Source organism: Orbicella franksi, chromosome 3 (assembly GCF_964199315.1).
Source record: "Orbicella franksi chromosome 3, jaOrbFran1.1, whole genome shotgun sequence".
Classification (NCBI taxonomy): Eukaryota; Metazoa; Cnidaria; class Anthozoa; order Scleractinia; family Merulinidae; genus Orbicella; species Orbicella franksi.
Window position 1 is genome coordinate 13882820 of NC_138147.1, and position 72089 is coordinate 13954908.

A 72089-nucleotide genomic window follows, 5' to 3' on the forward strand; every position below is an offset into this window, starting at 1 on the left:
CAAATTTAAAGCAAACTCTTTGCCCATCATTCGATGCAGGAACTGTATTGTTTCGTGACCTGCTGTGAACTTTTCCATTGTGTAGATCTACACAGTAGCTGCGTGCAGACGCCAACTTTTGCCTTTGATTCACGCGGCAGAGTCACTTTGCCGCATGAAACAAAGGCAGCGGTAGACGCCTGCTCGAAGGCTATTGTGTAAAGCGCCTCTGCAGAATTAACACATTGAATCTTCTAGTCTTAACTTCTTAATTTTTCCCTCTAAATAGGGGTGCTTTTTAAACTCTCTTGTGTTTCTTTTCGTTTGCTTCAAAAAGACTTCGTAGTCATATATCTGCGGCCTCCACTTTTATTTCATTCAATTTTGAATTTTAATGGGCTGAGAATATTACTGCAACAAAGGAAAAGATGTTGTAAAACAATATGTCAAATTGCCCTCTGATGACCATCTTCCGTGATGCCTTTGCCTGCACAGTTTTGTCTTTACTGTGTGAAAAAATAAAACATCCCAGTTTCATCAACTTCATAAACATCTGTTGCAGGTTGGAAAATTAAAATGGAAGACAGGAGACTCGTAAATCCTGCGTAGAATGAATATTTTCCCGTTAACTTTTAGGGCGTCTGTGTTTTAAGAGTCTGTTGCATTATATATAACTGCACGATTTAAGAAATGGTGGATGCAGTTCAAGACACATCGCTTTACTTTCAAACATTGTTGGGTTGTAAGAGACGTTTCCTGTTTTAAATATGACATTCTCTGCAGGGAAAGGCTGTCTTATTTCTGGGGGGCGTATTATCGGCATCAACACATCACTTTAGTTTCAAATATAGTCAGGTTGTGGTAGGCGTTTCTTATATTGTAGTATTGATTTTCGGCAGAAGATGGTGGTCCTATTTCCGGGGAGCATATTGTCGGCATTGTACGGATACTGGGAATAGCGGTGAAAAAAATCCTTGCTGCAATTTACTTGTGTTTGTAAACTTTAATGATGTATTCTGATAATCATTCCAGGAATTTTAATATTACAAATAAGGTATTTAAGGAGTTTTACACTTTTTTTTCGTTCAGTTTGTCTGTTTATCTTCAATTCCAGCCCTTGTGTCGAATTCTTCTTTTACTCTTTTGCAAGCGCTATCCATGGCGTCACACATGTCCCGCATGATGCTTGCTCGTTTTGACATCTGAAAAATTGAACAATAAGGGTGATAGGTTTTTCGCTGAGGTAGCCGATCGGTTAGCTTGATAGAGGACTCCAGGGGCTTCCCTTCTTGTGTAAAAGAAAATTAAATCAAAGATATCATTACAATAATTTGATATGTTGAAAACCGAAAACAAGTTATTTGTAAGCTCACAGGGAATGACAATAAAAATTGAAAAAAAACCCTCGACATTAACATGAAATTATTCTGTATTGGGAAGTTATAAAACGTTCGTTACCAAGGTAGCTGATCGCTTTTTACAGGGCCTGCAATTATACTGTGGGCCGAAAACTGCGTCTGTTGTAGGCATTATGCAACAGGCAACGAACAGAAGAGAAAGAAGCAATATACTCGTCTTGTTGTCCATAACTGATAGCAAACTGTGTATCTAGCTCTACTAGTGTCAGTTAATCAGTTGTCCAAAGAGGAGGTCCAAATATAAATGATGATTCTTGCCCAGACTGCGACGTGGGAGTTGACAATATGTCGCGACTCGAAGCTTTGTAGAAGAGGTGACGGCCTCAAGAAGCCCTTGTAACAGCGGCCTTAAATGTATGGTTGAGTGGTGATTGTGGTGAAATAATTGAAATAATGCAGAAGCCAAAGCCGAATCGACTTTCAAGTGAATACTACATGTAAGTGTGTGACGCTTTTGGAAAAAGAGCAGAACAAACTTCTATTTCTTTTTGGCATATGGTGCTCATCTGCTTACACTGTCCTTTCATAGTTGTTTTTTTTTCATAGATTTTTTTTTCCAGTTTCTGTGAAGGAACTGATATCTTGTTTCTGGATTCTTAAAAGATAAATTTGTTTATTTTAAAATCGAGATAAAACGGCGCAACACATTTTTTGCTTAAAGATTTTGACTGTGCTGAATTCATCCTACGATCACAAACACATGCAGGTTCGTCTCCTGACGGTAAACTCGCAATTCTTTTTTCGAGAATGCTGTGTCACTGACATAATTCATCTTCTCAAAACATCTGTTCATCTGAAAAACAGTGACAAAGAAAAAAGATTTAAAGCAAATGTTTGAGAATTTACGCGTAGCATAACGGCAGCCTGGAATTTAACGTTACGAAAAATATATAAAGACAAAAATTATAAATGAGGAGCACAATTACTCGTGAAGTGCGTTAGATATCTTGGAACATTTTGCAAGTTCTCGAAAAGGAAAAAACAACAAGAAAATGATGTGATATGACAAGACTCAGTGTTTCGTTAAGAGATCGAAGGACGACGTTCAATAATTTCCATCAATAGATCACGAAACTTTTAAACGCCAAACAAGTGGAAAAGAAATTCACTTTCCATCGTGGTACATGTACCGTTTAAGAGGCAGATTATCATTTTCCGGGGAAGACGCTTGGAGGACTGCTCAACAACTAGAAGAAGCAATTTTCTTTGTCAAGATGTAAGAATGCCAAGTAAAAGTATTCGAACCTAAGCGTCTCTGTATTTCAGTTTGCCTATCACGTACTCTGATAATAACATTATTTTTGAACCCATTGGGTTTTATGTCAATCAATGGTGGCTTCTAATCTCTTTGCTTTTACTGTTTACAGAACAAAGCTACAAAATTTTACAAACATTGTACAATCTGTATAAACGAAACCTCATCGGAAAAAAAACCCGTGGGTTACCCACAGTGACTTAAGCTTTAATAGGTCCGTAAGCAGCCCATGACACCCCGCAGCCTTTTTATAGCGCCGTCAGAATAATAATTATCGACTACTTCGTTGTCAGTTAACCGTCAGATCGAGTCGGAATATGTAATTTCTGACGATTGAGGGACAAATTAGTCCGAAATTGTTATTCGATGTAGAGGCTCGCGGGCTGTCATGGGACATTTAGGGACTATTTAGGCATTTGGCGGGAGATTAGGTTAGTCAGTCATCGTGTTCGTCCTCATTTTTCGTTTCCACATATTATTTGAACACATGTAAACGGTGGTTTTTTAAGTGGTTTTTCGTATCCGGCTTGGTACAGGTTCTAACTGTTACAACAAACAGCTGTTATTTGCAGGGATACAGGTTATGTTGTAGGATGGAATACATCTATCATCGCAGATGACTGAGTGACGCATCCTCAATAAACTATTCACATTGAATGTCTAGTGTTAGGGTAGTCAAAATTGACATTTTCAACCATCAAATAGGCAAAATTCTTTCACCGTAAAAAGAGACTTCTCCATGTCTCAGTGGTTTCTGTGGCTCTGTGGCTCTTACACGAAGGTTTTTACTGTATGCCGTTGTGACTCATTATTTTTCGAAAGCTTGGAAGGGATATTTCCTGGTGATCCGACAAACAGTCTAAATTTAACTATTTGTCGCAATGAATATGTTTATAATTTTGTCTGATTTTGATTTTTGTCGTGATATATCCAGTAATTCTATCAAAGTACTTGTTATCTAAACTGGTTTTTAATCTGGATCCTAGAGACTATGGTGGCTTATGTGAACACAGAAGTAAACGAAATGGCTCTTAGAATATTGGCTTATTGGAGGAGGTTCTGTAGATATTTTTAAAGTATGTAAAGAGACTGTTGGTAAGTTTGGGTTTATATCAAAAAAACCACAGAGTACTTTGTGGCCTATTGAAAACACCACAGAGCGCTTTGTGGCCTGTTCAAAACACCACAGAGCGCTATGTGGTGTTTTTTTTTTGGGATTTAACATTGAAAACTGGATGGCTCGTTGACTCGCAAATATCGCACAGCTATTTTCTGAAATAATTTGGTTTTTCCAATTTTTCGCACCACAAAGCGCTTTGTGGCCTATTCAAAACACCACAAAGCGCTTTGTGGTCGTCATCGTTATCATAGCGAATCTGTCAGTGGAAGTTATACTATGCGGACAAAACTGGCAGAGGGGCTCTCTTATTTTGACAGGGAGGTTGGCAGGAGTTTCGCACCAACCCTTACATTAATTGTGCATTCAAGTTTTTGACTGACTCGTTCTTTTCACGATTGCTGTTTGAGTATAATGTGATAGTTTGAGATAGTTGCATACATAATTAATGCATGGCGCTGTACGGAAATCGTACCTGGAGGTTAGCCGAGTGCTCTTAAAGAAACCTCTGAAAGGGACCAATAGCTTTTCGCAAACGTGCTGAGGCAGGTTATGTTGAACACTTGATACCCTTAAAAGTACTCGTTATGTTTATCAGACAGAGCACTGACTGCTAATGAGATTTGCATTTCTGGAATCGGCTGGAACTAGCTACAACGGGTGCCTGTTGTTAACTGGGAGAAACGATGAAATAAAAGCAGGTTGAAAATTAGGAATTCAGTGATACCTCAACAACCTATCACTTGTTTCGGTTGGAGAATCTTTGAGGGATTTATTATGTTCATTGATTTATAGCTCTATTGTCAGTCCTCGTTTGTAGGTACACCCTTCAGGAATTTAGCATTGAACATGGAATGAAACTTACGTCGGATACTGATATGGGTATTTCTTTTTTTTCACAAGTCTATGGATCTCGCCATAACATTGCCAGGTGAAGAACTCGACCAATGTTTTACCAACACGGACCTCATACTAGTTCAATAACATAATTCAGTCAAGACAAAGAAGATTACAAATCTTTTTTTTTTACTTATGGCTAGACTGGAATTTATACAACTGGTGTTTTCATGAGCAAGTATAATTACCATTATCACTATTAACTGGAATCTTATAGATCTTTCTACACACGGGAGAACCAAAACAGTCTGACTTGTGACCTTGAATTAATTGGCTTGAATTATCTGCAATGCTCACGGATGATACAAACCGTTGCTTTATCCAAACATTTTCGAAAATTATATTTTAGGGCCTGTGTTTAGCCTGTGTTGTAAAACCACTATAACCTTGAGATTTGTGTTGTTACAAAGGCAAAATAACCAAAGTCAGAATTAGTTTGAGAAATTCTATTTTTGACAGGTAAATGCCTTTTGGACATACTAATATATTACTTATCATTGCATTTACAGTGGTACACCTCTAATACAGGCCACCAAACTAATTTTTTTCATCGTTTTTTTGACATGTTTCAACAACTTTCTTATGGTTTCCATTCAAACCTGGCAAATCCAAAATTATGAAAAGAAATGTGAGAGGTGGAGTTGTCGACTGACCAACAGGTTACATGATGCTTGATATTTTCACCATACCAAGTTCACGCATTTTGATTAGCTTATTTAAACCGAGGAAGGTGGCCACAGTTAGTCATGAACGACTGCGACCGGGTTCTTATTGCAAAGATGAAAAGTTCTGTCACTCTTTTGTCCCTTTAATCTAGATCCAACAAACTATTCACAGACAACACGGTGATTTGTGGTTCATTTAGTAAAAAAAAGTAGACATATTTCCTTCAGCCTTTGAGCTTGGGCTAATTTAAATAAGCTGTTGTAAATGTAGGACAATCAAAACAATTTCAGACTCATCCTCTATTTACTTAATTATTACTTATCAATACATCTGTGAAAGAAATACTGATAAAAATTGTAAAAAATCTACAAAATAAATACTGATTATTCTACATCACTGTCACTAAACTCATCCTCTATTAACTTTCTGTAGAGGTGTTCATCATCATTGTATTGTTCTTCTTGCCCTTCCTCTTGATCTTCTTGATCCTCTTGTCCTTCTTCTTCTTCTTCTTCTTCTTCTTCTTCTTCTTCTTCATCTTCTTCTAACTCCTCCTCCTCATCGATCATATCATCTAATGCCTCCAGGTATGGTTTGGCCACGCTATTAAAAATATGGAGAGGGATTTACTTCATTAATAGACACAACAATATTGTCGAAAACCGACACTTCCTGTGAAGGGTTCTGTTGCGGCTATTTCGTGTTTTCTTTGTGTCCTTTTCTGTTCCGTATGTTAATGTATTTTTTCCCATTCTGCATGCTTTTTTCCTCGCGTCGTATGTAAATTTCGTTGCGTATAATTATATTTGTGTTATCCTTTCGTGTTCATTTAGTGCTAGTTTATCGTCCGGTACACTTCTTCTTGGTTCCCTGAACCCCGTTGCCGCCATTTTGGTAAGCCGTTTAGTTTATCGTCTGTTTGTATTTTCCTCTTAGTTTTCTGCCGTCTTCGGTTAGTTGTTTGTAGTAATTCGTTTCATGTTTATCTTTAGGAATTTCTCTTCCTACTACGGAAAGTCAAATAAATTTGCTGGACTAATTGAAAGTGGCTTTAAGTTGTGTCTGAAGTCGGCCCTTTGCCTCTTCAGGGCCCATTTCTTGAAACTTCCTGGCTGCTCAAGGGTTGGTCAACTTACCAGGACCGTTTTCAGGCTGCTGTTTTGGGCCCAAAGCACCAAACTACATAATGAAACTGAAATCAGTTTTTAAAAGGAGCTCTGGAATTATAATCTAAAGTACAACAGTAATATTATTATAATTCAAATTATAAATATGTATACTGTATTTTGAAAGTGGAAGTTTTTTCACGAGGAATGTGAACGCCTTCAAAAGATCTTCTCCCGACTGCGCTATCCTGACGACCTTGTGCAGTCAACCATTCGCAGATTTATTGAATCAAAAGTATCCGAGGATTCACATACCCGAGTGGCTGGTAAAAGAGAAGCCCCAGTCAGAATTGTGTTGCCCTACAGGGACCAGAAATCTGCAAACGTAGTACGTAAACAGCTGGCTGACCTGAGTCGGAAGATCAACGCAGATATTAATATTAGCGGAGCTCCGGCGGCCCGAAGGGCCGCCAAGCGGAGCCCCATACTCATATGGAAAAGAAAGGGAAACCCATGAATGGATTTTCTTTTGTCATGGTTTTCATGGCTAGCGGTATTGCTCGTGGGCGCGTACGCACGACGACGACGACGACGGAGTTACCCAACATGGCGACCATACTCCAGCTAATAGGTTGACAGAGAAATGCACCCTCGGTTTGTAGCGGAAAAATGCCATTTTTCTTGGCGGGATTTTTAAAGAAAAGAAAACTCATTTCTATTTGTTATGTCGACAAACGATAGCGGATACGGTTGCACTGAAGCAAAAAAACAGAAAGCAAGAATTAACCGGCAAAGAGGTAGCGAAGAAGACCTCGACAAAGAGCGGGCCAGCGCTGGAGAAGGAGGCGAAACAGTACTGAACAATGCCGTGAATTATAGCGAGTCAAGGGCTAGAGAAAGGAGATGAAATAATACCGAACAATGCCGTGAACGAAAGCTAACGAGGGCTATAGAAAGGAGGCGAAAGTACCCGACAAATTGACTCAGAAGACTGCAGAACTTTCCAAGCATGTTCAAAAATTCGCGCCCGACGTGATGCTGTGCAGCCGTGCAAGAAAAGTCATGCACATGATTTGGTCAGGTGATGAGCAAGAGAAATCAAACGTTCCTGAGTGTTTAGAGAAATTACAGAACAGTAAACACAACGGAAGAAGGTGGTTAATTCGTTGATCTATCGAAAAGATTAGTTCAGTTCAGACTCCACAAGTTTTGCTACAAGTTTCTGCCTGCCAGGAAGATTTACACTGGCCGAACTGAATTGCCGACTTGCGGTGAGTGACTTTTGTCGTGGCGTTTGCTATGAAAATTAACAAGTTGCCTCGGCGATGTAAGCTTATTTTCAATTGGAATCCTCTTTAAAGTCTTCCTTATTTGAAGCCATGCTGTGAGACATTTTATAAATTACATCGTTTTAATTTCGCTCATCTCTAAACAATAACACGTGAGTCGCTTTGTGGAGGTTGTTGTAAGTTGTAAACAAATTAAGTTTTCTGTCAATTTTCGTGGTCAACTTAAGCTTATAACCTCACGTCTAAAAACAAACTTAACCAAAACCGTATTTGTAAACACGGCCGGGCGAGTTTTGAAGTTTTCTCTGTGTTAGTTGGAGCAGCCGCTTCGTAGAAGGCTAAAATTTCTTCTTCTGTTGTTGAAAACCAAGAAAGGTAAACCATTTTAAGCGGGTTTCGACAAAACACTGACCCCCGGTCAATTGACCCCCTACTGACCCCCCCTACTGACCCCCTCATTGACCCCCTATAAAATCAATGAGAAAATGAAAATTAAAAAAGCCCAGAACTATCAATGAGACCGATTCAAGTTCATCAATAAATTTAGCTTACCTAAAACTTCCAAGATGGCGGACGCGTTGCAGATTTCCGACTCTCTTGTTCTCCTTTGACTGTTTAGTGGAGGTTTTGTTGACGGAAAATCGAACACAGAATAAGCTTGAATATCATCAAATATTGTTTTTGTCCGCATTCGAAAATGAAGCAAAGAGAAACGCTGACAAATGAGCAGGCTTGCGAAAGGCTCGCGACGGACTGCTCGTGCGGGCGGCACGAACACGCGCGTAAACCTCAACCGGAAGCCGAATTTCATAAGGTAGTTCCAGGCCTCTCGCCTTGTTTTTGCATTTCAAGAACTGTAGTAACTGTAGTATAAACCATTTGGACAAGCCCGGTAGATTACTTTCTCCTTTGTGCATGAAGTCGTCAAAAAGACCACGGATTCTCAAGGTAAAATTCTTGGGTAATCTTATCAAAAACCAACATACCTTTCTACAAGCTCTACCACATCCAGATCGTCGGCAAGGAAAAGTAAGAAAAAGAAATTTCATCATGTATTCATGGCATAAATCGGATAATACAAAGTGTAAAATAAGAGGCAAATTGATGAAAAACAGTAATGCCACTTACCGTCCATGACTAAAGCCATGTGCAACGTCGCTTGTGCATGCGGAAGGCGAGGGGCCTGGGGCTACAAGGTTGCCAAAATAAACTTGGGGTTGATGTAATCGTGTGCGTGTCGCTCACGGTTAGTCGCGTGCGTGTTAATTTGCCAGAATTTCCTCGCTATTTTCATTGCTTAATTTTATAATGGGTACAAATACCATACTTGATGATATTCCAACTTATTCTGTGCTCGATTTTCCGTGACAAATCCTTCAGTCAAATGAGAAGGGTGTCGGAAATCTGCAATGCGTCCGCCATCTTGGAAGTTTTAGGTAAGCTAAATTTATTGACGAACTTGAATCGGTCCCACTGATAGTTCTGGGCTTTTTTCAATTTTCATTTTCCCCTTGATTTTATAGGGGGTCAGTAGGGGGGTCAGTAGGGGGTCAGTAGCGGGTCAGCAGACCGGGGGTCAGTGTTTTGTCGAAACCCATTTTAAGCCGAAGCGAACAGGATTTGCTAAATTTACTTTCAACGTTCCTGTGTGAATATCTGCATATTGTGATTACAGATTATGTTGATTTCCTCGTTTGTTAGTTCAATTTATTTGGTTTTGCGAAATGCTTGGGTGAATTCCCAGGTTAATTTGGTTGAAGACTAATAAAGCTACCGCCGATAAAATGACTGCAAAGCTAAATAAAGCCGTCGGCAAAAATACACACTGTAATCTTCAAATTTAAGGGCGAATAATTATTAAACTTTAACACTGGAAACTTAAACGAATTTTCTTTTTCCTTTCTTTTTCTCGGTCACCTTTCAGTGAGAAGGGATTTGCTGTTGATACTCAGATGTAGTGATATGCTTGTTGTGTTTAGAAGGTAGATTTCCTCGTTTTATTTTGTTGTCTGTCCAATTAGTTCGGTTTGGTGAAATGCTTATATAGTCCAAATGTCGGGTAGATGATTATGCATGTAAATCCTGTCTGCAAATAAGGCTCTACTTGGATTTTGATTTGCTCTTTCATTTTATTAGTGCCACTGCTTTTGGTTGGGGGTACATGGGCCCTATTTTCTTAATGAGAGGTTATTCCCCAATGCAGTATTTACATTTAATATGGAAATGTTCCTCAAAAGTGAGATAGCACTAATGAAAAAAATGCGAAGAGCTTTACTCGGTAAATTGAACAGTGTAAATGACATTTACATACTTAGAAAAAATTTACGGCGTAGAAGTTCTTGCCCTGACCATTTCTCGGGAGAAAAAATAACTTCTACATACATAAATACACAATTTAGTCGGTGAGAGCGCTCTGCTCTCTGCACTCTCTCTCTCTCTCTGCTCTCTTCTTCACACTAATTTTTTTCAGTTAACTAACTCATTGACCGAATGTCACTGACTGTTTTCTTTGTTGTGCACGCATATCTTTTTGCTCGTTGAAGAAAGTTTCAGTTTCTTCCTGGCTGTTTCCTTTGTCTTGTCCGGTACCAATTCGTTTGTGATATAACTTTGTGAATTCCCTATTCTCCTTAAATTTTATCTCGTCAGGGTGACAGAATGCACTCTCAGAGTGTTCAATCATTGTTTTCAGTCGCTACAATTTTCAGGAAAAAAGCAATAGTTTTCTTAATTTCCTTTTTTCACTTTTCGTTAGGACCTTTTAGCATGCCCGTAATTGGCCCATGGGCATTACCAGAGAACAATTTTCAAGTAAAGAATTAGATTCGTTTTAGTGTTAAGTATTTTAAAATTATTATGAATTAGGCATTTTCTTTTTATTTCTTATTTTTTTGTTTTAGTCGCACGTGATGTTTTATGATTTTACCGACGTATACCATGTAAATGTGGGAGGCGCGGTGGCCTCAAGGTTAGTGCGCTCCTCTACAGATCGAGCTGTCTGGGTTCGAGCCCTGGCAGGGGACATTGTGTTGAGTTCTTGGGCAAGACACTTTACCCTCACAGCGCCTCTCTCCACGCAGGTGAAAAAATGGGTACCGGCGAACTTAATGCTGGGGGTAGCCCTGCGATGGACTAGCATCCCATCCAGGGGGGAGTAGAAATACTCCTAGTCGCTTCATGCTACAGAAACAGGGATAAGCTCCGGCCTGATGGGCCACTTCGCTCGTATGCAGACTTTACCTTTATCTTACCATGTAAATGTAAATAATTCACTTGAATTAGCCAATCAGAGTGTGCATGATATCGGCTTTAAACACCAACCATATGTAATAAATGTATGTAAATAATATTTTTATGACAGAGAACTAGACAGGGCAAGAACTTCTCCTTCTTTTGTAAATTTATATATTAATTCCTCTCAGCGCTGTCAAAATGTCTCAGGAACCTTCATTTTTGATAGTCCATTATTTTTCACCATACCTGGCACAGAAGCTCACCGAATCCTAACTAATAACCAACACGTGTGTATCTCTGACCTTTGCTGTGTACTACGTGTATATTCTGTTATCCTGCCTTACCTGCTAGAAACAATTTTGACAGAGCTGTTTCAACAGTTTCACTTAAATTAATTTCCAGTAAGAGTGCTACATGTAGCAGTGTTATTGAGTATGAGCTTTATGGAAGGTTTTAAATTTTTATGTTTTTATGATTACAGAAGACAAGAAAATATTGATGTGTATACATAACCTAAAGTTGGTGTTGGATGCGAATTGTAGTTCATAATAGTCATCCTATTGCAGGTAAGGGAGAAAAGTTTAGAAAGTTTGGAACATCACTTCCCCCAGCACACCCTCCGTCTACAGGTGCAATAATTGAGGTTATATATATACGAGGAGTTATGTAAAGGTTATAGACTTAACATTAAAATCTGACATTTGAACGCCTCCTTTGCTAAAATTAGTCACGATTTAATTTTTATCACTCCCTGTGAATTCATAGAGATTCCAGAGGCAAATTATCACCAAATGTGGAAGTCCTGTCTTCAAGTTAGGGAAAATGACACAAAAAAGTTACAGTGAAAGTGAAAAGAATTGTGAATGTTGATATGGTGTACATTGTACATCATGTAAAGGTATTTGGTGAAAGCCATTTCATGTATTGCATTTTCAGGACAAATTATATAACAGTGACGTTTTAAAAGGTGTGATCAGAAAAATAATGAGTACATTGTCCAGGCAGTACCAGTTTATGGACGGCATAAGCAGACAGTAAGAGGAACTGTAAGCATTACCGGGTAAGTTTGGTTTATGCTTTTGACCCTTGTACTTGGATTTTGTGTCATTTCATGACAAGAATAGGTAATGAAAAATGCAATAGTTGCTGCAATATATTTTTGAAGGCAAACTTATAAGTCTGCCTATGCTGGATAACAGCCATGTCTAAACTGAATGTAAAGCAAACACACTGTTAAAGATGGAGCAACCCTAAAACCAGGAAACCGGAATTCGGAATCCGGAACCAAAAACGGGAATCCAGAAACTGGAAACCGGAATCCATAAATCAAAGAAAGCAAGTTCCTCAAATACTCGAAAATTGTTTTGCTTAGGTTTTTGCCTGTAAAAAAGAAGCGGCCAAGCAAAAAGGACCACAAACTTACCTTTTTTTGAAAGAAAAATTCCCCATCTGTTGAAATTCGTGCAACCGTTATTTCTAGTGAGGGTTATGATTATGAGAATCTTAGTAAAGTGCGTCGTAATTTTATTCCAAGCACCCTGAGAGCGTCTAAAATAAGCTTGCTGGTAATTAACCGCGCGGCCATGGGCCGAGCGTGGTTCATGTTCTACCCGTGGTTTATTATTTTTAACCGCGCGGCCATGGGCCGAGCGCGGTTCATGGTTTACCCGTGGTTTTTTTTTTTTCGCAGATTTGTCTGCGACCAGACCCAAGCTTCCGCTCGGCCAAATTTTGAGTCACGCAACCTGTGATGTTTACTCGCCAAAAGCTATTGAAACATTAATAAATCTCATCTCCGATACTGACTTTCGCGGGAAAAAATTAAAAACCCAGCGTTCGTCAAAAATCATATTTTTTTCAGCAGAAATTTAGCTCGGAACATATACATATTTATATTCCTTTGAATCGTCGATGAAATGACCTTTTCCGGATATTTTTTCCTTCGGGGTCAACAAAAACCTCCGATTACAAAATCACGCCGAACCCACACGTTGCAAAAAAATCTCTTCAAAACCCTGATTTCGAAGCGATATATAATGGTAATTGAACTGAGTGGAGTGCAATTTGGTCTGAAATCATACGCGTGATTTCAAAATCGAACGAGCGCGCAGCGCTCGTTCGATTTGAAATCACAGGTATGACTTCAGACCAAATTGTACGACCCGAAGTTCAATTGCCACTTTATTAAATCCATTTTGAAATCGCTCAATTTTATCGCCTTAAATTTAGATTTTTGGTGTATTGTTCCAGTAGCCGGTTTGTTAAAAAAAAAAGCGGAACCGGAAACGCCTTTACCTCTCATTTAGAATGCAAAACGATGTCATGTGACGAAAACTCATTCGAGCATGACAAAGAAACAAGAAGTTCTGAAGTCAGAACGAAAATAGTGTACTTCAGGGATAAAGTTCAATTCTCGTCGTCTGAATCAATTATGGAAGGCCTTCCTTTCTTCTGTGGTTGAGGCTGAGACTTTTCATTGTCTTTGGAGAAGGAATTTAAAGGTGCATATCCTGTGTAATTCTGCGATCGATTTCTTTTGGATTGTGAAACTCCCGCGAGTGCACGATGCCCAGTGGATAGTACGTTTTATTTCCTTTCAAATACCGGTCAATGGCATGATTTTAAGGGAGTCCAGCTCGTTATCATCTCCGTTTCTTTTTGTGACCTCGGCGTAGGACTCAATACTCAGGACCTTGTCAAGTTCTTGCGGCGCCATTTGTTTCGAGATATTTCCAAGATGGCGGGACTGGCACGGGCTTCGTAAGACGTTCGTTCATTCACTGTTTTGTGCAGTGTGGTGTATTTTGTCTATGTTTATTCACAGCGACAGAGTTGAGCTCTTTTGTTGCTTCGTTTGAAACTACCGGAAACCTGGAAACATCTACCTTCTTGAGATGGCTCTGAATTTGTTGTCGTTTGTTTATGTTTTACTGGACTCGGTATCATACGGATCTTGAGCAGATGTTGAAGAAAATCGCCAAAATATTCGTCAAAATGGACACTGAAAGTTGGAAACTTCCATTAAAGTAGGTCTTCATCCTGAAGGAGCTCATAATCGTCATTTAGAAACTGTAATTAATTAAATTCGTTAATTTTTTTGGGAAAAAAACTACAATAACAACAAAGTTTTGGCAATAGACTAGTAGTTGCTAAATTCTCCACACGATGGCCTTTTGTCTTTCATTTTCCTGAAATTTTATTGATTACTTTAAATTAATCTTGAAATCTGATTGGTTGTTTTGTTTTACTGTCCCATTCTCATTGGCTGAGAAAAAGATGCGATTTAGAACAAAAAATAGTGCGATTCGTTAATAAATCGCACCACTGAAAGCCAATCAGATTGCAAGGATAACCAGTGATTTCAAAATGGATTTAATAAATCACTTATGCGTTAATAGCTACCACACATAGGCAGGCGGTAAATCTATTCCTTAACAATCCAGCTTTATCGTGTTAAAATTTCAGCGAAATCGAACAAAACCAGAATAATTAGAAGTTTTTGTGACCTCGCTCCCCAGACTTGACCTAACAAAGGAAGCCACGGTCGCCCATAGCAACCGAAAAACACGAACATAACAAAGCCAAAAAACTCCAGAATTATCGCCTGAGAGCTTAAACTTGAATGGGAACGTCCTTTTCGAACTTTTTTCAACAGATTTAGACGAAAGACTGGCCTCGGCGGGCTACAAAAAAGACCAAGAGAAAAAACAGAACAAGACAGCCGGCAGAACAAACCGATAATATTTCATCGCGTGGCTTTCGGCACGAAAACGAAAATACAGCTTACTTCTGGATAAATTCAGCTTTAGAAGCCAGCAACTGGTCCCAAATTACTTTCTGTATCCTCACAAATGTCCTGATTTCCATCTCCGAAAGATTTTGCCCTAATTTTGAGCAAAGAAACATTTCGCCGACGGCGACCGCCATTACGGTGGCTTGCATACTAAATTAGCTAACTTAACAAAATTCTCACGAGGGGGGGATATGACAAATTTGGTGAGAATCAAAAGTAACGATACATCGGTCGGGATAGGGTTTTTTTATATGACTTGTGTGATTACTTTGCTAGCCCTTTACTCGTGGAAAACACCAATTAAATTTAATCATGACTTTTAAGAAAGAAAGCTGTTGTTAATAGTGTTATTATTGTGTTGTTCATATCGTTCATGCCCATACATATCCCGAAGAAAGTTCTAGATTAAGACCATTACGTCATCGGAGATTTGTCAACGGCTACCACTGGTGGTGCAATAATACAGTTTGTGTTGATCAAGTGATGTGATGTCTACAGTAAGAAAAGAATCATCAATGACTGCTTTGGAATGTGCACTGCGTTCCGACGGTAGTGCTAAGCGAACCGTTAAATTTTTAAAGCGCGGTTATAAGATCTAACAGATCTTCTTGTTTTTTGTCAGTGACCAGACCCAAACTTCCTCTCGGCCAAATTTTGAATCATGCAACCTGTGATGTTTATTCACCGAAAGCTGTTGAAACATTAATACACGGACAATGTTACGGATATTGTTTTCTTTATTTGTGTGTAAAATATATCTTCTTTTGGTTTTATCAAAGCGTTGGATTCGAAGGGAAATGATAAATACGCAAAGAACACTAAAAAAGGGACGTTGCAGCTTTCATTTTCGCTACGTGACAAATGAGATCGTGTTCATTTTGCAAGTTTATTTCGCCAGAAGTGATTGTCATTAATTTATTTGCAATTTTGCGAGTATTCTTGTGGGTTTCGGCAAATGAAGCAAATTCTTTGGCTGTTTCATTGCGGCGAGTTAAGAGATTTGAAGAAAAATTAAATATTTGCTGAGGTAAACAAGAGCTTGCCAGAACTTGCAACGTTTAAGTTAGTGCTAAGAGAAAAAACACAACTGTTCTAAAATTAGCCGTGGATAGCGTAAACCCTCTGATTGTGTGACTTGCGTGACTACTTCAAAGCACAAACAAATTAAATTTTGACTTTTCAGGAAGAAAGCTGTTTATTAATAGCGTGACACTCCTTTCCTTTTGTATCATTCATGGGCATATCCCAAGCGAACTTCTAGATTAAGACCATTGCATCGTCATAGATTTCACAAAGGCTAAGAGTGATGGTGTAATAAGTTATAACACAGTTTGTGTTGATCAAGTGATGTGTTCAATGAATCATCAAGGACTGCTTTGGAATGTGCATTGCGTTGTGGCTGTAGTATTAACAAAACAGTTAAACTTTAAAAAAACCGTTATAAGATCTAATAGATCTTCTTGTTGCCATTTTGTCTAATAAGTGATCTGCAATTTAAATGTACCGGAGGTATAAATTTACCCGTTATGTCTAGTAGATACTGAACAAGGTAGAAAATGTCATAGAGAACAGGATGTCTGTCAGTGGCAGCCCCCTGTACATTGACGGTCACGCCCCCACTTTCGAAGTCCAAAGGCTAACCTGGCTCATCTAAATATAAAATTTGATTTTTTCAACAGATACGAGACTAATTCCAGATCAACACTATTTCCACACTGATACTGTGACAAGTCAGCATTTCATATTCTTGGCGGCCATCATATTAAAACAATTTATAGAAATGTTGCACACTTACTTCCGTCTGCTTCTCGCTTGCTAACACATTGGACCACATGTTGTTAAAAGATGCTGAAAGACTGCCAAAAACTCACCGCAATAGCTTGTTGTTATTGTGCTATCCACCAGTCTTCTCAGAGCAATTTGATCTAGACAAGAAGCATGCTCTCACCAGGGCCAGGTTGAACGAAAGATAGGTAACTTAGCCTATGAGCAGGCTCTTGTGTTTGGGCTGGGGGCATGACGGGCAAAGCCGTATGAAGGCACTCGCTCACATGCCAATGCAGAAAAACACTAAACTCTTATTTAGCCTGCTCAGATACTTGAGACACATACCAGAGCCTGCTCGCAGACTATGAGTAACTCTATCCACCCGAAAAATCACTAACCCTGACTGGATAGTGATTTACCCAATGGATAGCTTTATCCAGCTTTTGAACAATCGGGCCAGATGTATAGCTTAGGGTTGTTCAGAACTAGTCAATAATTTTTTAGCAATTACAGTTTGTGGCTGAAGTAAAGCCAAGAAAATAAATAACAGCAAAATTACTTTTCCCCATATTTATTTATTAGACATTGCTGAAGTGAATTACTTCTATCATCATTCATAATATCTGGATTCCGGATTCTGGTTTCCGGTTCCGGTTTCCGGTTTCCGGTTTCAGTGTTTTAGGGTTGCCCCAGATGATGTACGTGCATGTTAATCTTGAATAATCTGAAATTTCAGAGAGTTTAAAAATATCATATCATATCTGTGATGGTTCTGAGGTGGAGGGCTGTTACATGTACATGTAAATGTCTCGTGCACGGTTTTTCACTTGTTATGATTCAGCTGCTAATAGTTTCTGTATCTGTTGGTGTGCAACGATCTACACCAATATTTCAACCTAATAATGTACAGGGTATATTAATTAACCAAATTATGCTGTTTTTAGTTGACCAATGCAACTACATAGTAATGTGATGTTGAAGCACACAAATTTACAAACATGCCCAGTGCCAACTTGTAAAATATATGAACTGGCCAGACAGTCTAGATTACAAAATCTTCTGGAAGTTGGAATTATCAGGTAAGATATTTCTTAAACATTGTTTTGTAATTAATGATTTCTCAGACATTGTTTTCTTCAAGAAAAGATTCATACCCCACAGATAGAGGTTTTTTTTCTTTAAGGGCCCCCTCCTCCTGTTACTTTGGAATTTCTAATGACTGGCCATGGATGGGTGTTGGGTGTGAATATCTTCTGGAACTGCACATTCAGATTAAGTCAACAAGAACATCAGTATTTATCCTGACAAAGTCTGATTTTCAGCCTGGATGGCCCTTTGATTGGGACTGTGCACATTGTTGTACTGCAATATTCCAGTTTCTTGTTTAAAGCAAATTGCATGTGCTCTCGAAAGCAAGTCGCCAAGTTCATAACAGCTATATATGTTTGCTTTACATCTCAGGGTAGAGCCTGCCACTGTGAAAGTTTTGGTACCATTCCCCTAGCATTTGATTCACTACTGTAGACACTCAGTAAACAAATAACAATGAAGTACACTGTATATCAATGAAAGGAATGTCATCTGTTGGTTATAAATTATAATTGATATGTCTTTGTATGTTCAGTGGTGTTCATGTAGCAGCTATATACAGTATGATTACTATGATTACATCCCTGTTCCTGTTAGTCAACACACGAACAGTGTACACATAGGCAGCCTGGATTAAAATATCAAAGATTTTCAAAGCAAGCATGGCCATTTGAGATATTTCTAAAGAAATATGAATTCAAGGTCCTTGTGATTGCATATAGGGATTGATTTTTGTTGTAAAAATATCTTACTGAGTGTATTTTTCTTGTGTGTTAATTGTTGTAGAACACAGAAGCCACTATTATGACAGAGATATTAATGTGTGAACAGTTCCATAAAAAGTGCACTGGGAGCAAATTAAATCATCATAGATGCAGCTTCTGAGAGATCCCCTATATTAATGGAACATGCATTGTACATACATGTAAAAGAGTTCGATAATTTATTACTTAAGATTGTAATGCTTGTTTGGTTTCTCTATATTTACAGACAACTTGATGCCATAATAATTTCTGCACTAAGTTCATTGAACAAACTGACTTGGAAGTTGAGTTCTGCAACCCATACTGTGTGTAGTAATATCATAGCTGCAACATTGTGACAGATACATTGTATTACATTATTAAGAAACACTATGATACATGTATTGACTAATTATTTAAAGTGTCTGTTAAATTAATCATTTTTTCTTAGAGATAATTTACTCATCATGTCATGGTTTAGTTAAATAATTGTTTTTTTGGCTTAAAAATGATATTTATTGTGCTTGGTTTATGTTGCTCTTAAATCAATTTTGTGATAACCTGCATTGGGCATGGCATAGATTAATATTTTGCCAACACGAAATGGAGAACTGGGTCTTAAGCAAAGTTGGAGGATTAGTATTTTTGTTGTTGTGGACGTCAAAGACACAATATTCAGAGATAAGTTTGTAGTTTCAGAAGTTGAGATGGGAAATTTGATCAAGATCCAAAGCAGCTATTCGGTGGGATTTGATCTCAGACTAGACAACGTAACATTTTGAAACAACCTTGTTTCTCGGATGGGTCTGGTTTACGTAAATGTGATGAATGGCAATCTGAACATATTTCTCAAGGATGTTTTTGTCACTGGAAAAAACCATTTGTGCTCTTTTGGAAATGTCACTGAGCTTATCACAGAAAGCAACAATGTGAGCGCAATTATCAATAGAGCTTTTTTCTTGGGGCTTAGTGGAAGGGCCCTCAGTATCACTGCAACAAACCTGTTAGCACAGGTTTATAACTCGTCACTTTTAGGGTATGGCTTGAATGGAGATGGTGGTGCATTGTTGGTGTCAGCAACTATCCTTGCAAATGTTTCAGCCATCAATTCATCGTTTGTAACAACGGCAGCGTTTGGGGCGTCAAAAGGTGGTGCAGTTTATATAGTGTCCTAACTTGACAGTCACATTTTACAGGTGCGGTTTCGAGGAGAACAAGGCTGGAGGTGGAGGTGCTGTTTCAATAAGTGCGTTTAGACACTTACCAATGGATATGGAGAACCTCTCTCTGAAAGAGGATCGTTATTTTTCTACTTGGAATGCAGAATCACTCTTGATGATAGATATATCAGACTGCTTGTTCAAATCCGTTAGTTCATATAGTGCTGGAGAAGGCGAGGTGTCAATTGTTGGTCCGAGGATGCTAGTGCGCCTGCGTAATTCAAGGTTTCTTGACTGCGGCTCGTTTGGTGACGGTGGAGCATTATTCGCGGGGTCTTTATTTCAACTAACAGAAAGTGTTGTTTTTTACATAGAGCAATCGCACTTTGTTGAATGTAAGAGTGATCGCGGACAAGGTGGGGCCGTATCTGTTAAATCTCCGAGACTGGCCAACGTAACCATTAAAAACAGCGACTTTGTGTTAACCTCGGCATCTGGCTATGGCGGAGCTCTAACTTTCGTCATTCCAAAGGCAGCCATGAATTTAGCGAACAAAGATTTTCAAAGTGGCGCTGAAAATTTCATTACAATTGAAAGCTCACGTTTTGTCAACAGTACTACATTTGCACCTGGAGGAGCAATTTTTATCGATTTCGTGACAGAAGAAACTAAAATAACCTTAAAAAACGCAACGTTTGCGAATAACAATGCTGGAGGTCCAGGCGGAGGACTTGCATCCATGAGGCTAGGGAGTGGAGATTCTCGAGTTGGTTCTGAAAATTCCATAACTATTGAGAGCTCGCGATTTTTTGACAATACTGCACTGTATCCACCCGGAGGTTCTACAGCAGAACTTAACTTGACAATAAAACACACCCTCTTTAAGAACAATAGCGCTGGTGGACCAGGGGGTGCCATTTCTGCCGTGAAAGCATCGGATAAAAATGTGCAAGTTCATTCTGCAAATTTCGTAAAGATTGAGGACTCGTGTTTTGTCCGCAATACGGCATCTGCACCTGGAGGTGCTATCGATTTTGGTAGTGGTCATTCAAGTCAAAATATTACAATTAAGGGCACATTGTTCACCAAAAATAATTCAACTGACCGGGGTGGCGCGATTTCCTTGGGTAATGAAACACCAGGAAATTATGTAACGATCAATGATACAACTTTCACTGGGAATATTGCAGTGGAACCTGGTGGTGGAGCTTGCTTTTCGATCAAATTTCACAGGGTAATAATGTCAAATGTAACGTATAGGAATTGCAAAAGTTCCATTACCAGGGAAGCTTTCTATCTCAGCGCGGCTAACAATAAGATAGAGATCCTGGTTGAAAGTGCTCTGTTTCTAAACAACTCATCCCCTGCAGCTCCTGGAGGCGTTGGACACATTGTGATGTCTTGGGATACACTTGAAGATCCAGGCTGCATGGGCAAAGACCATCCTACCGCCATTGGAGAAGAGGATAACAACTTTCCTAAGTGGGATTATAACAGTAAGCTCTTCTTTAAGGACGCAAGATTCAAGTACAATACTGCATTGATCGGCGGTGCACTCTACTTGAACCAAGGAAAGACAACATTTCTCAATTGTTCCTTGCAAGGCAATTTTGCATCAGCTGTTGGCGGAACTATTTATGCTGAAGCGAGGTCGACAATTGTTTCTATACAGGATTGTTATTTTCTGCAATCCAAAAGTGAGTTGATTCGCGACTTAAAGACCTCCTCAAAGTCCTCGTTTATTCATACAGAAAGTGAAGGACCGTTAGACATCAAAAACTCCACCCTAAACGGTAAGCGCAACGCTGTTGGAAATTCCTTAGTGAAAATTGCGAAAGGAGGCCCTGTTGACTTCGGAGATGACAACTCCACCCAACTTTACTGCCCGAAAAAGAGGCAAACGCAGCTTGTAAGCTTTTCCAATACAATAACTACTGGAACGAAGGATGCTTCGTGCACGATTATGGTTACTGGGCTGGAGTATAGTTGCTTGCCTTGAGCAGGAGGTCTCTACAGTCTACAGGGTGGGTAAGTACATGGGACGCATTTAATGCCGGGCTTTGACTGTCTTATCTGTCCGTTTGGAGCAAACTGCAGTCAGAATATCGTCGCAAAACAGAATTTCTGGGGCTTCGAAGAGTGACATCTCCCGCCAGTACTGAAGTTTACAATCTGCCCTCCTGGATGCTGTGGTCGAAATGAACAGGCAAATTCATTGGAATACAATAGTTGTCAAGGAAACCGTTCAGGCGTACTGTGTGGTCATTGTAAATCGGGCTACACCGAGACACTTTACTCCACACTCTGTCGGCCAATTCCTAAGTGCTCAGACTATTGGTTTTGGCCTGTTGCAGCACTGTACGTTTTAATAGTGGCACTGTACTTGACATGTAAGCCTCCTTTTCTATCTTGGATAAAGTGCCAAATACTTTGGTTCAAGGAGCCTGCACCCGCAACTCAAGAGCTAGACTTTAACAGAGGATACTTGAAGATTATTTTCTACTTCTATCAGGCGGGAAACCTGCTCCTTGTTTCCAGCTCTTCAAAATCGCTTTTAAAAACCTATTTTGTCAAGCCTTTTGTGGGATTGTTTAATTTTCAGCAAAAACTGACCTCCTCGTCAGGGTTTATATGCCCTTTTCCTGGTTTTACGGTCGTAACAAAAAGAGTGTTTTCCACTCTCCACGTTTTCGGCACGTTGGTTACGATTTGTCGGCTTTTTTGTTTACATTTTGGATTCCAAATGATAGGTGGTCGGGATGCGCCCTTCCCAGGGCCTTATCTTGGTGGTATACTGGAAGTCCTGCTACTGGGTTACGCCACACTAGGATCTGCTAGTTTTTTCAGCGATGCGTTCCCATTGATTCTCAGTGGCGACTGTTTCACGATGATAATGTGGTTCGCTACGTGTGGTGGCGGTACGTTTTGATTGCATTTGTTGTAACCTTCATTATCCCTTTCGGGTTTGTGTTGTTTTGGGGTGCACTGAAGTTGTACAGGGAAGCGCTGTCTGTCAAAAAATTCTCGCTTGCTTGTATTCTTCCTGCACCATTCCTAACTGATTGACTTGATAATCACGTCTATTCTGAAGAATTTAAAGGATGGGCCCTCTTCCCAGCTCTTGACGGCATCAATAGAAAAGGTTCTTTATGATCCTTTTAAAAGACCCATGGATGGTAAGGGAGGTTCCTTGAATTGGGAGAGCATTCTGATTGGTCGTCGGTTGGTGTTAATCATTTTGAAAGCGGTCATCAGTGATCCTTTCTCACGTGTCATCCTGATGACATTCTTCTCGTTTTTGGTTCTTCTTCATCATCTAGCAAGGCAGCCATTTCGAGATTCAAAGGCCAACACAGTGGAAACAATTTCTCTGTTATCGCTTATTGTGTTGGGGATGGTGAACTTGTTTTCTGCCTCGTTCCTTTCCTTGACCGTTTCATCCACCGGCGCGTTTGCTGATTGGCTGAATGTTTGCTCATGGGTGGAGCTTTTGATTCTCGGTTTTTTGCCTGGTGTATTCGCTCTACTTGTTATAGTGTTTATATTATCTCAGATCTGTCGGTTGATCTTTCATGTTTGCCGTTTTGGGAGCTGCTTTTGTTGGCTTTGCAGGCACGTTGGTTGTTGCAGACTTGGAATCCGAGACGCCGAGCTGTTACCTCCTGTGACTTAACGCTGGGTTATCACCCAGCTGTGAAGAAACACAGTCCTAACCTGCAAGAAATCTCGACGAACAGACTTGCGGACCGTGATAATAAGTGCTCTATAGACACCAAGTTTTTAATGGGTGCAGGGACAGACAGTAGAACAAACGGACAGTGGAACATAAACCTAGTCTAACATGCAGCTCAGGTGTAAATTAGGTCTCGTGGAGTGATTTTAAGATATGTTACAAGCGCAACGTTATATACAAAAGCGTAGTGCCATTGAATTTTGAAGCGTCCATCTTAATTGTAAACGAACATTTAGAGGCCGCCTAAAGGCAGGATACTTGATTTGTAGTATTTCTTACATTGGGCGAGGCCGGACCAAGCAGACGCGAGAGTAGAAAAATCTAAAAAGGTTTTTATTTTAATTCTGTTTATACTGAGACCTTGTTATTATGCTTTCGCTTTTGATTGTGCTTGTACTTATGTTTTCGTCGCATGGGTAAATCAGCCAGAAAACGATATGAAATTAACAGGGCGAGTTATTTTAAGTCTCCTTAAAGTGAAAACGTACAAGTGTTCATCATTCGTTTCCCTACTGCTCTTGTGGCACTGATTGGGAGAATTTGGTTAAACTATTTTTCTGTAATTAGCGCTTGGTAAAGTTTCGTTACATACATCATGCTGTGATTGGGTGTTAAAATTCAAGAGTGATAAGGCTTTTTATTACATAGATTATATTATAGATTATATATAGGAGTGTTTTACTTGAAAATAAACTAATCGTACAATTGATACGAAACTACATCCGGGTCCCGAGTGGCGTATTTTCCATATCCTCACCAGTCATTAGTGAGGATACTGATGTCGGTTGTTTACCATTTGCCCAGAAAATGCGGAAATTTCGGATGGAATGTAAATGGAAAGATTAATTTTGTCTCCCCGAAAGGAAATTTTGTCAGGAAAGCGGGATCTCTTGAAAGGTAGACCAAAATTCTCCAATGGAATTCCCGAATGGGAAATGTGCGTTCCATTTGCTAGTTTTACTAATTCCAGGCTCACTCTATAATTTCCTATCTTCCGGGAAAAAGTCGTGGAAATGGAACGAGCGCATCCCCGTGGTAATTTCCATTCGATGATTTAACCGGTTTTTTAGGGTAGAGGGTAAACAAGCGTCATGATTTCCCTCTTTATTGCGGGTGTGTTGGAAACGGTCAGCTTGGTCAGCTGGTCAACATGATAAAGAGAAAATAACACAGTGGCTTGAAGATTTTCTCCTTTTATTTACTAACACGATTGTAATATATCAAACACGAAATACTGTGTTTGACCAAATTTCCAGACACCGAGAAGAAAGTTGAAAATACTTAGAGTAGTGGAGTTCTTTTGGCGATCTTCGAAGTGGCTCGAAGTGTGGCGAAACATGTCTTGAGCGCTGTGCATTTCCTTTCAATCGAAACTAAAACTAAGAAGAAAACGGAATAATGAAATAGTAAAGATCTATGTTAATGTTTACGATCTGTACGGCTCATTGCCCGGCAACAATATTTCTCTCATAACTTAATCCCACTCAGGAAACGATTGGGCATTGTGGACCATTGTGCCAGTGTCGATATGAAGCGATTTATAAAATGATTGATGGATAACTTCAGGAGGGCAAAGCGCCTCCGTGGTTAAATTGCCTTGAACGACTTGTCGAAATTATTTTGTACTTAAAGAGACAGCAGTTTTTGCTATTTTAGTTTATAGACTGACATGATCAAGCGTAAAGCATTTTCACAACTTATCTTTGCTCTTTAGAAATGCTGATCATTAAGTCGACTTTATCCAGCAAAACATGTCTACCTTTTCATGCCAAGCCAAGAGTTTTTAAGGTGTACCTATGTAAGGCTTTTGCGATTATTTTTGTTGTTGAGAACCGTTTTTGAAACTTGCATGCGCGGTCTTTATCAATGGTGCATTGTTCAATCATTTGATCGATGAAGGTAGCAGGAGACTCATGTGACTTAGAGCCGTTTATGAGAGAGAAGTCTTACGCCTTCTATCCATTGAACATATTTGATTTTCTTTAATTTCATTGCTGTACTATGCAAGTTCGTCTTTTCGCGTTGTTCTATTTTGTGTTTAAGGCTGGTTGTTGCCTTTTGTCGATCTCTACACATCCGCGCATAATCCTAACTGCGATTGGAGGAATCTGTTTTGTTTGCTTGAAATAACCGCGAAGTCTACCCTCGATTTAGTTTTTTGGGAGTGACAAACGAGAAGGAAATATTTACTCTTCAAGGTGTAAAAGAGAGAGACGAGAAACAATTTCATTAACCTAGTTTTACTAATATTTGAAGTTTTCTACATATTGTTTCGTTCCTTGTGGTTTTCTTAACTTTGGGCTTTCATTGTGATAACTACTGAATTAAAGCTGCTGTTGATCTGGGTCTGTTTTGCAAACATCTTTGGCGGCAGCACACAGGTCCCCGATATTCCTCTGGCGGCTCTCCAACTTCTAGAAATTGATACAAATAGAATGTAAGGTGGCTTAGAAAGTTTCCAACAGTTGTCACTTTTTTGATGTATCAATGTTAGCTGTCTTTTTCAGTTGAAGCCATAACCCATTAAAAGTACCCTCAAATTTAGCCTTAAGTGTTGTATCAAAGAAATGCCTTGTTATAGCGGAGCTCCGGCGGCCCGAAGGGCCGCCAAGCGGAGCCCCATACCCATATAGGGAAGAAAAGGAAACCCATGAATTGATTTTCTCATGGTTATCATGGCTAGCGGTATTGCTCGTGGGCGCGTACGCACGACGGCGACGACGACGACGACGACAACGACGGAGTCGCGCAAGATGGCCGCCATACTTCAGCTAATAGGTTGACAGAGACATGCACCCTCGGTTCGTAGCGGGAGAATGCCATTTTTCTTGGCGGGATTTTTAAAGAAAAACGATAGCTGAGGTTGATCTAATATTTTTAAGACAGGGTTCCACTCAAGCAAAAAACAGAAAGCAAGAATTAACAGGCAAAGAAGTAGCGAAGAAGATCGCGAAAAAGACTGAGCGGGCCAGCGCTGGGGAAGGAGACGAGACAGTACTGAACAATGCCGTAAATTATAGCTAGTCAAGGGCTAGAGAAAGGAGGTGAAATAATACCGAACAATGCCGTGAACCAAAGCTAACGAGGGCTATAGAAAGGAGGCGAAAGTACCCGACAAATTGATTCAGAAGACTGCCGAACTCCCCATGACCAAGTTCAAAATTCGCGCGAACGTGATGCTGTGCAGCCGTGCAAGAAAATTCAAAAGTCACCTGATTTGGTCAGGTGATGAACAAGAGAAATCAAACGTGCCCGAGTGTTTTAGGGAAATTACAAAACAGTAAACGTAGCGGGAAAAAGTGGTTGATTCGTTGATCTATCGAAAATATAACTTCAGTTCAGTCTTCACAGCTTTTGCTGCAAGTTTCTGCCCGGAAGATTTACACTGGCCGAACTGAATTGCCAACTTGCGGTAAGTGAAATTTGTTATTGCGTTTGCTATGAAAATTAACAAGTTGCCTCGGCGATTTAAGCTTATTTTCAATTGGAATCCATTAAAAGTCTTCCTTATTTGAAGCCATGCTGTAAGAGATTTTATAAATTGCATCGTTTTAATTTCGCTCGTCTCTAAACAATAACACGTGGGTCGCTTTGGAGGTTGCTGTAAGTTGTAAACAAATTAAGTTTTCTGTCGATTTTCGTCGTCAACTTAAGCTTATAACCTCACGTCTAAAAATAAGCTTAGCCAAAACCGTACTTGTAAACACGGCCGGGCGAGTTTTGAAGTTTTCTCTGAGTTAGTTAGCACTGCCGCTTCGTAGACTGCTAAAATTTCTTCTTCTGTTGTTGAAAACCAGGGAAGGTCTACAAACCATTTTAAGCCGAAGCGAACAGGATTTGCTAAATTTAATTTTGTTCCTATGTGAATATTTGCATATTGTGATTACAACGTATGGAGATTTCCTCGTTTTGTTAGTTCAATTTATTCGGTTTGGCGAAATGCTTTTGTGAATTCCGAGGTTAATTTGGTTGAAGACTGGTAAAGCTACTGCCAATAAAATGACTGCAAAGCTAAATTAAGCCGTCGGCAAAAATACAGACTCTCAGTAATATTCAAATTTAAGCGTGAATAATTTTTAAACTTTAACACCGCAAGCTTAAACGAATTTTCTTTATCCTCTCTTTTATTCGGTCACCTTTCATTGAGAAGGGATTTGCTGTTGATACTCGAGCTCAGATGTAGTGATATGCATCTTGTGTTTATAATGTAGATTTCCTCGTTTTATTTTGTTTCCTGTCCAATTAGTTCGGTTTGGTGAAATGCTTATATAGTCCAAAATGTCGAGTAGACGATTATGCATGGCAATCCTGTCTGCAAATAAAGCTCTGCTTTGATTTTGATTGGCTATTTCATTTTATTTGTGCCATTGCTTTTGGTTGGGGGTACATGGACCCTATTTTCTTAACAAGAGGTTATTCCCCAATGCGGTATTTACACTTAATATGGAAATGTTCCTACTAAGTGACATGGTACTAATTAACTCAGTAAATTGAACAGTGTAATAGAAGTTCTTGCCCTGACCATTTCTCGGTAATAAGAATAACTTTTACATACATATATACACAATTTAGTTGGAGAGAGCATTCTCCTATCTCCACTCTCTCTCTCTCTGCTCTCTTCTTCACACTAATTTTTTATTAACTAACTTATTAAATGAATGTCACTGACTGTTTTCTTTGTTGTGCATGCATACTTTTTCGCTCGTCGAAGAAAGTTTCAGTTTCTTCCTGGCTGTACAGTTTCCTTTCTCCTGTCCTGTACCAATTCGTTTGTGATATAACTTTGTGAATTCTCTATTCTCCTTAAATTTTATTTCATCGGGTTGATAGAATGCACTCTCAGAGTGTTCCATCATTGTCTTTGGGCGCCACAATTTTCCGGGAAAAAGCAATAGTTTTCTTAATTTCCTTTTACTTTGTGTTAGGACTTTTTAGCATGCCTGTAATTGGCCCATGGGCATTACAGGAGAATAATTTTCAAGGAAAGAATTACATTCGTTTTAGTGTTGAGTATTTTAAATTGTTATGAATTAGGCATTTCTTTTTATTTTTTATTTTTTATATTTTTTATTTTAGTTGCACGCAATGTTTTATGATTTTACTGAGGTATACCATGTAAATGTAAGTAATGCACTGGAATTGGCCAATCAGAGTGTGCATTATATCGGCTTTAAACACAAACCATATATAATAAATGACTTGTATGTAAATGATATTTTTATTGCAGAGAACTGGACAGGGCAAGAACTTCTTCTTTTGTGAATTTATATATTAATTCCTCTCAGTGCTGTCAAAATGTCTCAGGAACCTTCATTTGTGATAATCTATTATTTTCCACCATACCTACAGCACAGAAGCTCGCCAAATCCTAACTGATAACTAACATGTGTGTATCTCTAGCCTTTGCTGTGTGCTACATGTATATTCTGTTATCCTGCCTTAATGCTAGGAACAATTTTGACAGAGCTGTTGCAACAGTTTCACTTAAATTGAATTCCAGTAACAGCGCTACATGTAGCAGTGTTATTGAGTATGAACTTTATGGAGGATTTTAAATTTTTATTTTTTTATGATTACAGACGGCAACAAAATATACATGTGTATACATAACCTGATGTTGGTGTTGGTTACAAACCGTAGTTCATAATGGTCATCCTATTACAGGTAAGGGAGAAAAAGTTCAGAGAGTTTAGAACATTTCTTCCCCCAGCACACCTTCTGTCTATAGGTGCAATAATTGAGAGGTTATATATATATACGAAGAGTAATGTAAAGTTACTGTATAAACTTAGCATTAAAATCTGACATTTGATAAAATTAGTCACGATTTAATTGTTATCACTGCCTGTGAGTTCATAGAGATTCCAGAGGCAAATTATCACCTAATGTGGAAGTCCAGTCTTCAAGTGAGGGAAAGTGAGACAAAAGAGTTACAATGAAAGTAAAAAGAATTGTGAATGTTGATATGGTGTACATTATACATCATGTAAAGGTATTTGGTGAGTGCCAAAGGCATAACATTTCATGTATTGCTTTTTCAGGACGAATTATATAACAGTGACGTTTTAAAAGGTGTGATCAGAAAAATAATGAGTACATTGTCCAGGCAGCACCAGTTTATGGACGGCATATGCAGACAGTAAGAGGAACTGTAAACACTACCACGTAAGTTAGTTTTATGCTTATGACTTCTTGTTCTTGAATTTTGCATCATTTCATCACAAGAATAGGTAATGAAAGATGCAATAGTTGTTGCAATATATTTTTGAAGGAAAACTTATAAGTCTGCGTACGCTGGATAACAGCCACAAGGCTGCTGCCTAACGGGCGCCCGGTCGCCTGAGGCGCCTAACTTACGAGTGCGGGCGACTAAAGTTTTGTTCAAGGAGCCCGAGTGGGCGCCTAAACATGGAGTTATGTTTCCCATGTAATATGTCCGATGACTTCAATCTTCTCATGAAATTGGTCAAAAAATCGTTCACACAATAAATTAAACGGAAAACAACAGCTACTCTGGTCCTATTTTGCTTTTATCATGAGAAATCTGGGCAAAAGCACGGCAACAAAGTCTCTGTCCGCTCACGAAACAGCCGAAAACAGCCATGTTTGAAAATCGCCCTATAATGCATTGCAAGCTCAGTATTGAATAACTGTACATCATGTATGGCAATGGATTGTGTCTCTGTTGATGCCTTACTGATTCCAAGTTGCAAATTAACTACTTTGATAACAAATTTTTTTGGAATTGGAGTGATGATCCTGCTGACATTATATTTACAGTTGAAAAAAGATAAATGTGTCTAAATATTTGTCTGGTACTTCAGAAAACTTCACTTAGATGTACTGAATGAATTTCTTTAGGTTCTGAAAGGATAATTCAAGTAACTAGCCAGCAAAAAGAACACATCATTACAATTCTCTTTGCATACTAGGGTTCTATATTTTAAATTATCAAATGAATTGTCGCGACTTCACCTAATATACAAGAATTTATTTTCTCCAAAGAAGTGGCCAATATTGCTGTAATGCTGCCTCGAAATCACCTTTAGTTTATACTAATGTCCCAAGCCCGGGGAAGGAACGCACATTTCAGTGAGGCCAAATTCAAACCCCCCCAAATGCCTCTTTCATTTTTGTTTGTTTTCATTTGTGGCTTGCATTTCATGATTTGTACAACGTATTTCGTCTTTTTAAAATAGAATTACAAAACTCAAAAACGAAAGCAGCAATATAAATTTTTGTAAAAAAAAGCTGCGGCACCTGCATGGATACATCAATAATTGAGTTTGACCAGAAATAGTATTCTTTCTCAGTCATGACCTGATCACTTTGCTTAATGCTTTATTTATAAAATTTGATTGATATTAGACCATATTAGTGTCTCATGGAAAATCTCCGCCCCAGGATCCCTCCCCAAAATGTCCACAATTAACCCCCCCGCCATCTTCCTCAACCTCCCCAGGCCCCCCCCCCCTGGATTGAACACGGAGAATTTTATTTGGGCTCCTAACTTTTGGTGGAAGAAGCCCGAAGGGCTCCTTAAAAATTTCCTTAGGCAACAGCCTTGAGCCATGTGTAAACTGAATGTGAAGCAAACACTCTGTTAAAGATGGGGCAACCCTAAAACCCAGAAACTCGAATCCGGAATCTGGAACCAAAAACTGGAATCCAGAAACTGGAAACCGGAATCCGCAAATCAAAGAAAATAAGTTCTTCAAATACACAAAAATTGTTTTGCTTAGCTTTTCGACAGTAAAAAGGAAGCTGCCAAGTAAAAAGGACCTCAAACTTAACCTTTTTTGAAACAAAAATTCCCCGTCTGTTGAAATCATGCAACTGTTATTCTTAGTGAGGGCTATGACTATGAGAATCTCAGTAAAGTGCGTCTTAATTTTATTCCAAGCACCTCGAGAGTGTCTAAAATAAGCTTGCTGGTAATTGCCATTTTGTTTAATAAGTGATCTTCAATTTACCGGGAGTATAAATTTATCCTTTATGTCTAGTAGATACTGAACAAGATAGAAAATGTCATAGAGAACAGGATATCCGTCAGTGGCAGCCCCCTGTACATTGACAGTCACGCCCCCCACTTTCGAAGTCCAAAGGCTAACCCATCTGGTCTAAATATGAAATTTGATTTTTCCAACAGATACGAGACCAATTCCAGATTAACACAATTTCCACACTGATACTGTGACAAATCAGCCTTTCATATTCTTGGCGGCCATCATATTAAAACAATTTGTTGAAATGTTGCACACTTACTTCCGTCTGCTTCTCACTTGCTAACAGATCAGACCACATGTTGTTAAAAGATGCTAAAAGACTGCCAGAAACTCACTGCAATAGCCTATAATAGCTTGTTGTTAATGTGCTGCTCACCAGTCTTCTCAGAGCAATTTGATCTAGACAAGAAGCAGGCTCTCACTAGGGCCAGCTTCAACAAATGATGGGTTTTGGGCTGGGGGCGTGAGTGGCAAAGCAGCATGAAGGCTCTTGGTGACATGCCAATGCAGAAAAACACTAGACACCTATTTAGCCTGCTCAGACACTAGAGACAGATACTAGAGCCTGTTCGCAGGCTATGAGTAACTCTATCCACCCAAAAAATCAGTAACCCTGACTGGATAGTGATGTACCCAATGGATAGCTTTATGCAGCTTTTGAACAACCGGGCCAGATATATAGCTAAGGGTTGTTCAGAACTAGTCAATAATTTTTTAGCAATTACAGTTTGTGGCTGAAGTAAAGCCAAGAAAATAGATAACAACAAAATAATTTTTGCTCATGTTTATTTATTAGACATTGCTGAAGTGAATTATTTCTATCATCATTCATAATATCTGGATTCCAGATTCTGGTTTTTGGTTCCGGATTCCGGATTCCAGATTCTGGATTCCGGATTTCACTTTCCAAATTCAGTGTTTTAGGGTTGCCCCAGATGATGTACGTGCATATGTTAATCTTGAATAATCTGAAATTTCAGAGAGGTTAAAAATATCATATCATATCTGTGATGGTTCTGAGGTGGAGGGCTGTTACATGTACATGTAAATGTCTCATGCATGATTTTTCACTCGTTATGATTCAGGTGCAAATAGTTTCTGTATCTGTTGATGTGCAACAATCTACACCAATATTTCAACCTAATAATGTACAGTGTATATTAATTAACCAAATTATGCTGTTTTTAGTTGGCCAGTCCTACTACATAGTAATGTGATGTTGAAGGGCACAAATTTAAAAACATGCCCAGTGTCAACTTGTCAAATATGTGAACTGGCCAGACAGTGTAGATTACAAAATTCTCTGAAAGGTAAGATGTTTCTTAAACATTATTTTGTAATTAATGATTTCTCAGACATTGTTTTCTTCAAGAAAAGATTCATACCCCACATGGAGGTTTTTTCTCTATTAGAGCTCTTGATTCCTGATACTTTAATTTGGAATTTCTAAAGACTGGCCATGAATGGGTGTTGGGTGTGAATATCTTCTAGAACTGCACATTCATTCATTGAGTTTACAAGCAAGAACATCAGTATTTATCCTGACAAACTCTGATTTTCTTCTGGAAGCTGAACTCATACAGTTGTGCAGTTATATGTACAACCAAACAGCCTGGATGACCCTGTGATTGGGACTGTACACATTGTTGTAACCCTCAATGTTCCAGTTTCTTGTTTGAAGCAAATTGCATTTGCTCTTGAAAGCAAGTGGCAAAGTTCATAACAGTTATGTAAGTTTACTTTGTATTTCAGGGCAGAGCCTGCCACAGTGAAAGTTGGAGTACCAACCCCTAGCATTTGATTCACTACTTAAACACTCAGTAAACAACTAACGATGAAGTACACTGTATATCAAAGAAAGGAATTACATGCCTGTTCCTGTCCGTCAATATATGAACAGTTTACAGATGGGGAGCCTGTATTAAAACATCAAAGATTTTCAAAGCAACCATGTCCTGGTGAGATATTTCTGAGGAAATATAAATTTAAGGTCCTTATGATTGCTTATAGGCATTGATTTTTATTGTAAACAATATCTTACTGAGTGTATTTTTCTTGTGTACTAATTGTTGTAGAACACAGACATCACTGTTATGACAGAGATATTAATTTGTGAAAAGTTCTATAAACAAATGCATCTGGGAACAAATTAATTTATCATGGATGCAGCTTCTGAGAGATCCCAAATATTAATGGAACATACACTGTTCATACATGTAAAAGAGTTCAGTAATTCATTACTTATGATTGTAATGCTTTGTTTGGTTTCTCTGTATTTACAGACAACTTGATGGGATTATAGATTCTGCACCAAGTTCATTGAATAAACTGACTTGGAGGTTCAGTTCTGCAACCCATCCTGTTTGTAGTAATATCATAGCTGCAACATTGTGACAGATACACTGCATTACATTATTAAGAAACACATATTAACTAATTGTTTTTAAGTGCCTTTTAAATTAATCAGTTTTTCTTAGAGATAATTTACTCATGGTTTAAATAATTGGCTTTTTGGCTTTAAAATGATATTTATTGAGCTTTTAAATCAATTTTGTGATAATCTGCATTGGACATGGCATAAATTGATATTTTGCCAACACGAAATGGAGAACTGGGTCTTAAGCAAAGTTGCAGGATAAGCATTTTTTTAGAAAGAAAGGGTTGAGAAATTTGTGACATTCTACAGACAGCCTTGCCATTTGCAATGTCCGATAAGGTTAATTTGTTCCATTCTGTTGTAGAAATAGTGTTCTGTAATTTATAAATTATTTCAATCTGTTGTTTAAATGATTGCCTTATAACCCCATGTCTGGCTTTGGTGCATGTAGGATATTGATGTATTTTTTAGCCATTTTGCTGTAAATTATCTTAATTGATGTGTCAATCAAAACATATCTTGGATATGCTGGGCTCTTCTGACAAATGTACCTATGCCTGATAACCTTGGAGTGCATTTGGTTGTGTAGTGCAGACAAAATACATGTACATAATATAACTTCCTCTTAGCTTACTGATAATTCTTGGTATAATTTAATCATAGCAAAATTAATTAATGGAACCCAATAACAGCTCTTGTAGTCCACAATGCCAGTCGAGAAAAAGAACAAATCACATTGAAATTGAATAATAAAATTATTATTAGAAGCCTATGCAAGTATTCATGATCAGCAAAAATATATATATATCGTAATTACCATTCATGCGAGGGTGATTTTGCTTATTGTAAACCCTTCCAGCAGGAGGAGACTCCATGCAATAGTGAAGATGGCTAAACGTATCTTTGGGGACAAGTTAGAAAACAAAACTTTCCACCTTTTCACATATGTATACTGTTTTGGTATTTTTGTGAGATTTCATTTGGTAGAGATTCAGAGACTGAGTATATTGTAACCACAGCATTTCAATCAGTCCCCACAACAACAAAAAATGTGTAAACTTCTTTTGTGTGGGAGTCCCCATGTTAACTAAGGAAGAATATAATGATTAATAACAATGCCTTGTCTTTCTGAATAAGGTAGGAAAGAACAAGAAATGCCACCAAAAAGCACAGAAGACATTTCTGTTCTGTGATCAAGAATTTTGGTGGCTTCCAAGAAATCCTTGAAATCATGGCTCTATATTTCATAATCACACCATCTTACACCTCGATCTGCTGATGTAATACTAGTTCCGGCTGAAACTATTAAATCATTCGCAATTTACCTCATACATGTTGGATTATTTTCATTAGTAACAACATTCCGAAAAATAACTGAGGAGCTCCGCTTTTAGGCTGGCCTAAATCTATATATTAGGTAAACATGACGCAAAAGGCTACGATAGCAACAGCATAACCCGTTAAAAGCATCCTCAATTTTAGCTTTAAGTGGTTATGACATTAAGCGCCTGTCGAATTGTAGTTAGAATGTTAAAATACAACCGTTAAATTACAACTGGACAGTTCTGAAACCGTTCCTACGAATATTTTTAACTTTCTAACGCGAGTCTGAAGTGTGCTAATCGGCCAGAGCGTGACTACAAACGTTTTGGCGCTTGCCTCTTCTCCAGATCGCCAGATGTTCTTTTCTTCTCCTTTTTGTCTTTTTGTGAGATTTCTGGGTAAGAGACGTTTAATGGTCCTTGCGAATAAATGTTTTTCGTTGTATGAGAGACCAGTTCATGAGTGATTTTGACGAGAATTACTGACAGAAAAACTGACCGATTAGTTTATGCACTCTGTAGCCAAAGCACTAAGTTTAGAACACTCTTCAGTTGAAAACGTGATTGAAATAAGCCTTTCTGTTCTTACACAATTGATTGGCAGATAGCTATAACTACAGAAATTAAGCTCGAGAGATTATAAAGCAAACTAAAACATACCATGGTCACTGATCGTCTTCCATTGAAATCGGTGTTCTGCCCGTAAATTGCCTCGGTGCCGGACATCAACCAGGCTACAGATAATAGACAAAAAGCCAATATAAAAGCCTTGCTGACCATTTGTGATAAGCGAGTGAGACACGGGAATGATATGACTCTGTGAATAGACGTCGACTCTATGAATGTCTTCACTTGCAGACGTCTACTCTGCAACCAAATTTAAAGCAAACTCTCTACCCATCATTCGATGCAGGAACTGTATTGTTTCGTGACCTGCTGTGAACGTTTCCGTTGTGTAGATCTACACAGTAGCTGCGTGCAGACGCCAACTTTTGCCTTTGATTCACGCGGCAGAGTCACTTTGCCGCATGAAACAAAGGCAGTGGTAGACGCCTGCTCGAAGGCTGTTGTGTAAAACGCCTCTGCAGAATTAACACATTGAATCTTCTAGTCTTAACTTCTTAATTTTTCCCTCTAAATAGGGGTGCTTTTTAAACTCTCTTGTGTTTGTTTTCGTTTGCTTCAAAAAGACTTCGTAGTCATATATCTGCCGCCTCCACTTTTATTTCATTCAATTTTGAATTTTAGTTCTCATGCAAATTGTGTTATTGAAAGTCTTTTGTTGAAAACTGAATGTCGTAAAGTGTAAATGATTGTCGTTTCGTGACAACGAATTTTTTTTCGACCAAAATGAAAATACATTTACAGTCAATGAATGTCAAATGAAGGTATTGTTTTTCTTTTGATGATTTTGAATGTTAATGCATTTGTAAATGTTTTTCTTGAACGTTCCTTACGCGCAAATGAAGGTCATATTGGTGTTAATGAGAGTTTAATGACCATAATGAAAGAAACTTGGACACAAATGAATGTTTGTTTTCTGTAAATGAACAGCAAAAGGTGCACTACAACAAAGGAAAAGATGTTGCAAAGTAATATGTCAAATTGCCCCCTGATGACCATCTTCCGTGATGCCTTTGCCTACACAGTTTTGTCTTTACTGTGTGATAAAATAAAACATTCTAGTTTCATCAACTTCATAAACATCTGTTGCAGGTTGGAAAATTGAAATGGAAGACAGGAGACTCGTAAATCCTGCGTACAATGAATATTTTCCCGTTAACTTTTAGGGCATCTGTGTTTTAAGACTCTGTTGCATTATATATAACTGCACGATTTAAGAAATGGTGGATGCAGTTTAAGACACATCGCTTTACTTTCAAACATTGTTGGGTTGTAAGAGACGTTTCCTGTTTTAAATATGACATTCTCTGCAGGGAAAGGCGGTCTTATTTCTGGGGGGCGTATTATCGGCATCAACAAATCACTTTAGTTTCAAATATAGTCAGGTTGTGGTAGGCGTTTCTTATATTGTAGTATTGATTTTCGGCAGAAGATGGTGTCTTATTTCCGGGGAGCATATTGTCGGCATTCTACCGGTAGTGGGAATAGTGGTGAAAAAAATCCTTGCTGCAATTTACTTGTGTTTGTAAACTTTAATGATGTATTCTGATTATCATTCCAGGAATTTTAATATTACAAATAAGGTATTTAAGGAGTTTTACACTGTTTTTTCGTTCAGTTTGTCTGTTTATCTTCAATTGCAGCCCTTGTGTCGAATTCTTCTGTTACTCTTTTGCAAGCGCTATCCATGGCGTCACACGTCCCGCATGATGCTTGCTCGTTTTGACATCTGAAAAGTTGAACAATAAGGGTGATAGGTTTTTTCGCTGAGGTAGTCGATCGGTTAGCTTGACAGAGGACTCCAGGGGCTTCCCTTCTTATGTAAAAGAAAATTAAATCAAAGATATCATTACAATAATTTGATATGTTGAAAACCGAAAACAAGTTATTTGTAAGCTCAAAGGGAATGACAATAAAAATTGAAAAAAAAACCTCGACATTAACATGAAATTATTCTGTATTGGGAAGTTATAAAACGTTCCTTACCAGGTAGCTGATCGCTTTCTACAGGGCCTGCAATTATACTGTGGACCGAAAACTGCGTCTGTTGTAGGCATTATGCAACAGGCAACGAACAGAAGAGAAAGAAGCAATATACACGTCTTGTTGTGCATAACTGATAGCAAACTGTGTATCTAGCTCTACTAGTGCCAATTAATCAGTTGTCCAAAGAGGGGGTCCAGATATAAATGATCATTCTTACCCAGACTGCGACGTGGGAGTTGACAATATGTCGCGACTCGAAGCTTTGTAGAAGAGGTGACGGCCTCAAGAAGCCCTTGTGACAGCGGTCTTAAATGTATGGTTGAGTGGTGATTGTGGTGAAATAATTGAAATAATGCAGGAGCCAAAGCCGAATCGACTTTCAAGTGAATACTACATGTAAGTGTGTGACGCTTTTGGAAAAAGAGCGGAACAAACTTCTATTTCTTTTTGGCATATGGTGCTCATCTGCTTACACTGTCCTTTCATAGTTGTTTTTTTTTCATAGATTGAAGGAAGGAACTGATATCTTGTTTCTGGATTCCTAAAAGATAAATTTGTTTATTTTAAAATCGAGATAAAACGACGCAACGCATTTTTTGCTTAAAGATTCTGACTGTGCTGAATTCATTCTGCGATCACAAACACATACAGGTTCGTCTCCTGGCGGTAAACTCGCAATTCTTTTTTCGAGAATGCTGTGTCACTGACATAATTCATCTTCTCAAAACATCTGTTCATCTGAAAAACAGTGACAAAGAAAAAAGATTTAAAGCAAATGTTTGAGAATTTACGCGTAGCATAACGGCAGCCTGGAATTTAACGTTACGAAAAATATATAAAGACAAAAATTATAAATGACGAGTACAATTAGTCGTGAAGTGCGTTAGATATCTTGGAACATTTTACAAGTTCTCGAAAAGGAAAAAACAACAAGAAAATGATGTGATATGAAGAGACTCAGTGTTTTGTTAAGAGATCGAAGGACGACGTTCAATAATTTCCACCAATAGATCACGAAACTTTTAAACGCCAAATAAGTGGAAAAGAAATTCAGCGCTTTCCATCGTGGTACATGTACCGTTTAAGAGGCAGTTTATCATTTTCCAGGGAAGACGCTTGGACGACTGCTCAACAACTAGAAGAAGCAATTTTCTTTGTCAAGATGTAAGAATGCCAAGTAAAAGTATTCGAACCTAAGCGTCTCTGTATTTCAGTTTGCCTATCACGTACTCTGATAATAACATTATTTTTGAACCCATTGGGTTTTATGTCAATCAATGGTGGCTTCTAATCTCTTTGCTTTTACTGTTTACAGAACAAAGCTACAAAATTTTACAAACATTGTACAATCTGTATAAACGAAACCTCATCGGAAAAAAACCCGTGGGTTACCCACAGTGACTTAAGCTTTAATAGGTCCGTAAGCAGCCCATGACACCCCGCAGCCTTTTCATAGCGCCGTCAGAATAATAATTTTCGACTACTTCGTTGTCAGTTAACCGTCAGATCGAGTCGGAATATGTAATTTCTGACGATTGAGGGACAAATTAGTCCGAAATTATTATTCTGACGGCACGATGTAGAGGCTCGCGGGTTGTCATGGGACATTTAGTGACTAGTTAGGCATTTGGCGGGAGGTTAGGTTAGTCAGTCACCGTGTTCGTCCTCTTTTTTCGTTTCCACATATTGTTTGAACATATGTAAACGGTGGTTTTTTTAGTGGTTTTTCGTATCTGGCTCGGTACAGGTTCTAACTGTCACAACAAACAGTTGTTAATTGCAGGGATACAGGTTATGTTGTAGAATGGAATACATCTAACATCGCAGATGACTGAGTGACGCATCTTGAATAAACTACTCACATTGAATGTCTAGTGTCAGGGTAGTCAAAATTGACATTTTCAACCATCAAATAGGCAAAATTCTTTCACCGTAAAAAGAGACTTCTCCATATCTCAGTGGTTTCTGTGGCTCTGTGGTTCTTACACGCAGGTTTTTACTGTATGCCGTTGTGACTCATAATTTTCCGAAAGCTTGGCAGGTACATTTCCTGGTGATCCGACCAACTGTGGTGAAAGCCTTCGAAAAAGATTCGGCTCACTATAACGGTGACATCAAAGTTCTATGGAGCGGGCCAAGTAGTTGCAGAAATTGGAAAGGAAGTGTTCTTACTAAGGACCTTAGCATGTGGTACTCATTATGGTATTGGGATATTTTGTCTGACTGAGGCAGGAGAACAAAAAATCGATTGGATCCCCGAAAAGGACCGATGCAAAAATGACATTGGACGGCCCAAAATACGGCAGATAAGTTTTATACGAAGATAACCATGTCTATATTTTGGGAAGCTGTGTGAAAGAAATACATGTGTAAGCTTATTTCCTTGTTGTTTGAATTATGGAGAATATATTAATAGTTTTATTTACATCAAGCTAAATCATGTCTCTATTCTTAAATTTAAACTATTTGTCGCCATGAATATGTTGTTTATAATTTTGTTTGATTTTGATTTTTGTCGTGATATATCCAGTAATTCTATCAAAGTACTTGTTATCTAAAATGGTTTTTAATCTGGATCCTAGAGACTATAGTGGCTTATGTGAACACAGAAGTAAACGAAATGGCTCGTAGAATATTGGCTTATTGGAGGAAGTTTTGTAGATACTTTTAAAGTATATAAAGAGACTGTTGGTAAGTTTGGGTTTATATCATTCGAGTGAAATAAGTCGCTTTAAGTCACCTTAAGTCGCCTTAAGTCCTCTTACAAAAAATCTACTTAAGTCTAATTAAATCGCCTAAAGTCGCAATGTTTTTTTTTTTCTGTCAGTCGCCATATACGTCTCCTATAGTCTCCCTATGTTACGGCGACTTAAGGTCCCAAAGTATGTTGTCCCTTATTGTCAACAGCTTCTGATAACGAGCAACTTATCATCTCCATTATTCAACCAACAGTTCAGTTGAATACCAAGAGGAACTCTATTTCGCCAGTACAAAAGTGAAGTTATTCTTTTTGTAATGCCCAATATAGGGTGCTTACTGCAATTAGAGATCATTTGCCATCTCGCCTACCTGCAGAGTATGAATATAGACTACAAAGAAGGAAGATCCGAATCGCCATCTCCATGACCCATGCAATGTATATGAGGTCCTTTTCAGAGAGATAAGGGGTCTTACAGTTTGTATGGCAGAGCTTGTGAGTCAGTTTTTCAACGATAAATCAAGTCGACTGTGGTGAGTTTTGCTGTAAATGCGAATGAGAATGCGTAATATGATGAGCTGGATATTAGATCACGTCTCTTAGTCTGGGTAATAATTTACATTTTCGGCCGCGTAATGCTAGGCTTACCCTAGACCATTGATAAAAATTCATGGAAGAAAAGCAAAGCAAAATGAAACTTTCATGCGATAGTTATCAACATCTTACGGTGTCTTTGTATTTTGCTTTTGCTTAGTATGTGTCAGTGAAAAACAGCCTTTGAAACACAAATGTTCAGATAGAAAGAATTATTATTGCTTACCACCTGATATACTTCGTTTCAGACACATATTCATGATCACGATTCACGTAAACGTTTCTCACATACTTCGGCCCCTTATCCACGAAAACTCGTGTAAACTCGCTTTTGACAATCACACCACTCAAGAAGTTACTGGTATCGGTTTCAAATTACCATGTTCCGGTGTTACATAATTTTAAAGCAAAAATGAAAAGAACCTTTCCCAGGACACGCTAGCAGGTTCGAGGTTTATTAGCCATCTGGACAAAACGCGAGCCTAGTTCAGACTGGCGAATGGGTGAAAGATCACTGAACAAAGCCCTTTTTAGTATGATTATTTCAGTGATACCAACCCCGGGGATTCACACAATCAGCGCGATCTAAGAGTGAGGCGTAGGGAGCATTCCGTTCAAATCGAAGCGGCTGGAATATTGATCTTTTTTAAGGCAACTGATGAATATAAAAAAGGGCCAGAAAAGAGAAATAAAGGAGTATCACACATTCGAGTTGGTCATCGCTTTCTTATATTAGGTGGCTCCTAAAGGAGCCGTTTGTTTAAGTGACTACGCAGCGGTAGTTCACTGTTGTCTACTTGGCGACTGATCTTGGTTTCGCCCAGGTTAGTCTCGTGCGCTCCTTGGGGTTTCGCTCGGCTTGCTTGTTCCGCTCACGGTAGAATGAGACCTTTAAAAGAGTTAAACCGAACACTACGGTTACTGGATAGTAAATAACCAAAATGGTGCAAAAAAGAATTGAGGAGTTTTAGTTTTATTGAAAAATAATTGTTTTGAAATTTTAAATACTTGATACATATGTTCTCTGCGTGTGCAGCATTAGGTACCTTTTTACGATGCAAGTATGGGAAGGCCAGGATTGGGAACGGTACTGGACGCGGGAAACTTTCGCTAGTCCCGTCGTGTCGCCAAAGACGAAATGCTTTAAGATGAGTATTTTTCGTATAGGACGGCGACGTCAATGACTCGAACTACATATATTAAAAAAAAAGTTTTCACAAAACCGATGACGTCCTTTAGTGATCTTTCATATATTCATTTGTATTCTTCACCATCTACAGTTATATTACCAACTCACAACGTGGCCAGCACCCAGTTGGCTTGATAGCTCAGTTGATAGAGCAGTGCACCGGTATCGCATAGGTAACGCCGACCGGTTAGCTCAGTGGTAGAGCACCGGACTAGCGTGCGGGAGGTTTCGGCTTCAAAGCCCGGCCAACACTCAGGGTCTTTAAATAATTGAGGTGAAAGTGCTGCCTTTGTAATGACATCTGCAATTGGTTAGACGTTCTAGTCTTCTCGGATAAGGACGATAAACCGTAGGCCCCGTCTCACAACTCTTCACAATTAATTTTGTGGGACGTAAAAGAACCCACACACTGATCAAAAAGGGTAGGGGACGTAGTTCGCGGTGTGGTGGTCCATCTCTGTTCTGATGGTTAAATGCTCGGAGATATTAGCTGCATAAGTTACTCTGAAATCCGACGGTAAATAAAGTAATGTATGTAATGTATGTATGTATGTATGTATGTATGTATGGGTTTGAATCCCGTTCAGGCCTGAATATTTTTCAGGCCTTAATTTCACAACTGCTTTAGTTGTGTGTAATATATAGATTTAGGCCAGCCTAAAAGCGGAGCTCCTCAGTTATTTTTCGGAATGTTGTTACTAATGAAAATAATCCAACATGTATGAGGTAAATTGCGAATGATTTAATAGTTTCAGCCGGAACTAGTATTACATCAGCAGATCGAGGTGTAAGATGGTGTGATTATGAAATATAGAGCCATGATTTCAAGGATTTCTTGGAAGCCACCAAAAATCTTGATCACAGAACAGAACTGTCTTCTGCGCTTTTTGGTGGCATTTCTTGTTCTTTCCTACGTTATTCAGAAAGACAAGGCATTGTTATTAATCATTATATTCTTCCTTAGTTAACATGGGGACTCCCACACAAAAGAAGTTTACACATTTTTTGTTGTTGTGGGGACTGATTGAAATGCTGTGGTTACAATATACTCAGTCTCTGAATCTCTACCAAATGAAATCTCACAAAAATACCAAAACAGTATACATATGTGAAAAGGTGGAAAGTTTTGTTTTCTAACTTGTCCCCAAAGATACGTTTAGCCATCTTCACTATTGCATGGAGTCTCCTCCTGCTGGAAGGGTTTACAATAAGCAAAATCACCCTCGCATGAATGGTAATTACGATATATATATATTTTTGCTGATCATGAATACTTGCATAGGCTTCTAATAATAATTTTATTATTCAATTTCAATGTGATTTGTTCTTTTTCTCGACTGGCATTGTGGACTACAAGAGCTGTTATTGGGTTCCATTAATTAATTTTGCTATGATTAAATTATACCAAGAATTATCAGTAAGCTAAGAGGAAGTTATATTATGTACATGTATTTTGTCTGCACTACACAACCAAATGCACTCCAAGGTTATCAGGCATAGGTACATTTGTCAGAAGAGCCCAGCATATCCAAGATATGTTTTGATTGACACATCAATTAAGATAATTTACAGCAAAATGGCTAAAAAATACATCAATATCCTACATGCACCAAAGCCAGACATGGGGTTATAAGGCAATCATTTAAACAACAGATTGAAATAATTTATAAATTAGAGAACACTATTTCTACAACAGAATGGAACAAATTAACCTTATCGGACATTGCGAATGGCAAGGCTGTCTGTAGAATGTCACAAATTTCTCAACCCTTTCTTTCTACAAAAATGCTAATCCTGCAACTTTGCTTAAGACCCTGAGTTCTCCATTTTGTGTTGGCAAAATATCAATTTATGCCATGTCCAATGCAGATTATCACAAAATTGATTTAAAAGCTCAATAAATATCATTTCAAAGCCAAAAAGCCAATTATTTAAACCATGAGTAAATTATCTCTAAGAAAAACTGATTAATTTAAAAGGCACTTAAAAATAATTAGTTAATATGTGTTTCTTAATAATGTAATGCAGTGTATCTGTCACAATGTTGCAGCTATGATATTACTACAAACAGGATGCGCTGCAGAACTGAACCTCCAAGTCAGTTTATTCAATGAACTTGGTGCAGAATCTATAATCCCATCAAGTTGTCTGTAAATACAGAGAAACCAAACAAAGCATTACAATCATAAGTAATGAATTACTGAACTCTTTTACATGTATGAACAGTGTATGTTCCATTAATATTTGGGATCTCTCAGAAGCTGCATCCATGATAAATTAATTTGTTCCCAGATGCATTTGTTTATAGAACTTTTCACAAATTAATATCTCTGTCATAACAGTGATGTCTGTGTTCTACAACAATTAGTACACAAGAAAAATACACTCAGTAAGATATTGTTTACAATAAAAATCAATGCCTATAAGCAATCATAAGGACCTTAAATTTATATTTCCTCAGAAATATCTCACCAGGACATGGTTGCTTTGAAAATCTTTGATGTTTTAATACAGGCTCCCCATCTGTAAACTGTTCATATATTGACGGACAGGAACAGGCATGTAATTCCTTTCTTTGATATACAGTGTACTTCATTGTTAGTTGTTTACTGAGTGTTAGTAGTGAATCAAATGCTAGGGGTTGGTACTCCAACTTTCACTGTGGCAGGCTCTGCCCTGAAATACAAAGTAAACTTACATAACTGTTATGAACTTCGCCACTTGCTTTCAAGAGCAAATGCAATTTGCTTCAAACAAGAAACTGGAACATTGAGGGTTACAACAATGTGCACAGTCCCAATCACAGGGTCATCCAGGCTGTTTGGTTGTACATATAACTGCACAACTGTATGAGTTCAGCTTCCAGAAGAAAATCAGAGTTTGTCAGGATAAATACTGATGTTCTTGCTTGTAAACTCAATGAATGAATGTGCAGTTCCAGAAGATATTCACACCCAACACCCATTCATGGCCAGTCTTTAGAAATTCCAAATTAAAGTATCAGGAATCAAGAGCTCTAATAGAGAAAAAACCTCCATGTGGGGTATGAATCTTTTGTTAAAGAAAACAATGTCTGAGAATTCATTAATTACAAAATAATGTTTAAGAAACATCTTACCTTTCAGAGAATTTTTAATCTACACTGTCTGGCCAGTTCATATACTTGACAAGTTGACACTGGGCGTGTTTTTAAATTTGTACCCTTCAATATCACATTACTATGTAGTAGCACTGGTCAACTAAAAACAGCATAATTTGGTTAATTAATATACACTGTACATTATTAGGTTGAAATATTGGTGTAGATTGTTGCACATCAACAGATACAGAAACTATTTGCACGTGAATCATAACGAGTGAAAAATCGTGCATGAGACATTTACATGTACATGTAACAGCCCTCCACCTCAGAACCATCACAGATATGATATGATATTTTTAAACTCTCTGAAATTTCAGATTATTCAAGATTAACATATGCACATACATCATCTGCGGCAACCCTAAAACACTGAATTTGGAAACCGAAATCCGGAATCCAGAATCTGGAATCCGGAATCCGGAACCAAAAACCAGAATCTGGAATCCAGATATTATGAATGATGATAGAAATAACTCACTTCAGCAATTTCTAATAAATAAACATGAGCAAAAATTATTTTTGTTGTTATTTATTTTCTTGGCTTTACTTCAGCCACAGACTGTAATTGCTAAAAAATTATTGAATAGTTCTGAACAACCCTTAGCTATATATCTGGCCCGGTTGTTCAAAAGCTGCATAAAGCTATCCATTGGGTACATCACTATCCAGTCAGGGATACTGATTTTTTGGGTGGATAGAGTTACTCATAGCCTGCGAGCAGGCTCTAGTATATGTCTCTAGTGTTTGAGCAGGCTAAATAGGTGTCTAGTGTTTTTCTGCATTGGCATGTCACCAAGAGCCTTCATGCGGCTCTGCCACTCACACCCCCAGCCCAAACACGAGAGCCTGCTCATAGGCTAAGTTACCCATCTTTTGTTCAAGCTGGCCCTGGTGAGAGCCTGCTTCTTGTCTAGATCAAATTGCTCTGAGAAGACTGGTGAGCAGCACATTAACAACAAGCTATTATAGGCTATTGCAGTGAGTTTCTGGCAGCCTTTTAGCATCTTTTAACAACATGTGGTCTGATCTGTTAGCAAGTGAGAAGCAGACGGAAGTAAGTGTGCAACATTTCTACAAATTGTTTTAATATGATGGCCGCCAAGAATATGAAAGGCTGATTTGTAACAGTATCAGTGTGGAAATTGTGTTAATCTGGAATTGGTCTCGTATCTGTTGGAAAAATCAAATTTCATATTTAGACCAGATGGGTTAGCCTTTGGACTTCGAAAGTGGGGGGCGTGACTGTCAATGTACAGGGGGCTGCCACTGACGGATATCCTGTTCTCTATGACATTTTCTATCTTGTTCAGTATCTACTAGACATAAAGGATAAACTTATACTCCCGGTAAATTGAAGATCACTTATTAAACAAAATGGCAATTACCAGCAAGCTTATTTTAGACACTCTCGAGGTGCCCTGAATGAAATTAACACGCACTTTACTGAGATTCTCATAATCATAGCCCTCACTAAAAACAACGGTTGCACGATTTCAACAGACGGGGAATTTTTGTGTCAAAAAAGGTTAAGTTTGAGGTCCTTTTTACTTGGCAGCTTACTCTTTACAGTCGAAAAGCTAAGCAAAACAATTTCCGTGTATTTGAAGAACTTATTTTCTTTGATTTGCGGATTCCGGTTTCCAGTTTCTGGATTCTGGTTTTTGGTTCCAGATTCCGGATTCCAGTTTCTGGCTTTTAGGGTTGCCCCATCTTTAACAGAGTGTTTGCTTCACATTCAGTTTACACATGGCTGATATCCAGCATAGGCAGACTTATAAGTTTTCCTTCAAAAATATATTGCAACAACTATTGCATCTTTCATTACCTATTCTTGTGATGAAATGACACAAAATCCAAGAACAAGAAGTCATAAGCATAGAACTAACTTACGTGGTAGCGTTTACAGTTCCTCTTACTGTCTGCATATGCCGTCCATAAACTGGTGTTGCCTGGACAATGTACTCATTATTTTTCTGATCACACCTTTTAAAACGTCACTGTTATATAATTTGTCCTGAAAAAGCAATACATGAAATGTTATGCCTTTGGCACTCACCAAATACCTTTACATGATGTATAATGTACAGCATATCAACATTCACAATTCTTTTTACTCTCATTGTAACTCTTTTGTGTCATTTTCCCTCACTTGAAGACAGGACTTCCACATTAGGTGATAATTTGCCTCTGGAATCTCTATGAATTCACAGGGAGTGATAACAATTAAATCGTGACTAATTTTAGCAAAGGAGGCGTTCAAATGTCAGATTTTAATGCTAAGTTTATACAGTAACTTTACATTACTCTTCGTATATATATATAACCTCTCAATTATTGCACCTATAGACAGAAGGTGTGCTGGGGGAAGAAATGTTCTAAACTCTCTGGACTTTTCTCCCTTACCTGTAATAGGGTGACCATTATGAACTACAGTTTGTAACCAACACCAACATCAGGTTATGTATACACATGTATATTTTGTTGTCGTCTGTAATCATAAAAAAATAAAAGCTTAAAATCCTCCATAAAGTTCATACTCAATAACACTACTACATGTAGCGCTGTTACTGGAATTCAATTTAAGTGAAACTGTTGCAACAACTCTGTCAAAATTGTTTCTAGCAGTTAAGGCAAGATAACAGAATATACATGAAGCACACAGCAAAGGCTAGAGATACACACATGTTAGTTATCAGTTAGGATTTGGCGAGCTTCTGTGCTGTAGGTATGGTGGAAAATAATAGATTATCAGAAATGAAGGTTCCTGAGACATTTTGACAGCACTGAGAGGAATTAATATATAAATTCACAAAAGAAGTTCTTGCCCTGTCCAGTTCTCTGTAATAATAATATCACTCACATACAAGTCATTTATTATATATGGTTTGTGTTTAAAGCCGATATAATGCACTCTGATTGGCCAATTCCAGTGCATTATTTACATTTACATGGTATACCTCAGTAAAATCATAAAACATCGCGTGCGACTAAAATAAAAAATATAAAAAATAAAAAATAAAAGTAAATGCCTAATTCATAACAATTTAAAATAATCAACACTAGAACGAATGTAATTCTTTCCTTGAAAATTATTCTCCCGTAATGCCCATGGGCCAATTACAGGCATGCTAAAAAGTCCTAACACAAAGTAAAAGGAAATTAAGAAAACTATTGCTTTTTTCCGGAAAATTGTAGCGACTGAAGACAATGATGGAACACTCTGAGAGTGCATTCTATCAACCTGATGAGATAAAATTTAAGGAGAATAGAGAATTCACAAAGTTATCTCACAATCAAATTGGTACAGGACAGGAGAAAGGAAACTGTACAGCCAGGAAGAAACTGAAACTTTCTTCGACGAGCGAAAAAGTATGCATGCACAACAAAGAAAACAGTCAGTGACATTCATTTAATAAGTTAGTTAATAAAAAAAATTAGTGTGAAGAAGAGAGCAGAAAGAGAGAGAGAGAGTGGAGATAGGAGAATGCTCTCTCCAACTAAATTGTGTATATATGTATGTAAAAGTTATTCTTATTACCGAGAAATGGTCAGGGCAAGAACTTCTATTACACTGTTCAATTTACCGAGTTAATTAGTACCATGTCACTTAGTAGGAACATTTCCATATTAAGTGTAAATACCGCATTGGGGAATAACCTCTTATTAAGAAAATAACCGAACTAATTGGACAGACAACAAAATAAAACGGGGAAATCTACATTATAAACACAAGGTGCATATCACTACATCTGAGCTCGAGTATCAACAGCAAATCCCTTCTCAATGAAAGGTGACCGAATAAAAGAGAGGATAAAGATAATTCGTTTAAGCTTGCAGTGTTAAAGTTTAAAAATTATTCACGCTTAAATTTGAATATTACTGAGAGTCTGTATTTTTGCCGACGGCTTAATTTAGCTTTGCAGTCATTTTATTGGCAGTAGCTTTACCAGTCTTCAACCAAATTAACCTCGGAATTCACAAAAGTATTTCGCCAAACCGAATAAATTTAACTAACAAAACGAGGAACTCTCCACACTTTGTAATCACAATATGCAAATATTCACATAGGAACAAAATTAAATTTAGCAAATCCTGTTCGCTTCGGCTTAAAATGGTTTGTAAACCTTCCTTCGTTTTCAACAACAGAGGAAGAAATTTTAGCAGTCTACGAAGCGGCAGTGCTAACTAACTCAGAGAAAACTTCAAAACTCGCCCGGCCGTGTTTACAACTACGGTTTTGGTTAAGCTTATTTTCAGACGTGAGGTTATAAGCTTAAGTTGACGACGAAAATCGACAGAAAACGTAATTTGTTTACAACTTACAGCAACCTCCAAAGCGACCCATGTTTTATTGTTTAGAGACGAGCGAAATTAAAACGATGCAATTTTTAAAATCTCTTACAGCATGGCTTCAAATAAGGAAGACTTTTAATGGATTCCAAATGAAAATAAGCTTATATCGCCGAGGCAACTTGTTAATTTTCATAGCAAACGCAACAACAAAAGTCACTTACCGCAAGTTGGCAATTCAGTTCGGCCAGTGTAAATCTTCCGGGCAGAAACTTGCAGCAAAAGTTGTGAAGACTGAACTGAAGTTATATTTTCGATAGATCAACGAATCAACCACTTCTTTCCGCTACGTTTACTGTTTTGTAATTTCCCTGAAACACTCGGGCACGTTTGATTTCTCTTGTTCATCACCTGACCAAATCAGGTGACTTTTGAATTTTCTTGCACGGCTGCACAGCATCACGTTCGCGCGAATTTTGAACTTGGCCATGGGGAGTTCGGCAGTCTTCTGAATCAATTTGTCGGGTACTTTCGCCTCCTTTCTATAGCCCTCGTTAGCTTTGGTTCACGGCATTGTTCGGTATTATTTCACCTCCTTTCTCTAGCCCTTGACTAGCTATAATTCACGGCTTTGTTCAGTACTGTCTCGCCTCCTTCCCCAGCGCTGGCCCGCTTAGTCTTTTTCGCGATCTTCTTCGCTACTTCTTTGCCGGTTAATTCTTGCTTTCTGTTTATTGCTTGAGTGGAACCCTGTCTTAAAAATATTAGATCAACCTCCGCTATCGTTTTTCTTTAAAAATCCCGCCAAGAAAAATGGCATTCTCCCGCTACAAACCGAGGGTGCATGTCTCTGTCAACCTATTAGCTGGAGTATGGCCGCCATCTTGCGCGACTCCGTCGTCGTCGTCGTCGTCGTCGCCGTCGTGCGTACGCGCCCACGAGCAATACCGCTAGCCATGATAACCATGAGAAAATCAATTCATGGGTTTCCTTTTCTTCCCTATATGGGTATGGGGCTCCGCTTGGCGGCCCTTCGGGCCGCCGGAGCTCCGCTATAATTTCATTTACAAATAATAGCTCTTCCTAAACAGTTGCAGTTTGAAAATTCTGTGAACAATGCAGATGAAATCAGCACGCAAGGATAACTCGCGGATTTTGTTATTTCATGGGTTTGTGTAATGAACAAATTTCAAAAATTAGCCTCCATTTAAAAAGAAAATGATGAAAAATATATTGCAGTTAGTTAGTTTGGAGCTTATTCATCATTTGCCTATTGTTAGTTCCAATGGGAAAATAACATGAGGCTTTTTCCGTTATCTTTGTTTAGCTATCTGAACTCAAACAGCTAAGTAGACAAAAGAAATCCTTCTTTACATTGCGGTATTGACTGTCATTGTTTCTTTTTGTAAGCATCACAATCTGTGGCATAAGTTGATAACTAAGTCGAAGCTTGCATTCATTTCAGCTGGACACCTTCCAGTGAAGAGGTAGCCGTTTGTGCCTTGGTAAGTGAGCAATTTCTCGGATTGTTTCACCATGAAAACAAATACCCAAGTATGTTTGTAGCAAGTACAGTATTTAATGTCAAACTTAGTGGGAGGGTGTCTCATAATAGCCGGAATAGTTATTTTGATATAATTTGCAATCAGCTGCATAAAGAAGTTTTGCTCCAAATAGTTAAGTTGCATCTCTGATCTGGAGTCATCTGTTACACGGTGCGGTACTAAGTGACATGCTGCAATTAGCGTTCTTTGTTTCAGGACCGCAGCCAGAAAAAATTATGACTGAGGCAATATTATATGTTTGTTGGTTTATCTATCTGCTAGCAGTTTTTACTTTCCCCTTCCAAAAAACAAAAACATCGAAAACAACAAAAAGGAAAAAAAGGTATCGCTATGTTGATGGTTGCTCCTTATTTTCAGATTGCGTAGTAATTAAAACCAAGGGGATTTTACCGTTTAAGTCCACTTGGATTTAACTACGAGGCCCTGTAAGCAGGTTATGTAAGTTCCCATATCGCTGTCGTAATTTGGCGAACGATTGACATGAGCGAGTCGAAGGGCAGAGCATAAGTTTCTCATACAGTCTAAATTGTCTTAATGAGAGTACACACACAGAGACTTTTCTTCCTTGCATAATTTTTCGACAAATCAGAATTTTTCTCCAACGGTTAAATTTCTTGACCGATTTAACGAGACTGAAAAGACGCCACAAGAATCTCTGATGCTCTGTGTATCAGGTTCAATTCTCAGGAATTCAAACCTCAGACGGTCATAACTATCCCATTTACTGTCATTCTCAACTAATAACACATTTCTTGCCGTAAACGATTGAAAATCACCATGGCACTGTTTCAAAGGCGTGAGTTATGTCGAAAGTTATCATTGCAGGGTCTCATTAGTGCAGTTTTGAACGCCAGGAGCTATTGACTTTCTGGCTTAGAAGACAGGATAAAAGAAATTGTATTTGTGCAGCTTATACAAAACCATTGAACAGTGGCCCGCTTTTCCTGATATCTTCCTGAGAGAAATTAGTATTCATTGTTTCGTCGCATTTGAAAACAACAGCTAACCTTAAACAAACATAGCTGTGAAAACACACATAGAATTGGTAACAAATAAAATTAAACTGCATTGTGATGTATTTTTCTCTCCATGGTAATCCGGCGTTTTTTTTACAACTTCGCGATATAACACAGGAGGACTTTAACAAAGACTTTATCTCAACTGCTAATTAATAACAAAGGTTGGTGTCACCTAGTTGTAATACAGCCTATATCAAAAACTTGACGGCCCAGACAGCGAGCATTTCACACCTTCTTTTAAAACCTTTTAAAAAAGATGAATTAATAGCTCTTTTCACGGTCAACTTACAATGTAGTCGGTTCTCGCCTTGTTCCGAGGGTTTTTGTCCGGCTTCTCCGGTTTTCCTCCCCCCGGAAAAAGCCAACGCTCCAAATTGTAATTACATCAGGCTAGAGGACCCGCATGAACACCAGCTGAGGCTGATGTGGCTTCCTCTCTGAATATTGCCATTCAGTTATTTTGTTTTATATAATCCAACGTGGATACGCGGAAATTTCGGGCAGAAAGTTCCGAATTGCCAGAAATTGCCTCACGACATATTGGATGATATTGTAATGTAAATGAGGCAAGTGAACCTTGATAAGAGTTATTCTCCACGTGAGTCAAGGAACTTCTGCTTTGCTCCTACGGAATATTTTGAATTAATTTACTTCAAAAGTATTCTAGGATTTCTAACGTTACAATCTTGATGGGGAGGAAAATCTCAAAACTTATTTTCTTCTTGCATTCCCTACTATTAAGTTAACCTTTTTGTCATAGAAAGTGAGAACGCACAGGCCTTTTTTTTTTTATCTCGGAGATTATCTTCAAGATTTAGTAAATTTGCGTAAATATTTTCAATTTCCAAAATCGCCTAGAATGCTGAAAACGATAAAAGCACTGAAAACGAAAATGATAATTATCAGCGATCAACAGAGACAGGCAAATCAAAGTCCTCTAGTTGTCTTGCAAAAAGTAAACAGTGCAGTTTACTTTTATGCTTTGCAACAAACTGTTTTTAGACTGTTTGGCTAATTTTCATGATTGTTTGACTAACTGCTTTATTCTAACACGTAATACTTGTTGCCCATCCCAGATTTTCTCGGATGCGTGAATGGAAGTGTCGAGATAAGCCAGTATAATCTAAATGTAAATCGCACCAGTCACAAACAAATCTATTTATTTAGTAGCTTCCTATCACTATGCAATTCAATGATCCCCTCGGGATTATGCAAATGACAGTATAAAAGAATTGATACGTGTTCCACCCCATCACTCTACTGAAGGCCGTCAGGGTGAAGAAGTTGGCGACCCATCCTTCCACTCAACGAGTAAGTCGGGCTTGATCTCAGCAGTCCACTTCTACTTAGCCGGGATTGTCCCTGGCCAGAGCGATTGCCAATAACTTATTATCATGTCATTATTAGCAATACCCAGGGTAGAATATTACACTATTCCTCTAAAAAAATGACCGTTGCCAAAATTACGGTAGGATTTTTGTGAGCTGCAATGAAACTCATTGTATCGAATTCTCAGAGTAAATCTCACGTTTACATTTCTTCTAACGATTAATATATAGATTTAGACAAGCCTAAAAGCGTAGCTCCTGGCCCGGGTTGTTCAGAGCCCGATTAAGGTCATTCCTCACATTTGCATTGCGCATCCTTACTGCGCATAATTTATGGCGTCATTAGTGCGCGCTTGTGCACGTGCATATTGAAAACATGACGGATTTGCCTTGATATTGAGCTCTGTCAGTTGAAAAATGGCTCTAACTCACCAACGAGCATGGGCACCCCAATTTTTTTTCCAGTCGTTGTAATCAACTATTCATAAGCTTTGCGCGAGAAAAGACTCATCTAATTTCTATTGCTGAAAATTAAATAAATAAGAAAAATAGCAGATACACTGTGGTCTTTTCTATTTTGCAGTCGGTAACCACGTCAAGAAATTTGATTCAAATTTTTAATCAAGGATTTAGCTTTCTGTCTGAATCAAACTTAAACGTCTATTTGTGTCCGACACAATGTATTGACTGTAGTTTAATGAGTGTTCTTATGAGTCCGGGCTTACAAAGATGTTACAATTACTGGGAATGCGTTCTTATAATAAGCATTAAATAATGCCAAAATGGGGCATTTTCAATGCCTCACTGCTCCTTAATGAGCATGGGCACCCCCCTTTTTTATTTCAAAATTAAAGTTATCATATGACAAATATTCAGTAAACAAAGTTTGAACAAAAATCTATTGTCACTTTTATTTCAGAGGAATTACCTTAAGCTAATCCAGGATAAGGTAGAATTTTGATTTGAGTTTTGTAACTTTGTGGTGAGGTTTTCTGTATATTGGCGTTCTGTTTTGAGTTTTAACACAAAACAAAAGCAGTGAAAACGGTTAACTTCTAGTCTTGGGTTAGCGTTAACCGGCTTCCAAATAACCCGGCCCTGTTTTCAACAAGTTAGCCTGACATGAGCCCGCGATCCAATCGAAAAAAAAACAGCACTTGCTCAGCGGTAAACTTCCAAAAAACAAGTGACCTCGATGAGCTCTAAACTTAAGCCCGCGATATGGTCTGTGATGCTGGTCAGCGGATACCTTGTTTTGACAGATAATAATATCAAAGAAATACACGGTAAACCAAGTCTGCATGTCCCTGTCAACCTATTATTTGAAGTATGGTCGCCATGTTGCGCGACTCCGTCGTCGTCGTCGTCGTCGTCGTCGTCGCCGTCGTGCGTACGCGTCCACGAGCAATACCGCTAGCCATGATAACCAAGAGAAAATGCATTCACGGGTTTCCTTTTCTTTTCTATATGGGTATGGGGCTCCGCTTGGCGGCCCTTCGGACCGTCGGAGCTCCGCTATTATTCGTTTACTTTTATTTGTAAAAATTTTTAGTATGGTTGAATTGACGCAGTGCAATTTTCGAACGTCGTTCGTGATGGAGGAAGATTGAGTGACGAGCCCAAAGAGCGTCTGGCTCGAGCTTTCAGCGTTAATTTATATTTTCACGTGTGAAATTACAAAATTGGCATCGCAACGTTTCGCGCGAGAGTTCTCGATACAATAAACAAGTTGAAAACCCGCGATTGTAAGGGTAATTTGTTACCCATTATAATCAAAAGGTAATTAAAATGCAAACTGGCAAAATAAGGTAATAATTTCAATAGCGCCTGTCAAAATTGCAATAATTTCTCGCGCCCAAAGGTTCGGGAAAGTATAAGAATTTTGACAATACCCGCGTAAAATTATTTCGTAATTTCTCCCGTCACAGCCCAATGTACAATGAATATTTTCCCATTAACTTTTAGGGCATCTGTGTTTTAAGAATCTGTTGCATTATATATAACTGCACGATTTAAGAAAGGGTGGATGCAGTTTAAGACACATCGCTTTAGTTTCAAACATTGTTGGGTTGTAAGAGACGTTTCCTGTTATATCGGCATCAACACATCACTTTAGTTTCAAATATAGTCAGGTTGTGGTAGGCGTTTCTTATATTGTAGTATTGATTTTCGGCAGAAGATGGTGGTCCTATTTCCCGGGTAGCATATTGTCGGCATTGTGTTTATACTGGGAATAGCGGTGAAAAAAAATCCTTGCTGCAATTTACTGGTGTTTGTAAACTTTAATGATGTATTCTGATTATCATTCCAGGAATTTTAATATTACAAATAAAGTATTTAAGGAGTTTTAAACTTTCTTTTCGTTCAGTTTGTCTGTTTATCTTCAATTCCAGCCCTTGTGTCGAATTCTTCTGTTACTCTTTTGCAAGCGCTATCCATGGCGTCACACATGTCCCGCATGATCCTCGCTCGTTTTGACATCTAAAAAATTGAACAATAAGGGTGATAGGTTTTTCGCTGAGGTAGCCGATCGGTTAGCTTGACAGAGGACTCCAGGGGCTTCCCTTCTTATGTAAAAGAAAATTAAATCAAAGATATCATTACAATAATTTGATATGTTAAAAACCGAAAACAAGTTATTTGTAAGCTCAAAGGGAATGACAATAAAAATTGATTAAAAAAATCCCTCGACATTAGCATGAAATTATTCTGTTTTGGGAAGTTATAAAACGTTCATTACCAAGATAGCTGATCGCTTTCCACAGGACCTGCAATTATACTGTGGACCGAAAACTGCGTCTGTTCTAGACATTATGCAACAGGCAACGAACAGAAGAGAAAGAAGCAATGTACACGTCTTGTTGTGCATAACTGATAGCAAACTGTGTATCTAGCTCCACTAGTGCCAGTTAACCAGTTGTCCAAAGAGGGGGTCCAAATATAAATGATGATTCTTGCCCAGACTGCGACGTGGGAGTTGACAATATGTCGCGACTCGAAGCTTTGTAGAAGAGGTGACGGCCTCAAGAAGCCCTTGTGACAGCGGCCTTAAATGTATGGTCGAGTGGTGATTGTGGTGAAATAATTGAAATAATGCAGACTCGGAAGCCAAAGCCGAATCGACTTTCAAGTGAATACTATATGTAAGTGTGTGACGCTTTTGGAAAAAGAGCGGAACAAACTTCTATTTCTTTTTGGCATATGGTGCTCATCTGCTTACACTGTCGTTTCATAGTCGTTTTTTTCCAATTACTGTGAACGAACTGATATCTTGTTTCTGGATTCCTAAAAGATAAATTTGTTTATTTTAAAATCGAGATAAAACAGCGCAACACAAATTTTTTGCTTAAAGATTTTCACTGTGCTGAATTCATCCTGCGATCACAAACACATACAGGTTCGTCTCCTGGCGCTAAACTCGCAATTCGTTTTTCGAGAATGCTGTGTCACTGACATGATTCATCTTCTCAAAACATCTGTTCATTTGAAAAACAGTGACAAAGAAAAAAGATTTAAAGCAAATGTTTGAGAATTTACGCGTAGCATAACGGCAGCCTGGAATTTAACGTTAGGAAAAATATATCAAGACAAAAATTATAAATGAGGAGCACGATTACTCGTGAAGTACGTTAGATATGTTGGAACATTTTGCAAGTTCTCGAAAAGGAAAAAACAACAAGAAAATGATGTGATATGACAAGACTCAGTGTTTTGTTAAGAGATGGAAGGACGACGTTCAATAATTTCCATCAATAGATCACGAAATTTTTATACGCCAAATAAGTGGAAAAGAAATTCACTTTCCATCGTGGTACAGGCACCGTTTAAGAGGCAGTTTATCATTTTCCAGGGAAGACGCTTGGATGACTGCCCAACAACTAGAAGAAGCAATTTTCTTTGTCAAGATGTAAGAATGCCAAGTAAAAGTATTCGAACCTGAGCGTCTCTGTATTTCAGTTTGCCTATCACGTACTCTGATAATAACATTATTTTTGAACCCATTGGGTTTTATGTTAATCAATGGTGGCTTCTAATCTCTTTGCTTTTACTGTTTACAGAACAAAGCTAAAAAATTTTACAAACATTGTACAATCTGTGTAAACGAAACCTCATCGGAAAAAATCCCGTGGGTTACCCACAGTGACTTAAGCTTTAATAGGTCCGTAAGCAGCCCATGACACCCCGCAGCCTTTTCATAGCGCCGTCAGAATAATAATTTTCGACTACTTCGTTGTCAGTTAACCGTCAGATCGAGTCGGAATATGTAATTTCTGACGATTGAGGGACAAATCAGTCCGGAATTATTATTCTGACGGCACGATGTAGAGGCTCGCGGGTTGTCATGGGACGTTTAGTGACTAGTTAGGCATTTGGCGGGAGGTTAGGTTAGTTAGTCATCGTTTTCGTCCTCATTTTTCGTTTCCACATATTATTTGAGCGCATGTCTATGGTGGTTTTTTTAGTGGTTTTTCGTATCTGGCTTGGTACAGGTTCTAACTGTTACAACAAACAGTTGTCATTTGCAGGGATACAGGTTACGTTGTAGGATGGAATACATCTATCATCGCAGATGACTGAGTGTCGCATCCTCAATAAACTACTCACATCGAATGTCTAGTGTTAGGGTAGTCAAAATTGACATTTTCAACCATCAAATAGGCAAAATTCTTTCACCGTAAAAAGAGACTTCTCAATGTCTCAATGGTTTCTGTGGCTCTGTGGCTCTTACACGCAGGTTTTTATTGTATGCCGTTGTGACTCATTATTTTCCGAAAGCTTGGCAGGTATATTTCCTGGTGATCCGACCAACTGTGGTGAAAGCCTTCGAAAAAGATTCGGCTCACTATAACGGTGACATCAAAGTTCTATGGAGCGGGTCAAGAAGTTGCAGAAATTGGAAAGGAAGTGTTCTTACTAAGGACCTTAGCATGTGGTACTCATTATGGTATTGGGATATTTTGTCTGACTGAGGCAGGAGAACAAAAAATCGATTGGATCCCCGAAAAGGACTGATGCAAAAATGACATTGGACGGCCCAAAATACGGCAGATAAGTTTTATACGAAGATAACCATGTCTATATTTTGGGAAGCTGTGTGAAAGAAATACATGTGTAAGCTTATTTCCTTGTTGTTTGAATTATGGAGAATATATTAATAGTTTTATTTACATCAAGCTAAATCATGTCTCTATTCTTAAATTTAAACTATTTGTCGCCATGAATATGTTGTTTATAATTTTGTTTGATTTTGATTTTTGTCGTGATATATCCGGTAATTCTATCAAAGTACTTGTTATCTAAAATGGTTTTTAATCTGGATCCTAGAGACTACGGTGGCTTATCTGAACACAGAAGTAAACGAAATGGCTCTTAGAATGTTGGCTTATTGGAGGAGGTTTTGTAGATATTTTTAAAGTATATAAAGGGACTGTTGGTAAGTTTGGGTTTATATCATTCGAGTGAAATAAGTCGCTTTAAGTCACCTTAAGTCGCCTTAAGTCCTCTTACAAAAAGTCTACTTAAGGCTAATAAATCGCCTAAAGTCGCAATGCTTTTTTTCTGCCAGTCGCCATATACGTCTCCTAAAGTCTCCCTATGTTGCGGCGACTTAAGGTCCCAAAGTATGTTGTCCCTTATTGTCAACAGCTTCTGATAACGAGCAACGTGTCATCTCCATTATTCAACCAACAGTTCAGTTGAATACCAAGAGGAACTCTAATTCACAAGTACAAAAGTGAAGTTGTTCTTTTTGTAATGCCCAATATAGGGTGCGTACTGCAATTAGAGATCATTTGCCATCTCGCCTACCTGCAGAGTATGAATATAGACTACAAAGAAGGAAGATCCGAATCACCATCTCCATGACCCATGCCATGTATCTGAGGTCCTTTCAGAGAGATAAGGGGTCTTACAGTTTGTATCACAGAGCTTGTGAGTCAGTTTTTCAACGATAAATCAAGTCGACTGTGGTGAGTTTTGCTGTAAATGCGAATGAGAATGCGTAATATGATGAGCTGGATATTAGATCACGTCTCTTAGTCTGGGTAATAATTTACGTTTTTGGCCGCGTGATGCTAGGCTTACCCTAGATCATTGATAAAAATTCATGGAAGAAAAGCAAAGCAAAATGAAACTTTCATGTGATAGTTATCAACATCTTACGGTGTCTTTGTATTTTGCTTTTGCTCAGTATGCGTCAGTAAAAACCAGCGTTTGAAACACAAATGTTCAGATAGAAAAAATTATTATCGCTTACCACCTGATATACTTCGTTTCAGACACATATTCATGATCACGACGCACGTAAACGTTTCTCACATACTTCGGCCCCTTATCCATGAAAACTCGTGTAAAAAACGTAAATAAAACAAAACCCCTCTAAGAGGACATGTGGTTACTGGATAGTAAATAACCAAAGTAGTGCAAAAAAGAATTGAGCAGTTTTAGTTTTACTGAAAAATAATTGTTTTGAAATTTTAAATATTTGACACATGTGCTCTCTGCGTGGGGAGCATTAGGTACCTTTTTACGATGCAAGTATGGGAAGGCCAGGATGGGGAACGGTAGTGGACGCGGGAAACTTTCGCTAGTCCCGTCGTGTCGCCAAAGACTAAATGCTTTAAGATGTGTATTTTTCGTATAGGACGGCGACGTCAATGACTCGAACTACATATATTACAAAAAAAAAAAAACTTTTCACAAAACCGATGACGTCCTTTAGTAATCTTTCATATATTCATTTGTATTCTTCACCATTTACAGGTATATTAACAACTCACAATGTGGCCAGCACCCAGTTGGCTTGATCGCTTAGTTGGTAGAACACTGCACCGGTATCGTAGAGGTACCGCCGACCGGTTAGCTCCGTGGTAGAGCACCGGACTAGTGTGCAGGAGGTTTCGGGTTCAAACCCTGGCCGGACCAACACTCAGGGTCTTTAAATAATTGAGGAGAAAGTGCTGCCTTTGCAACGACATCTGCAAATGGTTAGACGTTCTAGTCTTCTCGGATAAGGACGATAAACCGTAGGCCCCGTCTCACAACTCTTCACAATTAATTTTGTGGGACGTAAAAGAACCCACACACTGATGAAAAAGGGAAGGGGACGTAGTTCCCGGTGTGGTGGTCCATCTCTGTTCTGATGGTTAAATGGTCAGAGATATTAGCTGCATAAGTTACTCTGAAATCCGACGGTAAATAAAGTAATTTATGTAATGTATGTATATATGTATGGGTTCGAATCCCGTTCAGGCCTGAATATTTTTCAAGCTTTAATTTCACAACTGCTTTAGTTGTGTGTATAACTGCGATGGTCAATCATGTCTTTATAGTTTGTATCGTGTTATGTAAATAGAAAAAATCTGAGAGTTTTCTATTTCAGTTTTATAAGATAAAGCCACCCATCAATTTTGTTTACATGGCATTCCAGCAAACCACTTTACAACCAATACAACCAAAGTAAGGGGCAAATTTTGAACCAAATGAATTCTTCGTGCTAGTCTGACAGGAAAACTCCATACGGTAGTGTCATTTATTTTATTTTTAATTTTTAAATGAATCAAGGTTAAGGAGATTTTGTATCGATGATTGGCTCAGAGGAGTGTGTGAAGATGTTTGAATATTTTAATTTCATTTACAAATAATAGTTCTTCCCAACAGCTACAGTTTGAAAATTCTGTTAACAATGCAGATGAAAACAGCAAGCAAGGATAATCCGCGGATTTCGTTATTTCATGGGTTTGTGTAATGAACAAATTTCAAAAATTAGCCTCCATTTGAAAAGAAAATGATGAATAATATATTGCAGCTAGTTAGTTTGGAACTTATTCATCATTTGCCTATTGTTAGTTCCAATGGGAAAATAACATGAGGCTTTTTCCGATATCTTTGTCTAGCTATCTGAACTCAAACAGCTAAGTAGACAAAAGAAATCCTTCTTTACATTGTGGTATTAACTGTCATTGTTTCTCTTTGTGAGCATAACAATTTGAGGCATAAGTTGATAACTAGGTCGAAGCTTGCATTCATTTCAGCTGTACGCCTTCCAGTGAAAAGGTAGCCGGTTGTGCCTTGGTAAGTGAACAATTTCTCGGATTGTTTCACCATGAAAACAAATACCCAAGTATGTTTGAATCAAGTACAGTATTTCATATCAAACTTAGTGGGAGGGTGTCGCATAATAGCCGGGATAATTATTTTGATATAATTTGCAATCAGCTGCATAAAAAAGTTTCGCTCTAAATAGTTAAGTTGCATCTCTGATCTGGAGTCATCTGTTACACGGTGCCGTACTAAGTGTTATGTTGCAATAAGTGTTCTTTGTTTCAGGACCGCAGCCAGAAAAAATTATGACTGAGGCAATATTATTTGTTTGTTGGTTTACTTATCTGCTAGCAGTTTTTACTCTCCCCTTCCAAAAAACAAAAACAACGAAAAAATAAAATAAAAGACTGAGGCAAGTTCCTCGGTTTGCCTGTTACCAGCCACGAGAGAAGTGCCTGCCTTCGATAGCTGGCAGTAAACGTAGATTTCATCATGGGCTGTGTACTGTTTAAAGGTATTTTATGAATATCGCCATGTTGATTGTTGGTCCTTATTTTCAGATTGCGTATTAATTAAAACCAATGCAATTTTATGGTTTAACTATACTTGGTTTTAAATACGAGATCGTGTAAGCAGGCCATGTAAGTCCGCATGTCGCTGTCGTAATTTGATGATAGATTGAAGTTAGCGAGTCGATGTGCAGAGCATAAGTGTCTCATGCACTCTAAATTGTTTCAATGAGAGTACACTCTCGATCTAGGACACACACACAAAAAAATGTTTCCTGGTATAATTTTGTGACCAATGGGAATTTTTCCTGTAAGCAGGTTATGTAAGTCCGCATGTCGCTGTCATAATTCGGCGAACGATTGAAGTGAGCAAGTCGATGGGTGGAGCAAAAGTGTCCCGTGCATTCTAAATTGTTTTAATGAGAGTACACACGCAAAAAATTTTTCCTTGTATAATTTTTCCACAAATGGGAATTTTTCCTCCAACGGTTAAATTTCTCGACTGATTTAACGAGACTAAAACGACGCGATAAGAATCTCTGCTGCTTTGTGTATGAGCTTCAATTCTCAGGAATTCAAAGCTCAGGCTTTTATGACTGTCTCATTTACTCTCATTCTTAACTATTAACACATTTGTTGCCGAAAACGATTGAAAATCACCATGTCACTGTTTCAAAGCCGTGATTTATGTCCAAAGTTATCATTCCACGGTCTCATTAGTACATTTTTGAACGCCAGGAGCTATTGACTTTTTGGCTTAGAAAACAGGATAAAAGAAATTGTATTTGTGGAGCTTACACAAAACCCTTGAACAGTGGCCCGCTTTTCCTGATATCTTCCTGAGAGAAATTAATATTCACTGTTTCATCGTAGTTGAAAACAACAGCTAACCTTGAACAAACATAGCTGTGAAAACACACATAGAACAGGTCAAAAATAGAATTAAACTGCATTGTGATGTATTTTTCTCTCTATGGTAACCCGCTTTTTACAACTACAACGCAGGAGGACAGAAAGACTTTACCTCAACTGCAAATTAATAACAAAGGTTGATGTCACCTAGTTGTAATACAGCCTATATCACAAACTTGGCGGCCCAGACAGCTGGCATTTCGCACCTTCTTTCAAAACCTTTTAAAAAGATGAATTAATAGCTTTTCACGGTTAACTTTTCTCATTTGCATTACAATGTTGTTGGTTCTCGCCTTGTTCCGAGGGTTTTTGTCCGGGTTCTCCGGTTGTCCTCCCCCCGGAAAAAGCCAACGCTCCAAATTGTAATTAGATCAGACTAGAGGACCCGCATGAACACCAGCTGAGGCTGATGTGGCTTCCTGTCTGAATATTGCCATTCAGTTATTTTGTTTTATATAATCCAACGTGGATACGCGGAAATTTCGGGCAGAAAGTTCAGAATTGCCAGAAATTGCCTCACATACATGTTGGATGGTATAGCAAGGTAATAAGGGTTATTCTCCACGTAAGTCAAGAAACTTCTGATTTGCTCCTACGGTATATTTTGAATTAATTTACTTCAGAGGTGTTATAGGATTTATAACGTTACAATCTTAATGGCGAGGAAAATGTCAAAACTTATTTTATTCGTGCATTCCCGACTATTAAGTTAACTTTTTTGTCATAGAAGTTGAGATTAAGAGATTAAGATTTTAAGATACAGACTGAGTAAAATTAGCATAAACATTTTCAATTTCAGAAGTCGCCTAGAATGCTGAAAACGATAAAACGACTGAAAGCGAAAATGATAATTGTAAACAACACTCCTGTACTTTTTGAATTCGTCTTTAATTCTAACGATTCACTTAAAAAGGAAATAGCAAATACAGAATTAATAAACACGACCTTAAACTTAAATAAACCGAGAATACGACAATACGAAAAGCAGCAAAAATAAATAAATAAATAAATAAATAAATAAATAAAAATATAAAAAAAACGAAAAGGAAAATACGAGATTACTTACAAGATCTGTACGGCACTCGGGAACTGACAACGAGTGAACACAACTAGAAAACTACAACGCTAAGAAACGGAATTTTGAACCAAAAGAATAGACTTCACGAGGTTACGTGATAAACAATAGACGATTACATAACACGACGTGAAAAAACTAATTTACATTTAAAATTGCATGAAAAAGTACGCAAAAATTAACAGATGACAAACAAAGACAAAAAACAAAAGAGAAAAAGCGACAAAAACAGAAAAATTAAACTCTCGTGGCTACAACAATTACTAGCGATCAACAGAGACATGCAAATCAAAGTCCTCTAGTTGTCTTATAAAAAGTAAACAGTACAGTTTACTTTTATGCTTTGCAAAAAACTGTTTTTAGACTGTTTGGCTAATTTTCACGATTTTTTGACTAATCGTTGTTATTCTAACACTTAGTACTTGCTTCCAATCCCTGATTTTCGTGGATGTGTTGATGGAAGTGTCGGGATAAGTCAGCATAATCTAAATGTAAATCGCACGATTCACAAACAAATCTATTTATTCAGTAGCCTCTTTCAAAGTAAAGGTCACTATGGAACTCAATGATACCCTCGGGATTATGCAAATGACAGTATAAAAGAATTGACACGTGTTCCACCCCATCACTCTACTCAAGGCCGTCAAGACGAAGAAGTTGGCGACCCATCGTTCCACTTAACCAGTAAGTCGGGCTTGATCTCAGCTGTCCACTTCTACTTAGCCGGGATTTTCACTGGCCAGAACGATTCCTAATAACTTATTATCATGTCATTATTAGCAATACCCAGGGTGGAATATTACACTATTCCTCTAAAGAAAATGACTGTTGCCAAAAGTACAGTATGATTTTTGTGAACTGCAATGAACCTGGTTGTATCGAATTTTCAGAGTAAATCTCACTTTTACATTTCTTCTAGCGATTATTATTCGTTTACTTTTATTTGTAAACATTTTTAGTACGGTTGAATTGACGGAGTATAATTTTCGAACGATGTTCGTGGTGGAGGAAGATTGAGTGACGAGCCTAAAGAGCGTCTGGCTCGAGCTTTCAGCGTTAATTTATAATTTCACGGGTGAAATTACAAAATTGGCATCGCAACGTTTCGCGCGAGAGTTCTCGATACAATAAACAAGTTGAAAACCCGCGATTGTAAGGGTAATTTGTAACTCATTATAATCAAAAGGTAATGAAAATGCAGACTGCAAAATTGCAATAATTTCTCGCGCCCAAAGGTTCGGGAAAGTATAAGAATTTTGACAAAACCCACGTAAAATTATTTCGTAATATCCCCCGTCACCATTTGATTACCCATACTAAAGTTCAGTCCAATACGAAACTTGACATTTTTTTCTCTTTGATGCTTTTTTCCTAAGGGAGAAACATACCCGAGATGACGAAACAAAGAGCAGCCAGAGCGCTTATCTTTTGTGCGTTTGCTCTGTTTTTAAGCTGGACCTCTTTCAAGTTTGCGGGTAAGTCTTTGTTTCCAGTGCACCTGCTGTACATAGCTCAATCGAGAAAGGTTGTTGGGCCTACAAAAGGGTAAAAGCGTACTCGACAACGCCGAAAGGTACTATGTGGTGTTAGCTAACCCCTGTTTAGTCCAGTACGTAACCTCTCTCTCTTTCCTGTTTTTTGGTGAAAATTAATAAAATATGGAAAGGTATTGATCTACGAAAAGGGAAATGGAGGTCCCGAGCATCTAAGAGTGTAAGTTGCAGGCGAAGTTAGCCAAACCCTATACTTGCTTAGTTTTGCTTGCTTATTTTTTAGCGCGCGCGCTTGATGTATGACGTGGCATGACGGTGCGACATGAATTTCACGCAGAAAGGATGCGCAGTAACAATGGGCGCGAACGTCCTTAATTCCTATTTACAGTACACGGCGAAGAGAAAACTTAGAGACTGTTTGATTGAAGTTCCTGGTTTTTGAGTAGCATAGAAGGAAAAGTCAAGAACGTGCATTTTTGGTTTCTCCTTCCTCCCATATTAAGCCCCGGCCAAACGATCGCAGCATTTCAACGCAACATGTGCCAACATTGTTGGCCCGGCATTTGCAAGCTCCGGCCAAACGATCGTAAAATTTAAACGCAACATATCGCAATATTGTTGGGCGCAACATGTTGTGTGCGTTTGGCCACTATGTTGCGACGTGTTGCTGCATGGTATTGAAAATGGAACTAGTGTGCATGGCTGGTGGTAACATTGTTGCATGAAAAATTTGACCATTTTCAAATTTGAGCCAACAACACCCAACATGTCGCAACACGTTACAACAGGGTGGCCAAACGCGTGCAACATGCTGCGCCCGACAATGTTGGGATATGTTGCGTTGAAACGTTGCGATCGCTTGGCCGGGGCTTAAGACACGTGAACTTTGATCTAGCCATGCTGGACGACCACTACCCAAAGTGCATTTTGGCATTGTTGCGCACGCTTTTGTAGGACAATATTTCTCAAAACAGCTGTATTGATATAAGGTACCTGATAAACCTTTTACTTTCTCAAGCCTTCTAACAAGGACATATATTTTATTTACAGAGGGGACCTATGAAGATCATTATCACATAACATACCCAGAACGTGTCGATGGAAGCCGAGACAGGAGAGATCTTTCAACTTCTTACAAGGTTAATAACTGTTTTGATTTATTACCAAGAAGTAGATAAATACATAGATATAAAAAATTACAAAATTAACCAACAATGCATAAGATCGTTCATCGACCCAAATTTTGCTCGTTAGAGACTAAGATAGGTCAACTGGAAAGAATCATGAAAAAAATTTTTTTGGAAAAAATTGTGCTTTTCTTTAAGGTGTTAGAGCAGTTTTCACTTGATTGTCAAAAGTAATTCACTTTTGCTTCGTTCTCGCATTACTATGCTGAGCGATTGGCTTAGAAAACGCGCGCAACTTTCTAACCAATCAGAAGTAAAACCGAAATCAATCGTGACTCAATGGCACAGACTTTCCCGTATTTCACTTCAGCTTCATTTATTTGCTTCCAGTATTGATTGGTTCACTGGTTTGTCTGCGACCTATGTGATTGGCTAGAGTTATTGCTTTGGTTTTATTTAAGCGACGCAGGGGTGCGTGGGTGATTTCCATTCCTTCTTGGAAAACATTTTATAAAAACAGAAATTATTGCCCAGACAATAAATATTTTATTCTGTCCCTCGGTTAACATTTAAACTTAACTAGCTATGCTGGCTAGGGTATTCCAATAACGGGTGCATCGTATTGGAACATTCTTCGAACCCTCTGGGCGGTCTATCCATCTCATGTGCTTTTGGACTCGACCGCCTCTCCGCCTTTGTTTTACCCACTTCCCCCACCCTTGTCTTAGCCACATATACCTTTGAATATTAGATGCGGAATTTGGCCCCCACCTTTGCTGTGTAGCTAGGGCTTTCTTCATTTGTTTGTAATTGACATTGAATTGAAATGATTATTAAAGCGGCCATGTGGTCACCCACAAAGTCAAAGTTTATCCAAAATTGGAGAGTTTATTGATTCCTTGTCAAACACCCTTCTCAGCAAACAGAGCAAGCCCAAACAATAATGTTTATTGCTATGCTATATAATTTGAAGAGGGGCGGATAAATGTGTATTTGTAGCATTCACCTTTCCTGGACGTTTTAGAAAATATAGGTGTTTTTGTTGTAGGGAGACCACGTGGACGACGCGTCGTATCGATTGGATGCTTTTGACAAGGACTGGACGCTGGATATAAAAAGAAACAAGTAAAACAAAAATAAACAAATAAATAAAAAAATAATCAATATTTTTTTTTTTCGAGTGCTCTCACGATAAATCAGCACCGGAGGCCATAACGTTTTCACATATTTAATACAACTGAGTATACTTAGGTAGGACTTATAGCACGTATGAACTCCTCATGCATTGTGTTTGGCCAAGCGGGAAAATTGTTAAAACAAGGCAGTCTAACAAAATGCCAGAATTCGATTATGAGGGAGTATCTATTTGTCAGTTCATGTCACTACAGAGGCTGGAGTGAAACGCCTGCACTAACTTAGTAATAAATCGCTTATTTAATGAATATTATGACTCGTATTAGACTGGACATTGAATTTGTATATTAACAGATCGTTTGATTTAATGTTGCAGAGAGCTATTTTCCCCATCGTTTGCAGTTCGCACGTTTGAAAATGATGGCTCTGAAGCGATACAAGAGGTATAGTAAGGAGATGTGACATAATGCTTACCGTTAATCTTTGGAAACCGGTTAAGGCAAATTAAAGTTAACCAAGGTTACACCATCGTCATACGCATAACATACCTTTCCCTAATTCCAACGAAAAGTGGCGCCGAGTCGAGGTCAGAGTGGGCAAAGTACAAACAATGTACACCCAGCCTCGTTCTTAATCTGTTATTGTTTTTAAACACTGTAGAGGGATGCAAGAATGGTCTATTATTTCTTTCACCGGCACTGTTGAGTAGAATTCGTTTTGGAAGAATTTTATGTTAAGACAATAAAATTTTCCCTCGTTTTATTACATGGCTTGTGTTTGCAGCCGATAAAGCGCGCTCTGACTGGCAAATTCTAGGGAATTCTTCTCCCGTAATGCCCACGGGCCGATTACTGGAAAACCTGCAAAAACAAAAGCAAAAAGCCACATTAATTAACAATTTATTAACCTCGAACGTTCGGTCTTCACTTGAAAATTTCAAACCTCGGCCTTGCTCACTCTCGGTTGATAAGTACTCAGTCTTATTCTACTGGTGTGATAATTTGATTTCAAGAGGAATTTGAAACAGTTTCATTTTACTGATAGCGATTTTTGACTGCCCTTTATCACAATTGTTTTGAACCCTCCTTTCAGGGTGTTTCGGACCATTGTCATTATCAAGGAAACATTCGTGGCTTGAAGGATTCCAGTGTTGTACTTAGCACGTGTTCAGGATTAAGGTAAGATCTTTCTTCTGATTTCTGATTGTTATTTGCCAGGGGACGAAAGGCAGTTTTTGGTTTGTGTCACACAACGGTGACTGTTTCTAAATAGTTAATTAAAAATGGAAGAGTAAAGCAAAGCAAAAGCAAAAGCAAAAGCAGAAGCAAAACAACGACAACAGCAGCAAATAAACAAAACGAGACCACGAAGCCAAACGAAACAACAAACAAACAAACAAATGAACCGAACAAACAAACAGAACCTCGCGCTCTTTATCGTTTGCAACTAATTCTAAAAGATTCAAGTTATCAAGAAGCAGACTTGTAGACAAAAGGTAAAATAAAATGATTAAAAATCTCTCCTGGATGTCCACTAACATAGCAGCGTGGACGTTAATTCCAAATCAAAATAGTGTTTTCACTGAGCTGGTGATACAAATGTAACGCAAGCGAAAGGCCACAATTATCATGACTATTGTGTTATTATATTATTTTAGCCTTAAAAATTACTTTGTTCTTAACAGGGGGATTATAGATGATGGTAAAGATACTTTTTACATTACTCCTGAGACTGGACACGAAGTAAGTTTGAATATCTAATCTCCTCTACCAGCGATGATCTGATAATTTTGCAACAAAATTGGTTGATTGTAGGTAATCACGAGTATTTGTCTTTTCTTGTTTACACTTTTAATGATAATGAAAGTGTTGTTCTTTATCTCCAGAACTCTGGTGCTCACAGAGTTTTTCAAGCCAAGGAAGAAGACTTCAATCACATTCTTGATACTTGCGGTAAGCGAAACGTCATGCAAAGTACAAGATCTCTTTCCGAGGTTTTTCGCTTGGTTTGATTTCAGCCATTTAAGGACAGACATTTCATTTGTTATTCAAATCTAAAAACACTTTGCGTTCGCCCTGTTTCTTAGATCAATTTTCGACCTGTGGAATATTTCAGTGTTTTTACTTATTGGCAGGGGACCCCAGCAAATTTTCTCAAGCGTTTTCTTGCAGAAAGAGTTTTCTATATTTATATTAGTTATCATTATGTGTCTGAGAACCACATGATTGGTTATTATAATATATACATGTACTATTTATTTTAATTAAAATTCGGATAGACAAATTGCCTATTTGTTTTTTCACTTTTCTTCTTATTATAAAAGGTAACTTTTAGATATTTTATATCGTGGTTTCTTAAGTTTTCAGCAGGAAATATTTACCTTATTAGTCAAACCTTTCGTATGTCGCATGCATATTTATATCTCACTCGAACAAAGTACTCTAAAAAGAAGCGACTTTTTAAAACCTTTAGCCATTAAAAAAGTCGCGAAAAAACTTTTCTTAAACACATTTAAGGAATTTTTAAAAACGGTTCAAAAACATACGACGTTTCGACGTTCTCGGACGTCATTACCAAGTGAAAAAAAAAAACAGTATGAATATTCTATAAATACAAGAAAAACAATAGTTCATTAAAAAGAGAGGTAACATAGAAATATGCTACAAGCTATAAAACGAGTTTAGCACTGATGGAGTCACTCTAAGTGTTAAGGCTAGGCCTCAGTTCTTGGATGAATAGCATTTGGTAAACGAGGCAGTCAAATTTCCCATGGCACAAACACGAAACTGGCCCTCATTAAGAAGATTTCTGTCACCGTGCACTTCTTAAAGGTGTTTACCGATAGCCGAATACTTGTGTTCGGCAATGCGTTGTTGAAGGTGTCGGGCTGTATAAACAACACAATCTACTTGTAGTATATTTTTATGTTACCTCTCTTTTTAATGAACTATTGTTTTTCTTGTATTTATAGAATATTAATTTTTTTAACTTGATAATTACGTCCCTGAACGTCCGAACGTCTTGTATTTTTTAACCGTTTTTAAAAATTTCCTACATGTTTATAAGAAAAGTTTTTTCGCAATCCTTTATAGCTAAACAAAGTACTCATTCCACTTTGTCTTCTCATTTTCTCAGGAAACAAAGACACAGAAGCAGATTCCCACCCTTCCAAGGAAAACTCCGGAACATTTTCCAGGGTATTTTATCAGTCACAGATCAGAGAGATGCTTTTGCGATATTTTCTTGTCTATCATCTTTTATTATATCTCTCAATTACTACGAGCGCTGTGATTGGTCAGTTTACAGGGTCGTATTCTAGTGTACGGCCCGCTAAAATTTGAAGCTGTTTTTGTTTCCAAAATGTTTCGTGATTTATCGCCACATTTTCCTAACTTTTATAGTACGTAAAAGTTTAACACTTCCTATTACTTATTACAAGTAAAAGTCCCATATATAGTATGATATTGCATTGGTGATTGAGTGCTCTTAGGCAAAAAGATTAGAGAAGCTCGGCAAACTGTATAATTATCGTTTAATTATATAATATTTTTTGTATTCTCCACAGTATTTGCTAGGTGGATAAAACTATCATCAGATATAACGGTGTGATGACCAATTATTGCTTCTAATTTACGATTGTTTTCTTTCAGATGCGGCGCAGCATATCAAATATGGATTCATTCTACAAACCATACCTGACAACAGATGAGACTCGCTATAACGAGCTTTTGTTTGTAGTGGATTTTAGAATGGCAAGTGGTGTGAAACTTACTTAGATTAATCTCTTATAATTAATGATGACGATTTGTCCCTTAGCTCCGGCTGGAGCATAGGGCATTGGCCACTTCCGATCTCCATCGGTTTTTGTCCTGGGCAAGCCTTCCTAGTGTGTACCAGGTGTGATCCCACTTCCTTATTTCACACTCCACTCCCTTTCTCCAGGCGTTCCTTGGGCGACCCCTCTTCCTCTCTCCCTGAGGGTTCCATCGTAATGCCTGTCGGGTAATGTTGCTAGCCGGTTTCCTCAGGGTGTGACCCATCCGCCTCCACTTTCTCCTTTTGTTTTTTGTGGATTTTCGAACGCTAAGTAATGGGGAACTTACTTAAATTTACCTCTTATAATTAATACTTTCTGATAATTAAATTAATAATTAATAATTAGTAATCGATAATTGTTATTTAATTTGTCCTGTACTAACCAATATGGCATAAATGTCGAGTATATTGGAATTCTACCGATAAGAGAATAGATATTTCCAGTTGTAGTTTTCTTTAAATACTAACCGGTGGCGATGCTCTTAAACCTCGAATATCTTTTTGGGGAATTTTTTGAAAATAACCTTTACTGGCAAAACATTAGTCATTATAACTTTCCTCGTTCCATCCTGTCTCTATTTCCTAAAGAAGTGT

The 72089-nt window shown here is 38.2% G+C and overlaps 1 protein-coding gene and 2 long non-coding RNA genes across 6 annotated transcripts in view; 2 read left to right on the plus strand and 1 right to left on the minus strand.

Moving 5' to 3' along the window:
- The first annotated feature begins 18592 nt into the window (after positions 1-18592).
- LOC145481378 (uncharacterized) lies at positions 18593-33357 on the plus strand. 2 transcript variants are annotated; one of them, XR_014048629.1, is made up of 4 exons: positions 28173-28910; positions 29288-29411; positions 32441-32562; positions 33005-33357. It is a non-coding gene; the product is annotated as an uncharacterized LOC145481378 (long non-coding RNA). The 2 variants fall into 2 exon arrangements; XR_014048630.1 differs by lacking the exons at positions 28173-28910; positions 29288-29411 and adding an exon at positions 18593-18844 and having other exon boundaries at positions 29559-32562.
- An 11010-nt stretch (positions 33358-44367) lies between these two features.
- Positions 44368-50533, minus strand: LOC145481379 (uncharacterized). 3 transcript variants are annotated; one of them, XR_014048632.1, is made up of 4 exons: positions 49699-50533; positions 47588-47672; positions 45161-47198; positions 44368-44718 (listed from the first exon to the last, which is right to left on the minus strand). It is a non-coding gene; the product is annotated as an uncharacterized LOC145481379 (long non-coding RNA). The 3 variants fall into 3 exon arrangements; XR_014048633.1 differs by having other exon boundaries at positions 45161-45281; positions 47075-47672; XR_014048631.1 differs by having other exon boundaries at positions 45161-47672.
- A 13702-nt stretch (positions 50534-64235) lies between these two features.
- Positions 64236-72089, plus strand: part of LOC145481380 (uncharacterized) — a 40356-nt gene continuing 32502 nt past the window's right edge. Inside the window, exons 1-10 of the mRNA XM_081459864.1 lie at positions 64236-64609; positions 65302-65400; positions 66469-66557; positions 67594-67670; positions 68056-68122; positions 68772-68857; positions 69364-69421; positions 69565-69631; positions 70815-70876; positions 71330-71431. Of these exons, the coding sequence (XP_081315990.1) occupies positions 65319-65400; positions 66469-66557; positions 67594-67670; positions 68056-68122; positions 68772-68857; positions 69364-69421; positions 69565-69631; positions 70815-70876; positions 71330-71431 (690 nt within the window). The 5' untranslated portion in view covers positions 64236-64609; positions 65302-65318. The remainder of the gene's footprint in view (positions 64610-65301; positions 65401-66468; positions 66558-67593; positions 67671-68055; positions 68123-68771; positions 68858-69363; positions 69422-69564; positions 69632-70814; positions 70877-71329; positions 71432-72089) is intronic.